This window comes from Cebidichthys violaceus, unplaced genomic scaffold (genome assembly GCF_023349555.1).
Source record: "Cebidichthys violaceus isolate CVI_PGR_0920_01 unplaced genomic scaffold, fCebVio1.0.p SCAF_12, whole genome shotgun sequence".
In the NCBI taxonomy this organism is placed as follows: domain Eukaryota; kingdom Metazoa; phylum Chordata; class Actinopteri; order Perciformes; family Stichaeidae; genus Cebidichthys; species Cebidichthys violaceus.
In genome coordinates, this window is record NW_027176285.1 from 12684688 (window position 1) to 12755435 (window position 70748).

Consider the following 70748-nt stretch of genomic DNA (forward strand, 5'->3'; position numbering starts at 1 on the left):
AGCAGGTAGCTGGGTCACCTTTAAAGGATTTGTTCCTATATACTGTCCTCTGTCAGCAAGAATGACAGCAGATAAATGGATTAAGTGTATAAAAAATCAATAGCCAATCACTTAGGCCAATGGAGTAAAGCCAAGAGCTTGTGCTTGGTTGTGGATGAGGCTGGATTCCACTGTGTGTGTGTGTGTGTGTGTGTGTGTGTGTGTGTGTGTGTGTGTGTGTGTGTGTGCGTGTGTGCGTGTGTGTGCGTGTGTGTCTGAGTGTCACCATTTGGGTAGATGGTGCTCTTGAGCGGTGCGCTTTACGTACAGCATACTTAAGGACCTACTCTCTCTCTCTCTGCAGAACATTATGAAATCCATCAAGAATGAATTACGTCGTGATTCAGCCTCTTCTGCTGCTACCGCCCACAGCTAATAAATGACAGCAAGCTAATGAGGACAAATGATAATGGGGCCGTAGCGGCAGTAGAGGAAGCTATACAGGGCTCACGGTTATTACTCTGTTCGGTTACATTGTAATGCTGCGTCTGTCTCCGTTTCATCGCCCACATGTCCTTCACTCTCGACAGGGAAAAGGTGAATCTTTGTATAACAGCATCCAGAGGAGGCACATTGAAGGTTTGACAGCAACCTTGACGGCCCGCTGTAATGTGAAGTCCTCTTCAAGATCTATTCTTTTAGGAGCGTGTAACTGTAATTATGTTCCACGCTAACAATGTGTTTTATGGAGGAATAATTCATCCTATTTTATAGTGTGTGTTGGTTGTCCTTAATGTAATCTCTCTCTGCGCTTTCATTACAATGAAAAAGTGGCCGTAAAAGGCAAAATGATCTGCTTGGAAGCAATTTTATTAATTGACTATAGAGATTCATCAATCAATCGCACCGCAAAGAGAACAAAGTCCTATTTCAAGTGTAGGACAATTGATGGAGTTGTCCTTGTCTTTAGGATATTAAAATAGCAAGACAACAAAGAAGTGACACAACTCTGCTTTGAGGTCACGTTGAAATAAAAATGTTTTCCTTCGGTAAGCCGACTCTATATCATGTCTCTGAGAATTCACCTTAACTCTGTTTATACTCTGCTGTTTTTACGTCAAAATACCAGTTAAAAGCCCCTCACAGTAACTTTAACTGAATAACAGTCATATTGATAGTTTTACATTGTTGATTTAGCTAATTTAATGTGTGTACTGTCCCTTTAATACGTGCAGTGGGAACAACCAATCAGTGCAGCTGTATCGCAGTTTACTGGAGAGAAAGAGGACAAATAGAAAGAGAATATCGACAGAAACCTGATAGAAACTAGCAACAGATAAGTCGAAAACGAGTGAGAAGAAAAAGAAAATAAGTGTAAAGAAGCAACTAAGTGGAGCAAACTTTAGTTATTTCCATTTTGGAGGATTTTGTCGTTGCTGGATTCTACTTCCGGTTGAGTTTTGAACAAAGATCCGGTAAGTTTAAAGAGTATTAATTAGCATGCTATTACCTTGTTTTTCAAGCTAAATGTGGTACCGAAATTGCCAGTAGCTAAGCTAAGACAGTAGTCCTTCTCTAGTACTTATTTTTTTTACAAAATATGTAAGACTAAAATATATGTTGTGTGTATTTTACTGCTGTACAACCAGGGTTTTATTGCGAGGATCACACCCGAAGTTGGAGAATAAAGATGGCGGGCCACCCGGAGGAGAAATCAGGTGGGACAACTGCGAGACCAATTTACACTTCGAAGGATAACGATGCTGATTGACACACCTGGTTCGTGGTAGGACTCAATCTTCAGTATTTATGCCTCAACAAGCAGTGGAAGTAACACATTTTTCCATGTAAAGGACTAAGCCAGTATGTTTTAGAAGCATATTCTGATGGTGATGGAAATAATATCGAGAATCGCGTTTAAAATTTTAATTTTGTCCCATGCCTTGTGTTAAGTATTTACTAATGTAACTACTAGGAGTGGTAAATATCTGGAATTAATAGTTGAATTGAGGCACAACTACTTCAATGGGGCAACAAAAAGTCATGGTGGGTTAACTGCCATTAACATTACAGTACTGTCATTTAGCAGACGCTTTTATCCAAAGCGACTTACAATTCAGTATCTATACACCGTAGGCACAGCTACGGAAGCAATTTTGGGGTTAAGTGTCTTGCTCAAGGACACATTGAGCGGAGCAGGAGCCAGGGATTGAACTGACGGCCCTCTGATTGAAAGGCGGCCCTGCTCTCCACTTAGCCATGGTCACCCCATATTTATTAAAGAGTATTTAATAAAACTGCAAAAGAAAGAACTAGGAGAGGAGACAAAGAAGTAATTAGGGTCCATCCTCTGGGAACAATGAATGTCTGGTCAAACTTTTGTGCCAATCCATTTTTATAGATGCACAATAGACATTTCACTGGATGATTGAAAAGGTTGCCTTGGGTGTCAGATTAACAGTCACAGGGTTACCAAAGTTATTAGGATTTATTCTCCGGGAGTCATGAATATTTGTACCAAACTTTATGACAATCCATCCAATAGTTGTATTTCAGTCTGGACCAAAGTGGTGGAGCGACCGAGCCTCACGGCCTAAAGCCATCATTGATAAAACCATAGTGACCAAATTTAATAATAAAACATTATTTTATTAATATGACTGCACATATTTCTGTGACTGGTTGGCATTGTCATCCACATTTAAACCAAACCACATTATATCTCACCAAAACTATTATACTAATAATCTCTTAATAAATTCACCTCGAACCATAAATGGAAATATTTCAACCGGGGGGTCAGATGATAACGGCCTTCCATGTAATTCAATGCTAAATATTCTTTCACTTTGAGGTGGAAGTATTTCTGAGGTTTGCTTTTTTTTTTTTGTTTAACCTTGTACTTAGTTGTAGTCCTGGGCTTAATTTATTATTTACACTAGTTTCCTTCTGTGTGAAGAGAAATAGCTTTCATTCCCGATCAGTCCTGTCCAACTGCTGTGGTATTGGTAATTTCACAGGCAGGCCTGGCTTGGACCTCATGTTTGGAAGACGTAGAGGAATGAATATGCTATTGTTAATGTCCAGAGCTCCGCACCATTTTCATCTTCTTCTTCTTCTTCTTCTTCTTCTTCTGGCATCTCTCTGGCTCACCTCTGCACCGACGTCATTGCTCTACTTCTTTTTTAGTATGTTCTTACAAGTGTGCATGCTAATATCGCTGTGCAGTATATTGTGAGAGAAGAGAATAAGAAGACGTGGTGTCATGGGGAGGAGAGAGACTTGGCCTGTATGAAAAATAAGCTCATAAAGTAGCTCTTAAATATGATCAGTGACATAAGGACATTAATCCAAGTGAAGCATATTAAAAGGAGAGGGGGGCCCTGATTCAGCCCATTTTAAAGGATAGCTTCACATTTTTCCGAGTCTTAAAACAATACCTACATGTCCATATGTACATTTAAAGAGCTTCTGGTAACTGAAAGTCTTCCTCCTGTCCCAACTGGCTGTGAAGAGATCTCTTCCTAACAAAAAGGACCTGAACCAGGCTCTCAACTTTCTCCACGTTTTGCTCTTGTAACGTGAAGGCAGTGTTCCTCTGGTTTACCTCTCAATCGTCAACAAAAGATAAAATAATAGTAAGCCGTGTTAGCTTTCCACGGTTGTTAAGTCCTGTCTCATACTCTTATAAACCGCTGTGCAGAGATTGGGCTTCTGATCAGCCTTCAAACACACAGATCTGTTAAACTGGACTTCTGTGTCTTTACGATGCAATCAAACAAAACTTTCCACACTGCAATCAAAAAAATAGGTTTGAGAGTAATGGACACACATCCTACATCTTTTAGTGTAGGTCCACAAGATTCACCACGACGGCTAACTTAGGCTAACCACTGACTAAACTTTAGGATTCACAAACTAAACTTTAGGTTTCTCAAACTAAACTTTAGGATTTGCAATCAAAAAATTACATTTTAAAATTAAAAATGTATTTTATTTGCAATAAAACATTTGATTGCAGTGTCGAGACTTTTGTTTGATTGCAATATGAAGACACAAAAGTAAACTCCATAGACGTCCCTGATCGTATTACATGTCTTTCTGTTACCTGAAACAAAAAACAAAAACAATGTAAGTACTTGTGAGTAATTGATAGGGTATCTTCCATCTTAATATTTAGTAGTTAATGTCTTCTTGGTGTTACTATCCCACCACTGCAGCTCAGCAGGGAAACAAAATGTGAATTTGAGACTAAAAAGATTGTTTGCGTGGTTGATAGATCTTGGTTGAAGCTTCAGCTGAACATAAATCTGATACAGATATCTTCACCGCCAGTATGTAAACAGGAGCAACAACTCTCAGCAATAACTCTGTACATATGTTAGTGTTGTTTTGACATATAAGCCAAAAAACTTGAGAAAAACGTGGAAGGACATCTGCAGCGCAGACAAATGATGCCTCTGCTCTGTCCTTGGACGTCTGGTGAAGACCAACCATCAACCATGAAAATGAACAGCGCCTGTCCAAACCATCTCCTCTCTTTTGATCTTGCGAACTCATCAATATCCACAAGCTCTTTTCTTCTTCTTCTTCTGCACATTCGGTCCATCGCACCCAGGGGAATTGTCCGTGGAGGGTTAGGACTCACGGCCACACAGCTCAGGGGTCAGACCCGTGGGCCATCTCACACCAATCCAACACTTGAGTTGCGGCAACCAAGGGGGCCGCTTAGAGTGATGCAATGTGCAAAGGAAGAGTTAAAAGGTAAATGCAAACACTCAACAACAAGAGGACATATGGAAACAAAGAGAGGAGAAAGGAATCCCCCGTCACAAAGGAAGTGTTGGTTGAATTTCTAAGAGATGAGGAGGATTATCTGGCTATATTTAGCCCTCACCCACGAGTGCTTGTAGAATAGCTTGATAATGCTATTACCGTTCCATCTCATCCCTGGTGGTCACGTGATCAGCAGCACTGAGCGGTGTTTCCTGCTCCAAGCGTTAAATATTCACCTGGTGGCTGCTGGAGAGGAATTGTCTCTGGTCTCTGGTCTCCCCTCTAATCATAAATGACTCATTTAAAAAGGTAAAAAAGAAGCTCATTTATCTGAGCCGTCAGAGGATTTCTGTGCATCTTCCAGTCTCGCTCTGACCTGGACCCAGAAGCACACACACAGCCGGTTAGATCACTGCATCACCTGGTTTAGATTTGCGGCGGCTCGGGCCGAGCCGGGCTCATAATGTAACATTAACTCTCTCTTCCTGTTCCATATGAAAATTTAAGCATAATCCCAGAAGGGCAGTAAAGAATCGTGTGCCGGCCGAATGCAGCTCCTGGTCACACACATGGCAGTGGCATATCATTTAACCACGGCGGTGAGGTAAAGTCTTTGGGTTTAAACCGTTCCTTTTCTTTTTTTTTTATAAGCGCTGACTGCTCCAGTGGTGACCTGAGCAGTGTGGCAGATACATATATAAAATGCTACAGGCCGGTTAGGCCATCACTGGTTCCCTCCTCAGCATTAAAGGAAAAGTTAGATGCCACTCTCATATCCGTTAAATATGAAGGTACAATCAGGAGACGGTTAGCGAGCTTTAGAGGTGCTGGTATGAGATGACAGCTAGGCTAGATGTTTACAGTCTTTATGCTAAGCTAAGTGCCTCTTGATTTATCTTCATCTTTAATAGACGGACAAGACAAACAGTAGTGTTACTCTATTAATGAATTAAAGTTAGTGTGAGGAACTTTTACCTGGTCCTGAACCAGTCTCAGTTTAGTCCTGATCCTCTATCAGACCTCCATCAGTAAAGAGACCATCAGAGTGAAGATGGCCTGTTTCTATAGAGTTATTCTTAATCCTCGTCATCGGAGCCACCGGGTCAGATTCTGGTGAAATCAGATGAACTCATGCAGGTTCACCAGAAACTCCTTCAGCTCAGACTCCAGCAGAGACCGGTCCGCCGTGGACAGACCCAGATCCTCCCGCAGAGACCGGTCTGCCGTGGACAGACCCAGATCCTCCTCCTCTCTGGGAGCCAACACCGACACCACGCTGCTGGAGACCCAGGACGTATTGCTGGACCCGCTGGAGGGAAGGGAGGCACGGGAGAACCAGAACCAGGACTGAGAGGGGCAGAATGTCAGACCCTGCTGCAGTAAAATGAGAGGTTTTCTAAAGGGAGTCTGGTGCTAGGAAACACTACCACTTTAGTCCACAGGGGCCGCCAGAATCAACACTAAATAAAGTTCCTCGTAGTAACTTTAACTTGCATGTTTTAGCATTAAGGTCGTGGATAGTGGTGTTGTACTGGACTGCATTATATTCAGAGCTGTTTTTAATATTCTGCTCCCCTTCACGTATGTAAATGGAAGGGAAAAAACAGAAACACCTCAGTGTTCAGTGACTGGAACATTCATTTAAAATAAAAAAAGAACCGAGACAAATCTGTTTACAAATGCTATTTATTTAGAAGTTTAACGATCACATTTAGGCTCTGAACAACAGAAGCAGAAGAATAATGGCATAACAAACATTACATGTAATAATGGTGACCTGGGTCGTTACTATGACCGCGGTCTTGACCCCGATGAGTAACTGGACGTCGTCCGGCTGCAGCTGTTCCAGGCGAGGAAGCCTTTCCATCACAGATTAAAGGGATCGTATGGGTCAGCATCAGTCCAGATGTTGGAGGCCAGCAGACCGCTCAACCAAATGGGGTTTGAAGTGGTGGAAAAGTGGACACTCAGGATGCCGTTGGACCAGTTTTACGGTCACATATCTTGGGCAGGACCCAACGTCTTGGCCTTCTTCTCCTTCATGATCTTCTTGCTCTCCTCTCTCCTTCGTTTGTTGACGGGGTTTCGTGGGTCGTGGATCTCAAACGTGTCCTCGTCCTGCATGGTGGCATCCTTGACTTTTCTGCTTTGCTCATCAAACTGCAGAACATGGCCCATCCTAAATCAGACGGAGAGAAGTGGAGAGAGGCTCAGAGAGGATGCACTAAATCACCGCTCTGTGGAGCTTTGACCGAGAGACTCGTCTCTTTCTGCTTCTAGCAGTCTGATGACAAAAAAATAGGAATAAACATTTCTATTTCATTTCTTTGTAGTCGTTTTGTTTCACTTTGTGTATCTTTGAAGTTATGTTGTATCTCTATAGTTAGTTTGTAGTCTTTTTGTGTCTTTATGTTAAATTTGAGTCTCTTCCTGGTCGGTATGTGTCTCTTTGAGTAACATCTTTCAGGTGAAGGGTAGGGGGTCCCTGGGCTGGGCCCAGTTGGCCTTAAAGTAATCAATCCATGCATATATATCGAGAACAAACCCACAGAAAACTGCAGGTCCACTGCAACTCTCTTCTATTACGCCTTTTTTGTTTTATCAAATAACTTTTATTCTTATGTATTATACCTATCTTATTCTATTTAAGCTTGTTTTATTGTTCTATCCTCTTGGCTCTTTGACAGTTTTTAATTGTATTTATAATGTGGTGTGTTGCTTTTGATCCTTTAACATTGAATTGCCATGTTGCTAAAATGTGTTATATATAAATAAACTAGCCTTGCCTTGATACTGGTATTCTAATTATAGAAACACTTGTAGAATCAACAAGTGTCTTTGACAGAGGAGCTTGAAGCAGGTATCTGAATGAGTTCTCTCAGTACAAAGTGAAAGATGGAGTACTAGGGCTCGTATTTTTGAGACATCTTAGCGGTTCAGAAATCCAGAAAGAAAGCCGCGGTCCCCAGAGAACAGACGCTCATGTGTCTTTCATTTCCCGAGTCAGTTTCTCTTCCCCCGAAGAAAGATTAAAGAATCAGGACATTCCTCACAGGAGATATCGGTGTCGGGCACGTCACAGATAAAACACATTTTCTCCCACTTACACGATGTCTTCAGCTGCTGTTTGAATGCTATCAGTAAATCTAGACAACAAAGCAGGGCTGACTAATCAATCGGAAGGATCCATTCTGAGCCACGCAACCTTTCCATGTTGTCAAGCAGCTCCTCTTACATTCATGTCCGAGTGGAGAATCACTTATCAGAAATAACCCAAAAATGTTGGAATCTGTTCAGGAAAAAAACCCCTCTTTATTCATGCTAGCAGCAGCACGGCTCCAACGTCAATCTAAAATATCTCAACTTACACTGGATGGGTTGCCATTAAAACATCTTTCACAGACATTCATGGACCCCAGAGGATGAATCCTGATAACTTCATTATGTCAAAATGTCCAAATACCGGCAAAACTAATGACAATCCCATCAGCTTCAGCTGCACTTTGTGGTTTGTGCTATGTTAGCATGCTAATACGCTAAACTAAGAAACCAAGTAAACGTTAAAGCTGCTGAACATCAGCACGTTAGCATCGTCACTGTGAGCATATTAGCATGTATAGCTCAAAGCACCACTGTGCTTCAGTACAGCCTCACGGAGCTAAGAGCAACTGCCAGTTAACACCGTCAGAGCTGCTTACCAGATGGTCCAATCAGACGCCCTCCTCCCACATCTTTCTGAAATCCACAATCTGACATTCACACTCAATACACGCTGTTGATTGGCCGGTTGTGCCGAGTTAAGAAAGGGAGCCATGGTTTTAACAACCAAGTGCAACTAAACGGAAAATGTGCGCCTTTTTAAATCCACGTATTCTGGCCAGACAACATGTCACGCAAACCACTTCTTCTCTAGCGTAATCCGACCTTTTAGCTGAAGAGATTCGTGAGCATGCGAGGGTTCGCAGATGTAAAGTTTGTCATTAAAGGCTTGTGTGCGGACGTCCGTGTACCGCCATTTGAGACCAAGCTAAAGTTCTGACAGGTTTGTGTTCCGATCTACTGCAGCATGAACAGAACTATTCTTCTGTGGTTTTTGCAGCTGTCCGTTTGGGGGTATAATCGAGGCTTTAGTCTTCATTGAATACATTTAGCGGATGTTTTTAAAATATAAGAGATGCTAAGTTGCTATGATGTTAGCTGTTTTTTGGGGTATTTTTATTAGCTAGTTGACAGAAAAAGTGCTAGAGAGAATGAATGTCTTTGACGCTGAGTTATAACCGTCTCCATTTACTGCTGTTCATCTGACATCTTTATCTCTATTGATGTCCGTAGGCTAAGCTAACATGCATCAACATCACAGTAACCCCACCATAATGTTACGATCTTTAAACTGTCCCATTTTAAAGTTGATGAGCAACAGGTCTTTCTTATCTCCTTGAGGAAAAAAGAAATATTTACATGACCCGTGTGCTGTATATGTCTGGGTGTGTACATTGTGTGTCTCACTAAATGGAGAAAACTGTATTCTCTATTGCATATTTTAGAATATATACGTGTTGTCTGCTGTGTACAGCATGTGTGTCTGCTCTGGCTGTGCGCGTTAGCGTGTCTCTGCACTCTCTCCGGTGTTTCATTTGAAATCGGCAGGAGTTGTGACAGCTCATCTAGAATGTCCCGGCTAGACTCCGGCAGAACCCCCGAGGACTCCCGCTGCCTCTTGATAATTTGTCTAGCAGTCTCGGCGATGACAGCCCGCCGGCCGTTACGGCCTCACGGTCACACAGCTCCCGAGACGCCGAGGTGGGAAAACCCCCGGGGGTTTTAAAGGGGTGGGGGCTCATCAAAACCTGCTGCTGTAGCGACGCGACGCCACAGAAGCCTTTTCCTCAATTTATTTTTCTTTTTATGCCGAAGTAGAGGGTGGGAATCAAAGTACAGTACAGGAGGTACGACGACAGCAGCTCTAGTGGAGACCGAAGGGAGGAGGGAGAGTTTGTAGACACAGACACAGATGGAATAGTTTACCTCCTCTGGCCCAGACTTGACTTCCAATGTCTGACCTGTTGTAACCCACATTCTGTTCGCAGCGCTCTCAGAGTGGCACAGACTTCCCACTGGTGTTTTTCTAGGACTGCTATGCTACTGGCCCTGTCCCCCCCCCCCCCCCGCCATCCCCCTCCTCACCCATACCTGGCGGGGGCGACACAGTGAGGTGTCTACAGCTGGGAGAGGCTCCAAGGCTTCTCTCAAATTCATTAGGGCCTCCCCCAACACACACAAGACAGACTGCACTTCAAGGGGGCTTCTGGAGACTAATAGCAACTACAGATTTTGTTATTCTAAATCTCTCACACAGACACTTTGCTCAAATTCAAACACATGGTATTCATTTCAGATCCCCGACTCTCTCTGTGTGTAGTGAGGCTTTGAGATCTTTGGTGAAAAACAGAGTATGAGAGGAAAACACAGCGTCAGGGCTGATTTCCTGATGGACAATCTGGTGGCCACGGGTTGAAATCCCAACTTCAACAACTTGAACTTTCACACACATTTATCAGAACCCCCCCAAAGCAAGCTTTGGATCTTCATCATTCCTGGTACAAAGAAGGGTTTTCTGCATCCCTTTGACCATTTTAGTGTCTCATTTAGGCTGATCTTACTATTATAATAATAGTATTATTTTGCCAACTCTTACAATCCAGTGTTCACCACGAGGCTATCGATAGGAATAACACAAAAAAAGCCTTTTTGTGCCAAGTTGTCGCGCTCGAACTTCTCCCAACTTGCCAAACTGGTCCTTGAACTCCTCAGGATCTCTCAGGACTCTGATGTGGATCAAGACAACTCACACGGCAGCTACAAATAAATCCAGTTATACATCTGTAACGTCATCAGCCTCACTGACCATCCTTTGTCGTCGTCCTCTGCCAGCTCCTCCACGGCGTCCTCTGGAGCCTCCTCAGTGATGGCCGAAGACAGCTTGGACTTGAAGTTGTTGAGGAGGGCCAGCGTCTATCAAACAAAAAGATCAGACATCATTTAATACAAACAGGTTGACTTGACTGAGATGATGTGTATGTTCTTCTTCTACCTGTTGTTCTCTGGTTGAGCCTTTCTTCAGTTTTTGTCTGCGCTGCTCTTCGTACTTCTTTCGTCCCTCCAGATATTCAACCACGGCCTCGTTGGTCGGCTTTTCTTCTGCTGGAGCGACAAACAGAGACATCCACTACTGATTACTATTAACTCTTCACTCACTTGGTCTAAATCTTAGCCGGCTGTCGCAAAAAAAAGCAAATGCTCCTAAACGGGTCATCAAAAGAAAACAAAAACAAAGTCATCTTGAGCACACATAAATGCAATATTCTGCAACTAACATGAAGCTAAATATTTGAAGAACAATGTAATCGGTACAATTAAGAAGTTCCCTGATGTCATCATTTGGTGTGAAGAAATATCGCCGCTTCATAAACTCTCTGGAACTTGACAGATGAGGAGCTAAAAAAAATATGCAGAACACGATCAGAGAGAAGAAGATAAAAGCAAGTTGGTCACGCCGTTGCCTCATAGCGTACATGATCTGAGAACATAATATTATAAGAGAGGCAGCACAGAGCACAGCTCTCATCTCAGACTGACACGCTCTCTGCATGAATCCACACCGCTGCCAACCTTCACTAAGATGTAGAGGACCGAGGCCCCAACCTAGTCACCCCTCACTTTATCTCTCTCTCAGATGATCTAAACTCCGGCTGCTGCCTTCTACCCAAACCTTATGTAATTGATCTCCCCTGGGGGGAAACACAGACCCCTTTAATCCTCAGCAGAGACAGTACACATGAGCACATGTGCACCTCGTCCATCTGGTGAGAGGAGAAGCAAAAACAAAAAAGTCATAAAAAAGGGCTCATCTTTTTATTGATATGTTTGGTTGTAAAATGTTTAGAAAAAGAAACAAACTCTTTTAGGAGTTATGTGTAATATATTTTTCAAATTAATTTAATCAATAATTTAATTAAAGCTACTACAAGGAACTTTTATTTAGTGTTGATTCTGTTGGTCCCTGTGGACTAAAGTGGTAGTGTCTCTGAGCACCAGACTGCTCCCCTCAGTCCTGGTTCTGGTTCTCCCGTGCCTCCCTTCCCTCCAGCGGCTCCTCACAGTCACTTTAATCTGCAGCTATTCTTATAATGAATTAAGCGTTGGAAGTTGTTTTTAAGATAAAATTCTATATGTTATCTATCTGGTTCCAGCTTATTAAAGTGATGGTTTTCTTTTTCATAGTGCAGCTAAAATGTAAACCTGGACTCCACAGCAGACCGGTCTAACAAATGCAGACACAGAGAGTAAAAGTCCCGCCGCTGACGGGAATAACTTTCCACCAAACCGTCGTCCTCTGCAGGGCGAGTGAAGTCGCCTCTCGTCATGAACGAAAGCAGAGACAATCAGCATGACATCGGTGTCTCATGCAGTCATAATGTGCGTCTGTGAACCTCCCAGCGTAGACACACTGTGAAGTCCCGGAGCGGCAGACGGTGAGCACGGTCTGCTGGAGCGCCGTCTTTCCACGACAAAATGTGATGTCACGCACAACCCCCCCCCCCCCCCAAAACCCCCGGGACGGCATCACCTCACTGGCCAAGCGGTTCCCCTTCTTTACAAATAAATGATGTCACATTATAGAGCTCACTAAGATCTACCATTAAACACTAACGGAAGAAATGCAGCAACATAAAACACTCAAATACAGACACAGAAAAGCCTGTAGGAAGCCTACCTACACTAACAATATATTAATATGGTCTCAGTCTCTGCATAATGAAGGAAAGTCTCTTTACACTAAGCAGCTCTAAACAGTTGTTGAATAGGTTCAATCCCATTTCTTATTTATTTGAATGCTTGTTATAAAGAACTCAAATACATTGAGTTGACATGAAACTAAGTCTTAACCTTTAGATTTTTAAACCTTTATTAACAAATAAAATAATAACAAAATACTACGTGGTAGGTGTATTGAGATTGGGCCTTAATGAGCTTTAATGGTGCTATATTTCTTTTACTTTTGGACAGAGCTAGGCTAGCTGTTGCCCCCCGCTTCCAGTCTTTGTGCTAAGCTAAGCTAACTGGTTGCAGATTTATATTTCCTGGATAGATATGAGAGTGGTATTAAATATTAAAGTTAGTTAAATATGAATGAAGATGATAATAAAGTTAGATATTTGAAAAAGCAGAAATAAGTTCACCTCAGGATGAATGTAACAACAAAAGGCTCCGGGGCGTTTGGGTGGGTTATGATTTAAGAAAACGCTGCAATTATTCTCGTTTCTCTGAGCAGCAATCTCTGGAATTTCCCTGGAAATCAACGAGCAACACTTTCCCCCCCGGTCACCTCTCCTGCTCTGCCTCCCCCACGCTGCACGCTGACTGACGACGCCCCGAGGTCCTCACCCAGGAACACACATCAGCCTCTCCAGCTGTTGTCGCTAACTACCATCTTTGATTTTTTGATGGCCTTTCTAAACTACATTCCTCCCCTCTCTGGTCACCTGGGCTCCGGAGAACTACAAATCAAGCCTCCGATGTCGTAGCAACCGAAGGCTGTTGTGGATGACAAACGCCTCCTCTGGGGGACAAAAGGTTCCTCCGTTCTGTTAAACAATCAACGCTTTTAGTTTTTAAAGAGCTGTGAGACAACTTTACTGCTGACCATCAATCAAAAACACATCAAAAATGACCGTCAGTCAGCACCGACTATCCATCTTCAGTTATGCAACAGAAGGACTGTTTACATAAGAGGATGGTACAGATGTGTCCTGTAAACTCCAGAACACGCTAATCTTGATCACAGGTTTCAAATGTCACCCGTCAATATGCAACAGGCAGCAGTGAGTGTAATGAAGCACCGAGGGCAGACAGGCCCAACCTGCACAGCACTGAAGTGGGATAAAGACTGCTGCCACTTAATTTCGGGTGGGTACTGAATGGACAGTGGTTTCAGAATGGCTCTCTCTTATTCTTGGCTCTGGTACCCGGCGGTCATGCCAAGAAAGAGAAAACCAGACCACAGGAACATGCTCAAATTTATGTGATGAAAACTGAAGGGGGGGGGAATTCTGAAGAGACAATTCGCTTTTCACTCCAATCAACGTCATGCGTGCACATGCCAGCAGCCATCTGGGCTGGATGGTGGTGGACTGTAGAACTGTGAGGAGGTAGTCAAAAAAAAAAAAATCACATTTATAGAGTATTACAGGAAGAAAAATTAGACCATAGAAGTGTCTTCTGTGTGTTTATTATCAGACGGAATTAACAAGAAGGTAACTGCCTCAATATTTGTTTTAGCATGAACATATTACTTATTAAATTACTCGTTAAACCAGATAATTAAAAAGAACATTAACAGCTGTTAATGCTGACAAAAACTGTGCTGCAGAAGAAATGTATGCAATGATTTGTTCACCTCTGTGGTGCAACATCTGTCCGCTCTTCAAAAGCATTTTTCAAGTGCCACGAGACACTAAATTGGTAGTATCAACATTTTTATTATTTATTTCTAAGACTTTTTAGACTTCTTCCACTAAATGTGTCTCTTTGAGTGAGTGTGGGGAATATAGAGGAAGATCTTAAGTATCAAACAAGACTTTATTATTACTATAATATGTACAATAAAACTCTAACACTATTTTCTGTAGAGCTGAAACACCTTAATTAGTTGGTCGAGAGAAAATCAAACAACTTAGTAGAATCTATACAAACATAATTTAGTTTTTCTTTCGAGCCAAAACGTCAAGTATTGTTTTGTTCTGGCTTCTTAATTGTTTGACGAAACAATTTGGAGACGTCGTCTATGAGCTATTTTCTGATATTTTTTATTGACCAAATGACCGATCCGCTATTCAACAATAAAAACATAATTGTCAGTTGCGGCCCTAAAATCTTTCAGCTCCACATCTGAAAACCACAGTGATCGGTCTGAGGCCACCGCAGAGAGCTCAGAGCAGAAGGAGCAGAATGATTTAAGCTTTTCGGGGGGATGGACGTGTGTCAACGCGAGCCTTTAATGTGCGAGGCTTCTCCAGTGGGACGAGATAAAAAAAAACAAGCCTCTCTCTCTCTCCGCGGTGCTCCTCTGTGGCTGAGCTGAGCTTCGAGATTTACAGCATTCGAGCAGACACCCGTCTCCCCTGCAGTGGCCGTTGGCCCATGACATCCAGTGGAATTAACTTTCTCTTCCAACACAGAAACGTAATGAGGAACTCTTAAAAGAAACTCCTGCCTCTGGCTAAGCTGCCAGAGAAGCACAAAACAAAAAGGTCCCTGGCAGAGTAAGATAATGGAGGAGCTTAGGCTAGTTGCCACTTGGTATAACAATGCAGGGCTGTTACTGACTCGACGCTCCAGTTTATAACTGGATCTATTAAAGGAAGGCCTCTTTATGCTCAAGAGTGTTTATAGAAACAGCTTGACTCTATGCATATATCACTGAGAGCAACACATCTCAGTTCATCTTTGTATTAAAGTACAATAGAGTGCTGCAGGGATGACGCGCTTTTGTAGGCCGGCCGAGAAGTTAGCTTCTCACTGGTTCCCTCGACAAAAAGACAATGGGATTTTTCCTTTGAATTATAGCAGAAAATAAGCAAACAAACTTTGGTGATACTTAAACGTTTTATACAGCAGGATTACCTTTACAAATCACCAACATTTAAATGATTTTTTAAGCGTGAAAAGGAGCAAAAGCTATAAACAAACTACACCACGGTTACATGAGCGCGAATATACACAACTAGTCGGTGTGATGACATTGTCTAGTCTCACCGCTTTTTTTAAGACGCGTAAAAGCTTCAAAATTCACTAGTAGGGGTATTTACTGATGTATTTTATGTCGTAGAACAAAATGTTAAAATCTCTGAAGCTTGTGTTAACCACAAACCTTATTTAAAGCATCTACAGAAGAAGAAAAAACATTAAAAAACACGAGACGAGGAAACGAAAGTGCAAAAAATGCTGACTCATTTCTGGGTTTTTAGGACTCATTCCTGACATGCTGTGTTTGGTGCTCTTTCACCTAAAATTAACCAAATCAGCGGCGAGTCAGGAGTGGGCTCAGTGTCTGTGTTTAAAGAAATAAAACAGTCCGTTTTTGTGGAGACAAAAACAACGTTTGAGCAACAAAAGCTGGTGGTCTTCAGTAACTTTTGGCAGTTGGTAATCCCACAGTTCAGACCCCCCCCACGGACTATTTAGTTTAGTTGCACAACAATACACACTCAACCTCAAGCTAACCTCTGTGTCTATGCGGTTTTTGTAATTTTGAAAAATGTGTTTCAGCATCAGCAAAAAAAAACAACTAAATCCAAAGATTGACGGCATCATGACAGACTGCAGTGTGGTGAAGACTCACATCGGCCAAAGCTGCAAACTAACAAACACACAAAGAATTTTGATGTGCAACTACGGTGGCCACTCAACAATTTTCACCCATGCAATTTTGTGTGAGTTGGGGAGGGAGACACGTCTGCAACTAATTGACTAAATCAGAGGGTTGCCTTTCTTTAGTGTCCATTAGCAGAGAATGTAGCACGGACCACCCATTTAGAGAGCCCTCACTCAGAGTTCTTTATCAAGCACCTAGCTGTGGTGAGATACATGCACGGTTTATTATCAACCACCAATGAGCTCACAGTGTGAGTAACAGTAATCAACATCCATGAATCAAATCTTCTCACCCTCCTTGACTTCTTCTACTGCAGGTTTTGAGCCTTCTTCTTTCCGTTGCTTTATGGCCTGAAGTTCCTTCTTCAACTGTCGCGCCTCTTTCCTCAATTCATCACTGAGAGACGAGAAATTCAGTTAAAGGAGTTTAAACTCAACATATATGTAAAGGATTACAACCTGTAACAGACAAAACTGTTAAAGCAGACTTTTGGCTTTAGAAATCCGCTTTTGGTTGCCAAAACTGAAAATATGGTTGCCACTTTTAGTCACCTTATGTTTTGAGTAGTTGAGATATGATAGTTATATGTGTGATATGTGAAAATGTGACTTGTTTACACGTCATGTGTATATTGTACATACTTTGCAGTATAATTTTCTGTCGGGATACTTTGCCTCCCAAGACTTCACAGATTTCCTTTTTGTTTTTTGTTCTTTGTCCGTTGAATCGATTTGCACATTTGTTTGAGATGTTGACGGGTTCGTCACACCTTTCACCCAACAGTCAAACAACTTAATTTGCTTCGCCAGTGTCTCTAAAACAGAAGCCGCAAACGAGTAAATTGTCTTGAAGCTTTGTCTGGTAACAGCAATATTTAAATATCACTAAAGCAACAAAAAGTATTTACTTTTGGTTGCATGTTTTGCTGTACCTAATTTTTTATATGTAAAAATGTGGTTGTCACTGACTGCAATCAAAGGTCAAGAATTGGTTGCCAATTTCTCAAAATTGTTGGCAATGGCAACCTGGTAACCTTTACTGTCGAACCCGGCATACTCATCATTAAAATGAATTACTTCAAAAACCCTCCATGTTACTGGTCTTCGCAAACAAACATCAATTGTTCTGCCTCTCAGAATGTAACACTCATGGCTAATTATGTGGGTTTATAAAACAAAAACACTGTGTGCGAGTGACAGAAAGAAGAATGTGTAATAAAAGCTTTTGTTGCTCCAGTAAATTTGATGGAGCCTTAATAAAATAATTGTTCAGGCCCTCCGGGCTGCTGGAAAGCACCAGAAGGGTTGTTGAGGTCGAGCAGACGTAAGTGAAGAAAATGTTCAATGTGTTTCTTGTTTGAGATGAGTGATTGTGATTGTAGGACTCATTAAAGCTTTTTAACTGTCGAGAGAACATTCGACAGTGGTAATGAATACAGATCTGGCGTGGAGTATATTATTTATTTTAAATACATGCATGTGAAGGAAACTGCAACAAAACCTGCGTATAGTGCACAACATAATTTCAATGTTTCAAATCATACGCTGCTGTATGAGGCTTTAAAAAGTCAAACTTTTCTGTTTTTTACTCATTTGTATTAACTGTACAAGTGTAGAACTACAATGCATAGAAAATATTACTGTTCTACAAGTCACGAGTAAGTCTATAATCACGGCAGTTAAGTCCCAAGTCAAGGCTGTCAAGTCCCAAATCAAGTCTCCAGTCGAGACCAACAGGTCAGAGTAAAACCCCAAAAGTCCCAAGTCAAGACCGTCAAGTCTCTAGTCAAGACAAACAAGTCCCACCCCAGACCTCCAGCTGAGACCAACAGGTCCCACTTAATAACCAAATAGTCCCAAGTCTAGATAGTCAAGTCCCCAGTCATGATCAGCAATTTCAAAGTCAAGAACAAGTCCCAAATCAATTCCCAATTCAAGACCAACAAGTCCAAAATCAATTCCCAAGTCAAGACCAACAAGTCCAAAATCTAAAGTCAAGGAAAATAAGAGCGAAGCAAGCTGTCAAGACCAACAAGTCCCTAGTCAAGACTAACAGGTCCCTCGTCAAGTCAAGAAGTACAAATTTAAGTCCAAGTCAAGACCAAGGACAAGACCAATAACTCCCAAATCAAGTCAAAAGCCAAGACCCACAAGTCCCAATTGAAGTCAAGTCCAACATGTTTGGAGTCTTAAACAAGTCATGATGTGCCCTTTACTTAGGACCATTGTGTGATTTGAGTCCCACCCTCTGCCTACGCACTGAATACACATGTAAAGCAGAGCACAACCCTTTGGATTACAGCCATGTGATCTTACTGCCTGTTGTGTGCAATAAACTACACAAACTTCCTGCGATACGTGAAATACACAACTGTCACATGCTGTTAGTGGCAGAAGTAATGAAAGACTTCTACACTTCCTTTCCTCAAGTGGCACGACATTAAGTCTTACGGGCACTGCTCGTGTCCAGCCACCCTTATAAAAACTTTAACAGCTCGACAGAAGCAAGCCAAGGCACATCCTTGACTCAAGCGTCTCCTTTGGCAGGTGGCCCGAAGCCCAGCTCATCCAAGGCTAACTGCTAGAAGTCTGAACCAGGGCCAGCAAATGCTAATTATTGTTCCCTTTCACATGATTGAGGCTACTGCCAGTTGCAGAGCAGATATGTTATGTTAGGAAATGATAATATTTTTGCACTGCCTGACAGCTCTGTTTTTGTCCCATTCTCTTGCGGAGCCTCAAAGCACAGGTAAGCTGCTCAGTCTGGGCCCCTGGCCTAGAAACATGTGAGGCATCTCCAGACCAAACAATGGCTGCCTTTGTTTCTTACATCTGCTCCTCTGGACTGGCATTCATTTATATCCGTTTCTTTTATTTCATCCTTCTGTTTCTAGCTGTCCAAACACTCGCGTTACCTTTGTTTAAATCTCTGACATTGTCCGTGGCAAAGTATGGAAGCATCAAACCGACGTATATTTTAGCTGCGAGTGCCTCTGCAAATATTACCAGCTGTGGCCGACTCAATGTCGCGTCTCGCCCTCGTTAGCTTCCCCGCTGCTCCCGAGGACACACATGAGGAATCAGTCAGACATATAACAGTTGTTAGTCGTCTCTTTTCCAGAAGAAAAAAAGAAATGTTGCAGCTGAATCCAGACTAAGTGGTTGGCAGAGTCACGCCTGGCATGTGAGAGGAAGTCGCCTGCTCAGTTCTGTCTTGGCGCAACCACACAGACTCAGATGTGACAAACCAGAGGTGGGCCAGATAATATAATAATTCATACATAAACTAAGGCCAGTTTATCTTCAGATTAAAATGTGGAATTACTGCAGAAACTGTGCAGAAGGTACTTTAACTCTCGATGAGTTATGTTATCATGAATATTAAGACTGTTGTGAGGACTTCATATGACTGACTGTGTTGTCAGTTAGTCATTAAATTGAATACCATTTGATCGTATGCGAGATTCACCAGTGGTTGTACAAATTACAAAGTGGGAAGACTCATAAAACGACTCGGTCTTCTCCTTTGTTGGGTCTTAATCGACTATGATTTCTTCAATAGTTGTTTGTTATGCTTTGTTCATGCTGGATGACTTATTTGAAAGATACTTAAGAGCATTTCTCTTGTAAAAACACAATTTAAAGTGGTGCTTTTATGTTATTCTTTGTGGATAAACTCTGACAGATCTGTCTTTCAAGTCAAGTAATTGGTCAGTCAATAAAATCGTAAGAGTGTTAGTCGACTAAGAATGCTTTGGTCGAGGACAGCCCTCAAACGGCACATTTAAAAAAGAGAACAAAGTCAAAGCAGCAGAGACAAAGACATTCTTACTTTTAAGCTGCTCACACATGATCAGCATTAAAGCGTCAACGCTGGCCGTGCCATTGTTTTACTGAGAGAAGAGCGGTTTGAAATTTATTTCAACTTTGACCTTGGTTGATGCTGATTTTTCCAAGCTCAACCAATGAGATAACAGCTCTATGTGACGTAGCCACACTTTGGCTTTCTGCAAGGCAGCTTAAGTCCCGAGTGTGGGTCAAGCTCTGAAAATGATGGATCCTACACTTCCCATCATGCAACTTTCTCGTACAGACTTGTAGTCTCCAAGCTCATAGTCTCCAGAACCTCAGGCGACAATATACAATTGTTTTCACAGGCTGTGTAGTACACCATATGACTAGTAATCAGATATTTATGTGTAAAGAGTTCCCATTTAAGTGAGCTTTCAGGGTAACAGAAAGTAACTTACAGATGTACGATGAGGCCAGATATCTGCTGCCTGTTGTATTTATAGCAAACGCTGCAAAATGATGTAATGTGAAAAGAGAAATATTCTGAAGACCCATACTAGCAAAGAGGCCAAAAAAGGCATTAGCGAAGAGGTACAGTGGTCACCAGCAGATACATAATTCGATTGCTCACAAACTATGACCTCACAAATAACCTGAATATATTGCATTATATTGTGTATACTGTATATACAGGGGTTTAGTTTGATCCACTCCCTTTAAATATACAGTATATATACACTTTGTTTGATGCTCTACAGTTCAGAAAGGCCGTCTTGACGTGACTTGTGTGTGTTTTAGAGAAATTAACTAAACATGACTCAATGCTCCTACTTGAACTCAGTCCAGCCTCTTCTCCGGGACTGAGGGGTGAGGTTATTCTGCTCCAGTGAGGAGCACTTTGGACTGAGTGATCATTTTCTGCCTGCCTTGACATGCCGCCATGCGGAAAACAAGACACGTATCCAGGGCAACGGCCAAACAATCGGCTCCACATTCCCGGTGCCAATAAAGAGAAGGAGGCCAGAAAGGACGGGAAAAAGCCCCGGCAACACCTGTTAGGACACACCTTGGGGCTCAGCAAATTCCTCTCAACGCTCAGGTGGACGTTCATGCCAAATATGACGAGATTCCCTCAAGGTGTTCCTCAGATGGATGGACATGAGGTCACAGTAACGTGACATTTAGACCATCGAAATCTAATCATTTGGGCCAAATTTGAGGACATTTTCCTCCAATCGTTCCCGGGATAACGCTTTCGCGAGAAAGGACCGGACGGACGGACGTAATCCTGGATGGTGTTCCTCATTCTGAAATAGGAGTCTCATTAGCTCTTTGTAAGTTCAAACTTAGCCGAGTTAGAGCGCCAGTCTTTACTGAGTGTAGTTTTACTCATCACCACAAAAACTACCTCTTACTTCGAGAGAAGTTGTCACTAAATATTATCGCTATGCACTTAATTTCAGACCATATAAACTGAATGAATACCACTAACACTGCAGGGCTCTATAGTAAGAGTTGTCGGGTTGTCATTTGCAACCAATTCTTGGCCTTTGGCGGCCACTTAACATTTTTTCTGGACGTCTCTGTATGCGAGAGGGGATTCAGATGTCTGAGCAGAATCGAGACCGATTGGATGCCGTCTCTAGAAAGTAGAGGGACCCACAGTCCAAGACCTCAATGCTGAAGGGCCCCTTATTGGTGTTGTGGTGGTGAGAATCAGAAAGGTCCCGGAAACTAAAAATCGGATGTACAAGCAACCAGTGCTTTTATTCTTGAAGTTCCATTTTCATCATTAAGTTGATGTTTAGCTGCATAGTATTTGAAATACTCAAAATATAAGGTGACTATAAATGGCAACCACATTTTCAGTTTAGGCAACCAAAAGCTGATACTTTTCAAATGGTAGTGCTGAACTCCTGCTCTGGATTTCTCTCTGTATGAATATAGAACTGAAACAAAGCAACACCTACATTTAGGATGAATTAGCAGCCAGGTTTAATAAAAAGAATGGAGCTTAAAACTGTCAAACTGGGCAGTTTTGTTTCAGCTTGTGACGCTGCAGTGACTTCCTGTTTACACTGTTGATTGCTTTTGATCGGACGGCGCAACAGATGTTTGGAAGCAACCAATTTACTCAATATTTAAGTCTTAAAAAGGAATTTCCTCAAGTTTACATGGGGCCGCCTGATATAGAAAGTTAAAGATAGAGTAGTTTTAACATTCATTACTGGGGTTCAATGAAGAATAGTATTGAGTACAGGTGAATAGTAACACCTGAAGCATGAATGGGAGGATGGAATAAGAGGATTTGGAGGAGTTTGTGGAGCATCTGCCAGCAGGAGACGAGACTCTGATGGCCATTTAAAAAACATCAGGCCAAGCAGAGATCAGATGTCGTCATTAAATTAAAAAGAAAAGAGTTAAATGGGAAGAACTAGACACATTATGGCTCGTTTTATGTGAATCCCTTCTGGTCCCGGCGGCCCTCGTCTACCAGCTACTGTCACTCTTTCAGAAAACTCAAAATAGTGAAACCCAGAGAGCTGTGGATGATTAACTTTTCATAAAGAAAGCATATGAAGTGATTGGCAGCAGACCAAGAACCTCTCTGGTGATTCAGAACTTTGCGTTTAATACTCCAGCGTCTGGCAGGAGTCTGAGGCCGACACAGGAATTCGACAACCTTAAAAATAGTACAGCGATGACTGTACGGCTCATCAACCATTCTATCGTTTTCCAGAAATGTACAAGCAGGCGTACAGTGCTTGCCTTTTTTGGATTTTTTGGGGGGGATTCTCATTCTCCAACCTTCAAGGGACTTTTGAGAAATGTAATTACTGATAAAGTTGAATTGCTTTCGGGTGTAAATACAGCCACAGTGTGATTGCAACGAGTCCAATGTATATTTAAAAGTCAAACTTAAACACCCAAGGATGGCAGCTGCAGCAGCAGCAGCTTCTCCCTGCTATGGTGGACTCAACCCAGTCTGACGACTGAGCAAGTGATGTGGATGAATGTGCTGGAATAACAAGATGGCTGGGTGAACTCCCCTCGGGGGGGCACTCCACGGCTTGGTCAGAAGCCAAGGAGAACTGTGAGCTCGAGTGGAGGAATCCAACCTCAACACAGGAATTTGCATGACTTTGCAGAGCGATGTAGACCGACACATTACCCACCAAGTGGACCACGGGTCCTCTTTCAGAGCCTCGTAACCATTGACTAGATCCTTTGTCACGACGGAAGAAAGCACTGAATCTTTTCTTGACATTTAGTCCAGAATGGACTTTGCTGAATTCTCTATTCCTCTTCAATGATCTGCTTGCATTTGAGAGTGAAAGACAAAGTAAATGTGCACATTGTTGACGTTGATCACGGTCCAAATCCTCCGGTCCGTGTCTTAACCCCGTCGTCCTAGACGTGCACCGCTGTCTGGAAGTGTTTCCAGCGAGCGAGTGCCCCATATGGGGCGGACACGCTGCAGTGGGCCGGAGACGTGTAAACCCGGCACTTCCAAAACATACACAACCCCCGCTGCCAAGAACTGGATTATCTCAAGCAGCTTTTTCTGCACAACAGCAGCGGCGAATGATTTCTTGATCTCTGCAACCTTTCCCCGAGAACGCGGCGGGTTGTGACCGATGACAAGAGACAGGTGCAGCCAATTATTAAGAGAGTGACGCAGCGTCGGGGGGGTACGGCCACTTTGGTCGGGATAATTAGAGTCTGATGTCCCGTTTGAGTTACACTCTCCACACAGGGCTAGAAGGCCGCTGTCTTTAAGACGAACCAAATCCAGAAACAGTACGATGGAGAACTGCAACGATGAGTCTAGTTTGATCATCAAGTAATCGTTTTTCTCATTTCTTAAGCAAAACCTCCAAATATTCTCTGGTTGCATCTTCTCCAAAGTCACGATGTCCCGCTATTTTCGGCTTTATGTCATTGTAACCAGAATCTCTTTAGGCTTTTTTGGGACAAAACTAAACATTTGAAGAAGTCGTCTCTGGGTCAGTGGATCATTTTACAGTGATTAAAGGAGAAAAGAAGCAGAAGAATGAGTAGAAGGATCGTTGGTAGCAGGAAAGCAAACACTTTCTTGCTTTACAGGGCTCTACAAGACAAGTAACAATGTGTGATGATAACTTCCTATTATTGCTTATCGACTCTAAGGGGAATCCTTTCATGGCAGAATGATTTCTGTTGTGTACGGATGAATGACTCAGAAGATGTTGTAATTAAAAACTAACTAAATTATAAAGCTCAAATCATTAGTTGGTCAACAGAAAATGCTACTAAGATAACCGATTAATCATTTCAGTCATTCTTTCAGACACAAACTCATTGGTTCCACCTTCTCAAATGTCAATAATTGCTGGTTTCCTTTTATGATATTAATTTGTATTAATATCCTTTCGATTATCTATTGTTTGATTAGACAAATATTCCAACTGGGACTCTAAAAAAGCTCTAGGATTTGTACTATTTTCTGAGATTTAACACCAAATGTTTAAGAAATCGGCAGATTAATTGAAAGTAATCACTAGTTATTGAAGTTGTGGGATTATTTCATACACTCGCACACAAACTTCTAGTCACAGTAATTCAGCCATACCTGCAAACTCATAAGAGGTGAAAAAGGTGACACGCACCCGAAACCCTGTCGGGGGGTGCGGGGGGGCATGCTCCCCCGAGAGAATTTTGTTTTAAATATGAGCTTTAAAATGTAGCATTCTGGTGTATTCTGAGAAGAAAATTAAGTGATCATTTACTTCAACAAAAAACTAATTTATTATTCAGTTATTAATCAGTATTTCGGCTCTAGTTGAACCGCTGGATAGTTAGTTATCTTTTTTTTTTTCAATCAATGTTATTATTATTAATATTAACCTTTATTTAGACAAAATCCAATGTTTTACTAACAAAATGTAGTCATATAAAAACAAAGATAGCAAGATTAGTGAGAACCATCGCCTATACAAAAAAAAGTGATTAGTTTTCATTGAACCCTGTTACTGTATGACTTAATATTAATGGACATCTGTTACTGTATGACTTATTAATGGACTTCTACTGTTACTGTATGACTTATTAATGGACTTCTACTGTTACTGTATGACTTAATATTAATGGACTTCTACTGTTACTGTATGACTTATTAATGGACTTCTACTGTTACTGTATGACTTATTAATGGACTTCTACTGTTACTGTATGACTTAATATTAATGGACTTCTACTGTTACTGTATGACTTATTAATGGACTTCTACTGTTACTGTATGACTTATTAATGGACTTCTACTGTTACTGTATGACTTAAAATTAATGGACTTCTACTGTTACTGTATGACTTAATATTAATGGACTTTTACTGTTACTGTATGACTTAATATTAATGGACATCTACTGTTACTGTATGACTTATTAATGGACTTCTACTGTTACTGTATGACTTAATATTAATGGACATCTACTGTTACTGTATGACTTATTAATGGACTTCTACTGTTACTGTATGACTTATTAATGGACTTCTACTGTTACTGTATGACTTAATATTAATGGACTTCAACTGTTACTGTATGACTTATTAATGGACTTCTACTGTTACTGTATGACTTAAAATTAATGGACTTCTACTGTTACTGTATGACTTATTATTAATGGACTTCTACTGTTACTGTATGACTTATTAATGGACTTCTACTGTTACTGTATGACTTATTAATGGACTTCTACTGTTACTGTATGACTTAATATTAATGGACTTCTACTGTTACTGTATGACTTAATATTAATGGACTTCTACTGTTACTGTATGACTTATTATTAATGGACTTCTACTGTTACTGTATGACTTATTATTAATGGACTTCTACTGTTACTGTATGACTTAATATTAATGGACTTCTACTGTTACTGTAAAGCTGTTAGAATTGTGGCCTATCTTCTATTTGTAATTAATATGCATTCAATCCAGTTCAATTATTTAAATTCAAATGATAATCTACTCTGGCTAAGGTATCTTATCAAGAGTAAAATAATAGCTGTGATCTATACACACCTCTGCATTAGCAACCCGCTGAAATGAAGCTACAGGCTCCTTAACACTCTCTCTCATTACTTCAGGGCCCTTGGGAGCAACTGCAGTTGGGACTGTTGGGACTGGAAGTACACTGGCTGTGGTCACTACAGTGAACAGAGTCTGGCAGTGTGATGAGAGGGCAAGAGAGCCCTTGTTGTATGGGTGATGTTTTGTCAGACTGTGAGAGGTTTAAACCTTCAAGCTACATAATTCCTAAGAAATAATCATCCTGAAAGTGCTTTTTGTGTGTGTGCCATCTTCATTTACTCTTAACCAGTAACATATATACTGATATTTACACATCTGAACAAATCTCACAAGTGTTCCCGTTATTATAACATCGAAATTATTAAAATAGACCTTGTAGTTGCAGAAATATACTCTTTTTAGTATGGGTATGCAATTTTCGAGCAGAGGCCTAAAAATAGGGCTAGGGTTCAAGATTAAACTCTTTGACCACATGATCTCATCAGTATCTGGAGTTAAAAATAAACAACCTGCAACCAGACAGTCACAGTAATTCAGCTATTACTTTAATGACATACTGTGAACACGACATCATGTGGATAGTCTTCATGCCAATTCTTGATTTTTTTAAGCTCTCTATAAAGTTCTGTATTATTAATGCATGCTGCCACACACTGTCTACCCTCTGTGTGATAACAAGCGGTAATAAAAGTACCAGGATGTGCAGTTATCTTCAGCGTGAGCTGCAGCCCGAGTTAGCCGGGCCTCACACTGCGTCCCTCAGCCATATGGAAGCGGTTTGCCTCCCCAGTCATGCCCCGCCGGGCTCAACAAAAGCGGAGACTACCACATACGCTGCTTTTAGGGACTTCATTCAGTGTAAAGTGTCCTTTTATAAAAAAGAGGCCTCCTTCAAACACAGACTCGATCAATAGCAACATAAAAGAAGTGTCAGACTGGGAGCATGAAGGCGTGTAACCAGTAACACCAACAGCACCAAACATCAGCACGTTGAGACAAACTCCGCATGAATAGGATCCGTGTTGATCGATCGTGACTCATCGTTTAACTCGGTGCAGGTACGACGTCATTTGGCAGCTCGCCCCTTGAATGTGAACAAGTCCGAGCGTTTTTTTTTGCAATCATGAAACACTGCAGTGGAATATCATCTGGCTGCAGCGACGCAAGAGACTTCTTTAGTTTAGAGTTCAGGGAGACTCTTTAAATTCAAGGTTGTCTCAGACAAAAGATACAATCAGGGTTGTAAATGTTCCATTTCATTTTATTTTTTTCCATTCATTTTGCACAATTCAAACAATAAAATGAATTAAAAGCAACGATAAACGGGCCCTCGCATTCTCCCGCACGCCAGTGGGACTCCGGCCTGCGCGGCCGAGAACTTCCGCGACCGCGAGTCCGACGTTTTTTTCCGTCCGACGCTGGAAATGAGGCTTTGCAAATATTCCACCGCTTCCTATATCCGCTGCGTGGCGCTGATCTAGATCCAATAATGATCCGGAGCAAATTTGGTAGCAATCGGACTCAGCGTGTAGGAGGAGTTCGCAAAAATATGTTTTTCACAAAATTCAAAATGGCGGAATATCTAAGTAGGTGGAGTCTAGGGGTCTGAGAGGCTTTTTTGTAGAGCTACTGGAGCTGGACATGCGTGTCGAATTTCAAGTAAATCGGACATACTGGCCGAGGGGCATCGCTGGTTCAACTTCTAGGGGGCGCAACAAAGACATTTTTTTTTTTTACACACAAATATGCAACCTATATCAGATGGCTATTTTCACCAAGCCTGACAAGTGTGCAAAATTTGGTGAGTTTGAGTATGGCAAGTCCCCCAAATGTGCGCCCGATGTACTATGTGTATTGAAATCTCAATAGGGCCTTCGTGGCCCGATGTCGGTCGCTCGGGCCCTAAAAATAAACAATCATAACAGAGATAAATGAATATCACAGTGCAGAAAGAGGCAGAAAGCCAACTGGGCTCTTATTTGAAGCCTCCACCCCTTAAATGAGGCCTGAGTGTGCCCCCCCTCATCCCTCACCCCCCCCCCACACACACACACACACACACACACACACACACACACACACACACACACTACATTAAATGCAAACTACAAAAGTCCTGCATCCGTAAACTCAGAAATTTGAGAAAGAGCGTCTGCTTTTAACAAACTCTTCTCTCTCTTCTTTGAGTAGATAGCGGTTGGTGTTCCTCTGGTTGCAGAGCAGCTCACAGCTCACAGCTCACAGCTCACGGTGGGAGAGCGGAGCTCGCCCTGCAACAATGCCCCCTTTGTCCCGGACCAACACTGTACCTACCAGCCTGCTCTTTGATTCCCTGCCAAGACAAACCACTGTGTTGGGTTACAGTTCTTGTAGCAAAACAATCTGCGCTTGTGTTTAATATACTTCAGTCTGCCTGCATTGGGCTGGCTGTCAGTCACACACACACACACACACGCACACACACACGCACACATGCGCGCGCACACACACACACACACACACACACACACACACACACAAATGACTGCGCTCCTTATCCCATTAGCGCTAATGAGAGCAGGGTATGTTGATGGCTACCTGTTAGGAGGATATGGAGGAGAGATAATCGGCATCAAAAGAGAGATGAAAGGTAAATCTCTCGTTCTCGCACTAACGTCGTCTCACACACCATCGCCTTCATTTCACTCACACCGCCGGCCTCACACAGACGCACTGTTTGCTTCTACATCAGCAAGTAATTTGGTTGGAGCGCCAACATTCCTGTTTCAAATAGCAGGTCCACTGATGCCGGTTGTTGGAGTTTGATTTATCCTAATAGCACCATCAACTATATACATTCAGGGCCATGAGTATTTGGACTATGACACAATTTTTCTAATTTTGCTTATTTACACAACCCCAGTGGATTTGAAACTAATCAGTCAATATGTGGTTGAAGTGTAGACTTTCAGCTTTAATTCAATGTCTAAAACAAAAAACTCACAATGACCGTTTAGAAATTACAGCCACTTTTACACAGCCACCCACATTTTCAGCGCACATATTGACTGATTAGTTTCAGATCCATTGGAGTTGTGTAAAAAGGCAAAATTAGAAAAGTTGTGTCACAGTCCAAAAACTCATGGTCCTGACTGTTTAAATATATCTAAATGTTTATAACTCACATATATGAAAACCCAGTGGCGTGCCGTCCGTTTTATACCTGGGCCTTCTGTGCCGTCCTACTACAGTTGAACCACCTCCTAATAACCTCATTATGACGCCACAGCTACGGGTTATTATTTGTTTTGGTGGAAAAACCGCATATTCACATAACACTGCAACCTTTGACAAGTGAAATAAAACACCTAAAACACTAACTGCAGATTGCAGATACATGAGTAATGGATGCTGTGTGCAAATAGTGACACAGTGGCAGTAAGATTTCCTCCTGTGAACGGCATAGTGAGACTGGAGGATCCTACAAGGCAGCAGCTGGGACGATGGTGAAATGAATCATGGAAGCTATGAATCATGGAAGTCTTCGCTGGGGCACTGAAAGGGAGATCTCAAGAATCAAGAGAATCAAGAAGCGCCGGGGGAAACAGTTTTTAACATACAGGAGAGTTTTGGCAACCACACTGCTACTCGTTATCATACCCACACACATGACAGTAAGACACCTGTCATTTGATTCAAGTTCAAGCCACACTATATAAGACTATGTGAGAACAGTCATTTTCTAGAGAATGGCTGATAACAGTCACACGACATTTTGGCAAACCATTTCCAGGAGGTTTTGAAGAACTTCTGCTTGGACCGGAGCCTGGGTGGATCAGTCTGCATCTCAGAACACCCAGTGGCCACTAAATTCAAAAAGGTAAGCAGAGCCTTTATTTCTGCTAATTCTGATCGTGTCTGATTTAGTGTAGAACATAGCAGGGGTATGTCAAACTCATCTTCACTCTGGGCCACATCAGCATCACGGCTGCCCTCAACCCAGACGAGAAGGCCCTTTTAAAAGTTGTTCTAGCAACGCCGACAGCGCTCAAAGTTGAAGACCACCATGGCTGAAGGCCCCGGGTTCAATTGGAGCAGCAACCAGCTCTACGGTGACCCATCTCAAGACCATGTATAGGGGAACCAGGGCAATAATACCAGGCCTCAGGTGCACCCTGTCAATACAGCAGGGATGGGACCAGGCATAGGATACACACATCAAGGACCCTACCATGCAGGTCCAACTGTCAACTCATGGCACCAGATGGAGAAAAGCGTCATCCCTACCAATGACACATTTCACCAGTACATCGCACCGGACCCAAGGGAGCAAGACTGGGTGATGCCTCAACCAGGACCTTCAGGCCTCGCAGCAGCTCTCCAGGGAGACCCCATCGCAGAAGTCCTCCTACCACCAATGACCCCACCACGATCCTCCTTCCTGCACTATCTGCTTCAGGATAATGGATCGGACCTGCAACCCCTTTCACCGAGCACCCTTTCTCTACTGGATCTTCAGGGAGATGAGTCGTCAGTCAGCGCTGGCTCAACTAAAACAATACAAACTACAACTGGCTGAGGTGACCAGCACCAGGAACAGCTACACCCGCCAACTGCGCCTCCAAAGGCAGCACCTTGCAACCTATCGGCGACTGTGCAGCATCGCAGGTATTAAACCAGAATCCCCAATCGGCCCCGGCACGACACAACACGGTCCAGAGAGCTACAACTGAGCTTAGTGTGTGTGTGTGTGTGTGTGTGTGTGTGTGTGTGTGTGTGTGTGTGTGTGTGTGTGTATAAACAGAGCTGGAAGATAACGTGGACGTCAATGACACCGGGACAGGAGAGACACTGGAGCTGCAATTAATGGTTTAGTTTTCAGGGACCAAGTAGGAGAATCGAACACTTTTTAAAGGCGTATCGATGTTTGGAGCCTCGGTAGCCGATTGTTTACAACGCACACCACCTAACCTCAACGTCCCGGGTTCCATTCCTGCCTTTGTTGCAGGACGCAATGTCCCACTCCGTCTCTTTCCCCCCAATTTCCAGTCTGCTTCTACGCTCTCAGCTGTCTGATAAAAGCGAACAATGCTCCCCAAAAAATCTTCAAGCCGTGGTTTAACACATGAAGTCTGGTTTACTCATCACACAGAGTGCTACTCGGCCCGTGACAACAGGTACAAACCGGAGGTGTGAGGTTTGAAAGAAGTAGATGTCTAATTAAAGATGCGATTGAGTTGCATTGTGGGAAATGTAGGATCCGGTGTTTCTGGAGCTTGACTCATAGCAGGGGCTAAAAGTCAGGATATCTCCGCCTCTGCTGCTTCCATTCTGACCGTTCTTTTTAGGAATCTGTCTCCTTAGAGTCCTTTGAGTTTAAAGTTACAATCTCTATATACTACTACAGTACTACAAATGCAAGCTGCTTTCAATCATATTGTGTTACCTCATTAATAGATAGTGACTCAACAGACATTTATAATCTTTGAGATTATTATGGTGGAGTATTCCTTTACCATGGCAGCAAACGCGTGTATGCTGTTGATAATATTTGGTGACTAACAATGAGATTCAGTATCAGTAAATGTTGTGATTGTGACATCTAGACAAACTCTTACATCAACAAGGTTCTTTAAAAGGTTTTTGAATTTCAATTTTACAGTTTGACTGTAAAAAAAAAAAAAGTGCTACATTTGAGTGAAGCAGATGTTTCATTTTGAATTCTAAACGGTCAATCGATTTGGAAATTCAACCACGGCTTAATGAAGTAAAGCAGCAGACAAAAAGTAACTGTTTTGGAGGGATTTGCTGTTGCAGTAGTTAATACATCTTTAGTGGTTTTATTGTTCTAAACTCAGGGACATCATTTATTGGGTTGCACAACTACTGCAGCTGCAGTAATGTTGAGCTGAAACCATTAGTTGATCCACAAACTATCTTTTATTTTCTTTTTTCTAATAGTCTATCTCAGTGTTATAAATACACATATTTGAAGCTCTGGTCCCATAAAGTTTGTATCTGACTGTATTCATTAAACAGGAGAGAGTCGTCTGTAGTGGTTCTTCGCTCTTCCTCTGTTTTACACAGCTCAACGGCTCCACCTGCAGGTTGTTACGCTTTATTACAAGCAGAACAACGACTTCCTGATGAGCGCTGAACAAAGTAATCCTGCAGACTGTTTGTGACTCACAGCTGCCATCTGTTAGCGTTTCTACTCGTACCTGCGGCTGCTCTTCTTCTCTTGCTGATCCTCCTCCGGCATGTTCTCTGCCTCTCTGTATTTCTTCAGCTTGTTGCTGATGAGCTCCCTCCTCTTCGCTCTCTCATCAGAGTCGTACTCTTCGTCTGCATCCGCGTCGTCTTCGACGTCGCCGTCGGCCGCATCGTCTGTCTGGAGGAAACAACATGGAGACATTTACATCAATCATCATCATCATCATCATCATCATCATCATCATCATCATCAACCAGAGGAAAGAGACTCGGAGGAACTTTGTTCTGGAGCGAACTTTAGTGTCCGACTCACCTCGGCTGTGTCTCCTGGTGTCTTCTTCTTCTTCTTCCTGGGAGAGGAACAAGGATTATGAATGGAGGAGAAAGCGTTTATTGTATGAATATTAATAAATCAGTAATTGTACCTACTTGTTTACCGCTGGAACAGAGCTCAGCCTGGGATCATCTTTCAGGAGGTCGTGGCTGCTTTTGCTTTTCCCCTTCAGCGTCTGAAGAAACAAACAGGGGTAAGAGACTCATTTTATTTTTACATATTTTTGCAATTTTTTTAATTGGCCAGCAGAGAGATGAGTTCTGTGCTTCAGTACCTGGCTCACTTGATTCACCATCTCCTCCTCCTCTTCAGCTTCTTCTCCAAAAGATAACAGACTGAAGTTCCTGCAAACATCAACACACTGTTTGCACCGAAGCATCGAGAACAACAACACAAGTTATCATTCAAAGATGAGTTCCAGCTCGGGAACCCGATGACGCTGATGGTTATATGTAGCAACAGAAGAAGAATCAGAAGCAAAGAACAGAAGAAGAAGAAGAAAGATCATAATATCTACTTAGATCTGATTTGATAACTGGAAATCTAACACTGTACAACTTTATAAAGTCACATTATGGTCCATTGATTGATAAATTAATTAATTAATGAAAGTAAAAGATAAAATCAAATAAACAAAACCTCTTCAAAATAAACAAGAATCAGAGAGCGATGAGGTCTGATCTCTCACTTTGTGGCCTTTGACTGTGACTTCTTTCCTTCCTCTTTATCCTTTTCCTTCTTGCCTTTCCTTGTTTCACGAGGTATAATGTCATCAAACGGAGAGTGAAGCACCTGGAAGAGACAAAAGGTTTTTGCACTCATTACTCAACAGTTGTCAAGCCGGTAAAAAAAGTAGTAGAAGAAGAAGAAGAAGAAAATACCTCTGCAGTTTTGATCTTGTGGGGATTCAAAGGCCTTTCGTCGTTGTCACATTCGACCTCTGCCAGTCTGAGCATATTGTAGACTGTGTCTCCTGTGACCTGCAGCGTGCATTGTGGGAAAAAAAACCCAACTTTGATAACTTGATAACAGTAACAGGGACGATTACGCTGATCTGGGTCCATGCATGTGGGAAGCTTTTAAAGTCTTTTGTCAGATATCTGAGATGGAGATATGAATGTAAATTACTGCAGTTCTTCGGACTCACCTTTCCGAATATGGTGTGTTTGTTGTTCAGCTCGTCTGCGCGTCCCAAGGTGAAGAAAAACTGACTGCCGTTATCATGAGGGCCAGCGTTAGCCATCGCAACCAAACCTCTCCGGTTGAAGCGCAGTCTGGAGTGAAATTCATCCTAAAAGTTTAAAAAAGAAGCGGGTATCCCACGGTGAGTTATCATCAACGTCGGCTACATTCTCTAAATGCTTGATTGGTGCGTACAGGTTAGCATGTTAACGAGTCCTCACTCATGATGCCGTTAGTGTTCACAGAATAATGAAGTAGAGAAGCAGACTGACCTTAAATGGACGACCGTAGACGGACTCTCCACCTGTTCCCGTTCCCGTGGGATCTCCCCCCTGAACAATGAACTCACGCACCACCCGGTGAAACATGGTTCCATCGTAGTAACCTAGAGGACAGAGAAATATAAGGGAACGTTTTTTATTGTACATTTATGGACAATTTCTTACTCATACTTCCTGGAAAAAAACCTATGTAATTTGATAGAAAATACAAGAAAAGCAGTCAGTGCACAGTCGGCCATTTGTCTGCACGCTTAAAAGTCAACATACACAGATAATGAAGTGTTTCATGAAATAAAATATGAATTATTTTGGCTGCAATGTAAAGTGTGTAACCAAAAGACAACATATTAATCAAAAAAAATGATGTTGGCACCATCATACCAGAAAAACCTGAAGATACTCCAGAATAGTTAGTCAACAACAAACATGTACAAAAGCAAACCTCTCCAAACTGAAGGGATTGTTTTGGGGTGACTGATGTTCTGGACTTCATCTTCTTCATGTTTGTTTTTAGGAGCTCTGCACCGTGTTCTGAATTCTTACCTTCCATGGACAACTGCACAAAGTTCCTGCATGCTTTAGGAGCCTCCTTGGACCACAACTCGATGTCAATGTCGCCTGCTGAGGTCTTCAACAGCACCTGAGAAAAGAGCACAAAGTGGGGACATTTAAATAAGGAATTATAACCACATTAACACATTTATATAGCGAGTAAAACTAACAACGCCTTCAATTATTGATGATCAACGTTACAAAGTCTTAAAGTGAAGTAAAAAGTGAAGTTTGTGGTTCAAAATTGCACTTAAAAGGATCAAATTGAAGTTAAGATAGACAAAAGTCGCGCTCACCTTTCCATTTGACGGTGGCTCTTGGATGTAAATATTACTCATTTTGATGCCGAGGTTTTGTCGTTAAAGCAAGGAAATAGTATTTCACACCGTCTGATCCTTTACCATATAACAAACCGTTGTGTAAACCGATAGATTATGTTTCTATAACTCGCTTTCTTTAATGACCAATATTATGCTTCTTAACTAGAGCCATATCGGCCATACATGTGAGCTTGTTGTTTACTTCCGAGTGCGTGGGGGGGATCATATATAAATAGATTGTTTAATTATTTTTTTCTTCGTAAATCAAAATTTAAATCAGTAAATTATTTTTTATGTTAAAGGTAATGAATAATAAAGTCACGTAAATATAAATCTGAAAATGTACTAGTGGCAGAACGATCCCAAGCATAATTGTAGACACCCCCCCTAATGTTGACTTTTGGTTTGACCCAAGTGTTCCACGACAACACACCCTCAGAAACATAGGAGTACTTTAGTTCCACTGCAGTTGAAATACTTCAAGATTAATAACAGCTAAAACCTGATACAGATGTGATGTAATACGTATTAGACTGTTGTTGTTGTTGTTGTTGTTGTTGTTGTTGGAACAACACTAATTTATGTTGGGACCGGTAGAAATAAGCGTAGACGTTGCTGCTGTTGTGTAGCGCACGTCCCAAATTCATTTCTTAATAAAAAAAAAAAAGAAAAATATTTTTTTTTTCTCCAAAATAAATAGTTAACCTAATTAATCTAATATTTTGCTGTTTTTTTTATATAGTTTGCCTGAAAACCAGTTAGAAATATTTCAGAAGTCGAGGCGCAGAACGAAACGGAAGTACCGTAATCCAGGAGGGACAACACTGAAGATTGGCAGCAATGGCGGCGGCTGAAAACAATGTGGAACTTAAGCGAAAAGCCGAAGACGACCAGGATGAAGAAGGGAAAGGAGAAGACGACGAGTGGGTCGGACCCATGCCAAGCGAAGCAACCACGGTCAAGAAAAGAAAAGGTTCGTCTCCGGTAGTCAGATACCTCCATCCATGTTTGGTTCATACGTGACTACCTGCTAAACAATGCTAACCATGCTAACCAAACTCCCGCTAACTGTTGTGTTTGTTATTCTCCTCAGTCCTCGAGTATGAGCGTGTTTATCTGGACAACCTCCCCTCAGCTGCGATGTATGAACGGAGCTACATGCACAGAGACGTTATCACACAGATAGTTTGTTCCAAGTAAGTGGTGTCAAAATAAACCTCACCATAGAGCTCTATTGTCTCACAATAAACCTCACCATAGAGCTCTATGAGACAGCTTTATGACTATTACATCTAAACATATTTAAGCAAGTTTACATTTTATTTATTTGACGTTATTTCTATTCTTTTCTCTTCTCAGAACAGACTTCATTATCACGGCCAGCCAGGATGGCCACATCAAGTTTTGGAAGAAGAAGGAAGATGAGGGGATAGAGTTCGTCAAACACTTTCGTAGCCATCTTGGTATGCATTCAGTTCATAGCACTGGCTCTCCTGCAGTGCGTTTTAGTGTTTGCTCTTTGCATTGTACCCTCAAATATAACGGTGAGTACTGACTTTGTGTTTTTTGGTGTTTTCTGCAGGTGTGATAGAAAGCATTGCAGTCAGCGCTGAAGGAGCTCTTCTCTGTTCTGTCGGCGACGATCAGGCCATGAAAGTATTCGACGTCGTCAACTTTGACATGATCAACATGCTGAAGTTGGGGTGAGTTGTTATTACAGAGTTATTGTATTTGTAAGGACAGAAAACATCTTTTTGACTAATGTAACATGATTTATTTTCTTCCTTCTGTGTAGCTTTCAACCGGGCCAGTCTGAGTGGATCTACAACCCCGGGGATGCCATTTCCGCGGTGGCGTGCTCGGAAAAATCCACGGGGAAGATCTTCGTCTACGACGGACGGGGAGGCAACGAGCCGCTCCACGTCTTCGACAAGATGCACTCCTCGCCGCTGGCCCAAATCCGCCTGAACCCCAAATTTAGAGTCATCGTCTCTGCCGACAAAGCCGGGATGCTGGAATACTGGACCGGCCTCCGGAATGAATTCAGGTTTCCCAAGTATGTGCATTGGGAATACAAAACTGGCACGGACTTGTATGAATTTGCGAAACACAAAACGTATCCCACCAGCCTCGCCTTTTCTTCTGATGGGAAGAAGATGGCCACCATTGCCTCCGACAGGAAAGTCCGGATCTTCCGCTTCCTCACGGGAAAACTGATGAGAGTGTTCGACGAGTCGTTAACTGTGAGTTCAGCCTCCAAAACTAGATATAACTTCTAACCATTGATGTACCATTTATCTATGATGGTTGTGATGCTAATCACAGCTGCTTCGTCCTCCCAGATGTTCACAGAGTTGCAGCAGATGAGGCAGCAGCTGCCCGACATGGAGTTCGGGAGGCGGATGGCGGTGGAGAGAGAGCTGGAGAAGGTGGACGGCATCCGACTCACCAACATCATCTTTGACGAGACCGGACACTTCGTGCTCTACGGGACGATGCTGGGCATCAAAGTCATCAACGTGGAAACCAACAGGTACCATGTCATGGGCTTCTTATTCCTAGAAGCAAAATAAAGATGCAACAATATTGAATCAACTGAGTCCTGCTTTCACTTTCATTTAGAGTTGCATTCATGATAATTAGGAACTTTTTGCATCTAAATAAGGCTGAAAATAATGTTCTTCTTCGCCTGAATTCAGTGTATTTAATAGACAGTTTATTACTCTTCTGCCTCAGTAGAGTTTATGCGCAGTGGCATGACTGCTTCCCGCAAAAAGTGAGGCCAAAACATCTGGATCTCCCCCTGGTGGCTGGCTGTTAGTTTAAGAAGTGCTTGAGTTGATAGGTTTTCTATGAGCAGAGCAGTTTAAACATTCATATTTCACGTTCATGTAGATGTGAGAAGCCACAGTCGTGATTAATATTGGATTAATTGTGCGTTCCCACCTTTAAAGACTTGTGATCCGTCTGTCCCACTACCTCGATGTGAAGTCTCCTGTTGAGGTCAAATACCAGATCAATGTTCCCCAGGTGTGTGCGGATCCTCGGGAAGCTGGAGAACATCCGTGTGGTGCAGCTGGGTCTGTTCCAGGGCGTTGCTAAGGCCATGCACGTGGCTCCCACCGTGGAGATGAAGGCCTCCGACAACCCCGCCTTAGACAACGTGGAACAGGACCCCACCATCTTCTGCACCGCGTTCAAGAAGAACCGCTTCTACATGGTGAGAGAACACGCCGTTCACGTTTCAGATGTGTAACAGGATGAAATGAAAGGAAGGCGGTTATTCTAGTTAGCGCTACTCCTATCTGTCTTAATTCTCATTGTTGTTGTTTTCCCTCCTAACTTCAGTTCTCAAAGAGAGAACCCGAGGACACAAAGAGCGCCGACTCGGACAGAGACATCTTCAACGAGAAGCCCTCGAAGGAGGAGGTGATGGCCGCCACGCAGGCCGAGGGCCCCAAGAGAGTGTCTGACAGCGCCATCATCCACACCACCATGGGAGACATCCACATCAAGCTCTTCCCCGTAGAGTACGGTCTGGAGAACATTGTGTCTTTGTTCAGAAGTCTCCTCACACTTTTATTAGATACAAACACTGCTTTGCTCTTTGTTTTTTGTTTTTTTTAGATGCCCCAAAACTGTGGAGAACTTCTGCGTTCACAGCAGGAACGGCTACTTCAACGGCCACATATTCCACCGAGTGATCAAGGTCCGGTTCTCTTTGACTCGTCCACCGATCCGACTCCACTCCGCGCCGAGCCGGGTCTAAACCCTCTTGTCTTTGTCGTCGTGCAGGGTTTCATGATCCAGACGGGAGACCCCACGGGTACGGGCATGGGGGGGGAGAGCATCTGGGGGGGAGAGTTCGAGGACGAGTTCCACGCCACGCTGAGGCACGACCGCCCGTACACACTCAGCATGGCCAACGGGGGCGCCGGCACCAACGGATCCCAGTTCTTCATCACCGTCGTACCGACTGTAAGTCCTTCATGCAGTACTGTAGATATGAAGCTACAGCTAGTTAGCTTAGCATAAAGTCTCTAAACGGGGAAGCGGCTGGTCTGGTTCTGTCTTAAAGTTAAAAATAATCAACCTACCAGACTGTAGACCAGTATCCTCTCAGAGCGTTAACACACTCTGTGAATGAGACGCTTTTAAGAGACTTTTTAGAGGACTAGTCCATAAAAAGGCTGCAAAAGAGGAGAAACCCTTGCAGTATTAATATCTAGCCACCGTACATATTTAATATGTTTGCAGTTTTTTGTTAGTTTTAATGTCTTAAAATGGAGAGGACCTGGTGAGGAATTAAATGGGTTCCAAGCTCATTTCTCGATGTTTTATAAATAGATCAGGACATTCTGTTGCCTCACTGATAAATGATTTAATTGATGAGGACTGAAGGACTCTCACGCTCACAATAGTCATGAACTAAAGGCTTCGACTGAGTTTAAAATCCATCAGAGAAGCAGCCTGAAAGAGAACAGATGTTATTTTCTACCTCGTCGTTGTTCTCCAGCAGCGTCTCCCTCAGCGTCTCCCTCCCTAAATATCACACTTAAAGCTGCCGTGACGTTTAACAGACGGTGTCGTTAATAACTCCTCGTGTTTCGTCTCCTCAGCCGTGGCTCGACAACAAGCACACGGTGTTTGGAAGGTGCATTAAAGGCATGGAGGCGGTCCAGAGGATCTCCAACCTCAAAGTGAACCCCAAGACCGACAAACCGTACGAAGACATCAGCATCATCAACATCACCGTGAAGTGATCGCGCCTCTTCTTCGTGTCCTTGTACAGCGATTGTTTGTTTTTTTACCAGAATGAGATATTAAAGAATGTTTGTGGAGCGAGACGTCAGTAGGAATTATTTGGAGTTTAATAATAATCTAATAAATTGGAAGAAGAAGCAGCAGCCAGACAAATCAGGTCAGTTGGTTTATTTTACAGCAACAACATTATGAATAATTTACAAAAGCCGTTTAAAGTCCACTGTAACAAAGGTTTCGATGCGCGTTGTGCTTCTACGTCTCAAAAAAACAAATGTTTTCACAAACTATGTGGAAAGGCTTTTCACACGTGCATTTTTTTATTTTTTTTTATTAGTATTTTTATACATAGATACATGTAAACATTACATAGCAATGAATAAAGATGAAGTCAAATAATGGGTCCTTAATAACAAGACAAGTGTCAGTGTTTAGGCTTAAAGTTTCACATTACGTCATTACTGAAGGCTGTTTAAAGGTGTTCCATCTCCTGAACACAAACAAACAAACAAACAGGACATGGGAGATAAATTGGAATATTTAGTTTTTGCGGAGAGATTAATCCTCAGTCTAGGAAACAGCAGGTAGTTCATTTCCTCCCAAATAAAAGCGTGTAGTGAGGAAGCAAACGAGCATCAGAGGCTCCACAGAAAGAACGGAGGCAGAGTCGGTGCATAAAATAAAACAAAAAAGTAACGTTCCCGCTCATAAATAAGGTTTGTTCTGTAACAGAAAACTCTACCGGTGCGCCATTTCAAGACCAGCTGTGGCATTAAATAGGTTCACATAAACAACACATAACTCAAAGAGCCGGTGAAACATCGACCGCTCACATCAGATGAAGGCGAAGCCAAAGAGTGAACGTTTGACCGTCGGGTTTCTGTCCCGTCTAAAACACTGAACGCAGCTTAAAGGAGGTTATTTCTCAGGATTATATGAGGCGTTGTCCGAGTATACTGAACCAACAGAAGGTACAGAAATGATACTAACACTACACTAGAGACTACTCTGCTTTTAGTTAAGGTTACCGTCGCACATGGAGGTGGTTCTGATGAATACCGTGAGATAGGAAGTACGGAGGGAGCGTTTTGAACGTTTTACTGTCGGCTGGCTATAGACGATCAAAGAGGTTAGAACAAAGAAAAGCTAATGAGTTAAGCTGCCTCAGACATGAGGTTGAAGTCTTAACTCGTGGTTTATTTCTCAGAGGTTTTTGTAGTTTTCCTTATTCTGGATTCGGTGACGTTACAGAAAGTATTTACATCTTTGTTCTCTCTGCCCTCATTGGTGCACAGAGAAGGAAAAGATGAGGCTTAAAGCCGCAGTCTTAAAAAGGTAATACCAGGTTAAGGGAGAAGCGGTGAGACGGGTTGGTTTTTTTTAAACGGTTAGGCGACGTCCAGGACGCCGGCGGCCACCAGCTGCCTGGAGAGCCAGTCCAGCCCCTCGTGGAGGCCCATCCCACTGCGGGCGTCACAGCCCTGGATGTGCCAGCTCCTCCCGCAGCACAGCTTGTGGAGGCTCAGCAGCTCCGTCATCTCCTCCACGGACACGACGCCGGGAACGTCCTGCAGAGAGAGAGAGACACACACACACACACACACACACACACACACACACACACACACACACACACACACACACACACACACACACACACACACACACACACACACACACACACCGATCAGCAACTCTGAGCTCAAGATAACGGATCTACTTTATCAGCCGAGAACTCAGATTCAGACCCAACAGCTGAGATGACTAAAGACAACAAGGGCTAAGAAATAAAGGTCAGGAAAGATGTGAAAAAAATAGGTGTGTATATATAAAATATATATGTATATGAAAAGCATTCATGAAAATATTTAGTGCGTTACATTTGATGTTTTTCATTCAAAGCCTGTTTTGTTATTTATCGTTTATTCCTCTGACTGAAGTTTGTGTATTTTACAGACATTAATGATACAGTGCGTCTACATTTACAGATGTTCTTTCAGTACCTGTTTGTTTGCAAAGATGAGCAACAAGGCGTCTCTGAGCTCCTTCTCCGTCAGTAGTTTGGCAAGCTCACTGTGAGCCTCCATCAGTCGGTCCCTGTGACAGCTGTCGATCACAAACACCACCGCTGCACAGAGACGAGAGACGAGGAGATTTAACGGGTTAAAGTGTCGCTTTTTTTTTTTTTTTTAAAGCTAATTATCTCAGTGAACAAAAGGATCTCTTCAAAGTGGCCGACTGTACCTTGGGTGTTCAGGTAATAGTGCTTCCAGAGAGGTCTCAGCTTATGTTTTCCACCCACGTCCCAGATGGTGAATTTCAAATTCTTATATTCAACTGTCTCCACATTGAAACCTGTGGAGGAAAAAAAGCAGATTAAAAACAGGCTTTATGTAGAAGAGGAGCTTTCTTATTCTCGTGGCTTCATTATAAAGTGTATTAAATGAATCTACCGATGGTCGGGATGGGCTGCATGAACTCGTCTTGTTTCAGCTTGAAGAGGATCGTGGTTTTTCCCGCCCCGTCCAGCCCGAGAGTCACGACGCGGATCTCCATCTTCGGACCGATGTGGACCCGGTTGTCCTGAAAAACCAGAGCACGTTGTTCCAATGTTACATCCTGGAACAAACCTCCCGGGGAGCGCGCTACACGAGTGGGCGGCGGTGCGTACCTTAGTGAAGGTGACGGGGATGCCGGCGTCCAGCTGAATGTGATCCGCCAGCTCCGTGAACTGGTGCTGCTGCTTCTGAAGCGTCTCCAGCAAACAGTTGATCTCCTGCTTCGCCAGCACGACTCTGCAGTCGTCCTACAACCGGACAGAGGCGACACGTCACCGTATCGCACGTGCATCAGCCCCGATACTGGAAAACCAGTTCCGTGTTCAGGTGTCCTACCTGTTGCAGTGTTTTCTCGCAGTGCATGCAGGCGGTGGAGACCTGCGACAGCAGGATGGTCATGTCCTCCTGCTGCTGCCTCAGCCAGATCAGCCTCTCCCTGACGTGAGCGTCCACCACGCTCAGCGCCATCTCCTCCTGCCGGCACAGAGTCTCGTGGAGGTCCGCGAAGTACGCCCGGACGCAGGACCGAGCGCTCTCTGCCGTGCCGGGGACCTGGAGAAGACATGGAGGGGGGAGGACGTCAACGCCGGGGGAGGGGGAAGAAAAAGCGCTCTTTTTTTTTTTTTTTACATGAAAGTCCTGCTTACGTGCTCGGTGTGCGCCATGCCGACGCCGTCCTCCACTATCTGCTCCCCGCCTTCTATCTGCTGCACGATGCCCACCAGCTTCCTCGAGTACTCGGACACTTCGTCTGTGAAGGTGCGGATGCAGTGGGCCATGTCCAGAATGGACGCACGGATCTGATTCGCTTCAGTCTCGAGAACAGCGTGCTGAAAAGAAAGAACATATAAGGACCACGTGAGCTTGTCCTCTTTGGATTGAGGGTCTCTAACACGCGGACCGTAGCTCACCTTGTGTCCCTGGTGCTTGCCGTACTCCTTGCACACGCAGCACATGAGCGGCCCCGACTGACAGACCTCCTCCAGGCAGACGAACTCGATGGCGTGGACCTGATGCTGGTGGCACAGGGTCTTCTCGTGCGGCTTGTCGGCCAGCGGCACCCGGCGGTGTTTGGCCAGCGTGCGGGTGGAGTGGGTGAGCTGGGAGCACTCGGCACACAGGTGGGTGGCGCACACGGTGCAGTACACGGAGGCCGTGTGGCTCTCGTCCTCGTCGCACCGGATTATACACTAGTTAGGGGGAAAAAAAGGGGGGAGAGTGGTGAGCGAGAGGTGCAGCAGGTGTGATCGGAGACGTGTCCATCGGGTAAATGTCGGTTGGCTTACTTCTCCCATTCCTTTCAGGGCGTCCTCCGTCATCCCCGACTGGTTGCTCGCTCCATTCTGGAGTCGCTCCAGGAGTTCAAGCAGAGCAAAGTTCTTCTTCAGACCCCAGACTCCAGAATCACCTACAAAGATGTGTCGAAGAAGAAGAAGAAAACACAAAAATAAGGTGAGAAGAGTTCCAACCTCAAAACAGAGAAACACCAACTTCAATATGTCCTGAAGCAGCAGATACTGGTTCACGTCATCCTTTTTAACTGGCAACAGATGTTTTCAGACTCACCCAGCTCGGTGACCTGTCTGTCGAAGGGGCAGCGGACCGCCCGGCCGTGGAGGGGCAGCCGGGTGAGGCAGTCGTGGCACACGGTGTGACCACAGAGGAGGAGACGAGGGACCTTATCCCCCTGGAGAGAGAAGACGTCCTCACACACTCCACACTCCAGCACCTGTGGGTGAACACACACACACACACACACACACACACACTTATTGATTTCCACACACATCTTTTGACGGTAACTGTTGCAGAAAGGGAAGACATTTTAATTGGCTGGCACTGATTTCACAATTCATGGGAGTTAACTTAGAGGGATGCTCTTCAAGGAGAGTCAAGTAGATTAAGAGTCACTGGATACTCATAGCATTTCAGATAATTAACCCTTCTGATTTCTAGCTGGTGATCTTAAAACAAATGCTATGTTTACATTTGTTAAACGTAATTCAGAGAGCAGATTCTACCGCGCACGCACGCTGCGCATCGTGTCACTGCCACTCAGAGAAGCTGCAGTCGACCTAAATGGCAACCTAAAGCTAGCGACGCCAGCTAATTGTTAGCATGCTGGAAGCACAAATATTGGGTGTTTTTTTGCACGAATATAATAAAGGCTAATCATGAAATAAATTAGTAATACGTATGCACGTAGCTCTTATAGAATCCAGCTGACTGTTTGGCATCCCCAAAGTGACGCCAACGCAGCAGCATTCACCCAAAATCAGAAGCCACGAAGAAGAAGAGGCTGCTGTCGAGCCTTTCGTGCAAACAACAACACAAATAAATCACTCCTAACGTAACGCATCTGTGGATGTTTTAGTGACAATATTCACGACCTTCACCGAGCCTCCATGAGCTCCCCTCCCGTGTCGGATACAGGGCTCCATCGTCGCTACGGCGCCCTGCTTGTTTATTCCTGCTGCGGCAGCGGCCATTCTTGGACGACAGCACAGAGGGCTGAGCAGGTGCGAGAGGACAATCCCGCTAGTACTTCCGGTTTCGCTCGGTGAGCCAAACGATGCCGTTTTTTCGTCTTTGGCGTTTTGTTTTCCCGTAGGAACCCAATGTACTGATCCTTATTGTGTCCTAAATTAAATTGTATTGATACTATGCCGATAATTTTACGTACATATTGTACTATAAACTTTTTTATTATTATTTTATTTATAATTATTATTTTAAAGTATTTTATTTATTTTGGGAATTCAAAAACAACATTTTCATAAATGTGAAGGTTTAAAGAGAAAAACATTTTCACTTTTTGATTTAAACGTTTTTAGTTCACGTAAAGATACAAACTGTAATTTAAGATTTAATAAAGTGATTGTACTAGAAACTTTACGACGCCATCTACATCCTGCTTTGAAGCGCATGCGCAGTGCCACAAAGTAATATTTTTATTGACTATTTAGCTGACTCATATCGAAATACTGTTCCCACCACTGATGCAAAGACATCACTGTACGGTTATATCGGATTAATACACCGTAAAAAATATATTTGTGCCGACTACAAGTACCAACGGACAACACGGTTTGTCTAATGTTAGTGACGTCATTACAGCGCGCCTCGCCTTGGCACTAGCGAGAAAAGACTGTTGTGGCGAATGAGACTCTTAACCCTAGTTTAACGGTAGGTGTTTTATATTTTAACTAAAATAATTGTTGAGCTTGTTTTTATTACATATTAATTCACCTTAATTTATTGTCATTCATCTCTCCCATCCACGTCCAACTGAAGTATCCGCCCACTGATGTCTCAACAACCGCAGCAGACGTTGCCCTCCGCCCCAGACTCCCCCGCGCTGGTGGTCACCAGTAACGTGCAGAAATATGCCATCAAGAAGAAGAAAGTCCTCAGTGCTGAAGAAGCTGAGCTGTTTGAGCTAACTCAGGCTGCGGGCATCACTGTGGACCAAGAGGTCTTCAAGTAAGAGTCACAGAACCTGCAGGAACATGTGGATACGGATCCTAGTTTTTACATTCTTGTCCTCCTCTTCTTTCCCCTCATCAGGATCATAGTGGACCTGTTAAAGATGAACGTGGCTCCTCAGGCGGTCTTCCAGACTCTGAAGGCGATGTGTGCGGGTCAGAGGGTCGCCGAAGGCTGCAGTGTTGGGGAGTCTTCAACCGCCTCCCACGCCGCCTCCGGCACCACCACAGCACCAACAGAGGCCAGAGGTCAGTGTCTGCAGAGGGATCAGTGAGAGTCTTCATGGTCCAGGGTGCAGGTGTACGCTGGTGCAAGACTAGCATGGCAGTGAGGGAGATCGGCCCACACAGTCCGGACTGAGCAGAGGTCTAACAGGCCTTTAACACAGCAAAGCACATGCGTCACTGGTACCATTAAAGTAGTGTTCTCTTCAGGTGTCTCAGTCTGCACTATACCAGGAAACAGAAGCAGCTAAATGGAATTCGCCCATCGTTCATTTGATTATTTCGTTGCACAACATGAGACTAAAAGCTTTTTGATCTAGTGTTAAATATTACCTACAAACAGACAATTAGGATTTTCTACAAAATGCAGTGATTGGTGGTTAAAAGCTAAGGGCCAATCCGCTCTCTGATCAGGTGACAGCCAGGCGTTTCCCATCATGCCTTGGATCTTGCAGCTTCGGTCTCGCAAGGTCATCGTTGCCCAAGTGTGCATGACGTCAGAGCAAGTAGAGAGCATGTGTGCATAAAGTCTCTTTCCCAATGTAAGTCTATGGGAAGATGGCTCAATGGCATCACATGATGGACCCGGAATTTGGGGGCTTGGTCCGGATTAAGTCGGACGCAAATCTACCCAGCATGCATTGTGCGGCGACTTCCGGTGATCAGTTCTCCGCAGGCCTGGCTCATCTTGAACGAGCCTCCTGTGCACAGTGTATAGAGTTAGTACGTAGTATGAAACATGCAAACTAATTCCTGCTAACGATCCCACAGTGCAATGTGTTGGATTTTATAGATGTGAACATTTTGCGACTCCACACGTATCAATTAAGGCACAAAACGATGATTCATAATGGTGTCGGTTGTATAGGGAGATGTGAGTGAGGAAGGTTTACACGCTCTGACTGGATGGGTTTTGTCTTTTAATATGTATTTTTGGCTCTGCGCTGTACCAACGTTTTCAATAAACCCACTGCAGAGCCCTCCTGTACTAAGTCGTGTACGTCCCACGCCAGTTTGTAATGTTTCCAGTCAGGCTGTTTTCTATTGCTCCTCTGTATCAGTTAACAATAGCTTGGGGAACACGAGAATTTGGCCTTCAAAGGTGCTGTTTATGAGCTTTTCTTTTCACCAGGATGGATTTGTGTCGGTTAAATTCACACACAGCCAAAGCGTCACAGGAATGGAAAAATTTCATTATATTTTTCTGCAACAACAAGGAGAAATGTCTGCAGTGAAAAATGTTTGGTCTTATACTTTTTGGGAATATACTAAATGTGATATGTAATATTTCCTTTTATTTGGCTAAATTAAGCGTTCTGCAAATCGCCCTTTACTTCCCCCGTCAAGTAATCCCTGTTGGTTGTCTCAAAGGTTAGAATCAGTGGGAATAAATAACACAAACTGTAGCAAATGGAAACAACTCTGCTTCCTGACACCACGGTATTTAGTGCTGGAGAGAGTTTGTGTCTGCGGATCACTTTTCTACAGAGTGAAAAGAGCTCAAGGTCTGTAAAGTTCAGGCTCACAGCTTTTCATAACAAAGTGTAGAAAAGGCAACGACTTGAAGAGGTTTTTAAAATGTTGTTTATTCACCTTTACCTCTTCAGTTTGCTCTCCTTATTCTTCCTCTGCTCTTTGCTTCTCACTTCCCTTCTCGAGCATGTGAAATATTCACATTCCTTCACTTAAGTACCGAACACACTGTAGTCCTAATTCCCCCCCCCCCCCCCACACCTTCACTCCACCCCAAAGTGAGGTTTTCCACCTCACTCTGGAGGTGAACTGAAGGCGGAGGATAAAGATGTAGATGGTCATGTGTGCATGTCACGCTGCTTTCTAATTTCCTTTTCTATCCCCCATTGAATTGTGCTTCCTGTTTACTGAAGAAGAGGACTCTTTGGTTTCTGGAAAGAGCCCTAAGCCTTCTGCAGCCGCCCCCTCAGCGTCTGGCTCCAGGGCCACACGAGTCAACACTAAGATTGTGGTCTACGGCCCCCAAGACGCTAGCTCTCCTCACTCTCAAGGTCCCCCCACCTGCTGCACCTTGTCCTCCACCTCCATCTGTCTTTTTATATCTAAAAGGGTTGCGTAAACCTCACTGCATGGACCGGGATTTGTGTGTGTGTGTGTGTGTGTGTGTGTGTGTGTGTGTGTGTGTGTGTGTGTGTGTGTGTGTGTGTGTGTGTGTGTGTGTGTGTGTGTGTGTGTGTGTGTGTGTGTGTGTGTGTGTGTGTGTGTGTGTGTGTGTGCATGCATGCATGCATGCATGTGGATTAGAAAGATATAACCTGTTAAATGCACAATTTATTATTAAGGAGCTAGAACGTTAATAAGTCATCCTGACGTTGTGAGATGCTTTTCTTCTTTAATAGGGATTAAATAGAAATTAATTCACATTAGGAAATATATTTTTATTTTCATAAATTAATTTTGAATCGATTAAAAAAAAATCCAGAAATAATTTATTGTGCTTATGGTCTTATGGTTCCTTCAAACGGCTCGATCTTCAATGACAGCAGGACAAATATTGGACTGAATAGTAGAACTTAAACTGTCCTGAGGATGAAGATGTGGACTTTAAATACGCCCTGTTGAGACAGTGTGCTGCATAACAAATTATTAATGATAAGAATAAGAATTAAAAATGTCATTTATAGAACACTTTACATGAGTCAAAACGACCATATAAGACTACAAATATACAACAGACATTATTTGCACATTTGAAGCGGTTCTGAAAAGGCGACTTTTTGTCGTCTCCGCTCTAAATTCTACCAGACTGCGTTTGAACACATCATGATAGTGTTAGCCCCAATATTCATTTTTACTGAACAGAGCTTGAACGCATCACGATGTAACTCAATGCAACCTCTGAACGTTATGTAGCCCAGCAGGACTGTGCTGTGCTTTAAGTCTCTGGAGACACACTGAATTTTCACAGTAAAAGCCCTTTTTGGTTCCTGTTATAATCAACAATGCAGTGTTGATGTGCAGTGCTGTAAAGCTTATTTAAAAGAAGGTACGGAATTGGAACAGTTTTTTTGTCTGTATGTGAAATGTATTCCTTCATTTCCATCGTCCACGTTGTGAACCAACGACCACAGTGACTCAGAGCTCCTCTGCTTTCCTTAAACTCGTCCTTGTTTCCTCTCTTCGTGTCAGCAGTGCGCAGTAAAGCCGGAGCGAGTCACAGCGAGAAGAGCAGAGAGGCCTCCAGCCAGCGAGTGCAGCGGCAGCCGAGCGCCACCAGAGGGCAGAAGACCAAGAGCTCCGGCAGCAGCAGCTCCTCCTCTCAGATCAACTCCACGTGAGGTCAACGCCAGACCTTCTGTACATAGTTCCAACATTGAAGTTGTGTTTTACTGTGGGCTGTGTTTGTGAAGGGGTGGTTCACCGTTTTTTTTGTTTGTTAGCGCTGCTTACAGCTCTTGAAAAGTAACATTTCAACATATCAACAGTCTCTCCAGGAACAAGGTCCAGATAACGCTGAATCAGGGGTCCTCAGAGTCAAACACTTGTTTACATTTTGGCTAACTGGCCCCATGAAAAGTGTGCCCAATTCTAGCTGTTAGAGGTTGCAGTGTAGCCATGAATGTACAGACAACCGTCACTGGATTACTTTGTCGTTGAGGAGAACTTAAAAACATTCTGAAGTTCAGGAGTTCTTTTTTTAGAGATTGATCAGAGATAACGACGTCCTCGGAGAGTGTGAGTCCTCTAGAAGCACGTCTGTGTGGTGAGATATCAGCGCTGAGGGTTCTGAAGTAGCTTCATCACCTTTCACCTCATGATTAAAAGAGTGCTGCAGGAACGAGACCTGAAACCCAGATCCCTCGTCTGGAGTCTGTGTTTTCGGTTACATGTCTGAGGTTAAACTTGAGCTGAAGAGACAGACGCTGATGCTGAGAGAAAGTATTTTTAGTTTATTCGGTGAACCAATCCTTTAAAGTTCTGACGTAATGTAAGAAACCCCCGTCTGCTCAGATGTTACTGTCAGTGAGGAAAAGAATTAAACATATTCTAACATATTTAGATTTTCTACTGGAACTGTCTGTATTCAATGTGCAACTTTTTTTATATATATATACTGATTAATCTCAAATAAATCCAATAACAACATACCTCCCTCCTTTTTTTTTTATTGCAAATTGTTTTGTTCGGGAAGCAACAATCTGATTCCTCACTCCCTGTTTTTAGGTTTAAATACCTCCTCCACACATATGAAGCATTACATACAGACATATAAAATACTCAGTTATCTATGAACATGCAACAGATTTTAAAAGCTCTTGACGCTGGACTGAAGATACCTCTTCCTTCCTTTTGAATCCCTGACACTTGTTTCGTCAGAACTGTCTTTACTTGCTGTTGTTTTATGACTTGCACAGAGCGCCTCGGTCGAGCTGTTACACTCAACCACTCACTACGACGTTCAAGAGGAAACCTTTGCTTCTGCAACAACCTATCCGCCCAGGTCTCCGAGTAGTCGTGGTCTGTGTCTGTCTTTCTTCTTCGTCTTTGCGTTGAATGAACAGCTGTTGTGTCTTTTATTTCTCGCCGAGTGGTTGAAAACGCAGCGGGCGCCTCGAGGAATGCAGGCGACTGTGTGATGGAGATGAAAACGCTCGCTGCTATCGATCTGACTCCACCTGCGATGGTTCTAATTGATTTGTATTCTCTTCTGGTGAGGAGAGAGAGAGAGAGTGTGTTTAACTATACAAGGATCATTTTAAAATCAATTTTTTCATGTGTGGAGTGTGATGCTGCTGCCTGAGTAGTTTGCCAGCGATCACATGGGGGCAGCAGAAGCACACTGCAATTCATATCACCACCCAGTTGAGCCCAAATCTCTCTCTTTTTTTTCTGCTGCTATCATGAATGAAAAGTGAAGCTGGATGTTGGAAACAAAGCGCGCTCTCATTCACAGCCAGACTGATGGTCCACCTCTGAGGTGAGGCCGTGTGCAGGGCTTTTATGTCGCTGCAGGGCCTATATATATATATATATATATTTCTTTATTTTTTGGTATTCTTTATGTGGCCGTTTGTCCTGTTTATGTGCCGCTGCCTCTCTCCTCTGTGCTCTGCATTGATGGCAGCGGGCCTGTAATTGATGGCACCTTATTGCTGTGGTGTAGCAGGTTTAATGGGGCTTGACGGAGCAAGAGAAAGCAGCATGCGACCGGGGAGGGAACTTAACCCTTTTTCCGCTCACACACGAACACCCCACCCTCCTCGCCTGTTTTTTCCTGATGCCCCCCCCCCCCCTTCTGCACATCAACGCGTGTGAACACAAACGAGAGTACAAACAGGGGCCCTCTGTGATTAGCTCGATTCCTCCTGTTATCAGTGGTCACGGTTAATGCCTGTGTGTGTGTGTGTGTGTGTGTGTGTGTGTGTGTGTGTGTGTGTGTGTGTGTGTGTGTGTGTGTGTGTGTGTGTGTGTGTGTGTGTGTGTGTGTGTGTGTGTGTGTGTGTGTGTGTGTGTGTGTGTGTGGTTCGTGACGCAAGGAGGCCCAGACTCCCCTCTGACTCCACTTCCGTGAAAATAAATAAATAGTCGCCAGCTGTTGGGCGCTCGCCCCCGATTTGCTCGGAGGAAACTAAATGTGTTTGACAAAGGTAAACGGCCGGGAATTTATCTCCACAAACGTGCTCCCCAGGCTGCAGTCCCTCATGTGACCTATAGGGGTCAGTGTGGGTCCAAGCTACCGACTTGCCCCCACCACACCCCCACCTACCTTGGATTTCCATAGGCATCCACTCCAGCATTTTTTGGATGTGTTTATTTTGTTATGAGGGAATTTCATGGCTAGCGCAGGCTCCTCCATTAAATAGGGAGTGTTATCCTTCACTCAGGCGCTCCGCACACACACACACACACACACACACACACTATATGCACCATTAATCAATAGAGACGATGAAATGATGCTATTGTGCGTGAGGCAGGGCGAGCGGCGCGTTGAATAATGAGCTAGTCAAAGCTGTTGGCAAATCATTAATGTAAGGTGTTGGTCTAAACCAAGTTCTCACACTCGTGCTGTGCAAGCTGTTCCCAGGTGACAAAAAACTGGGGAGAGACACTATTTTAGGAGCCGATATCACACCTTTCTTTTCTTTCTTTCTATATATTCCCTACAGAATCTCTTTCTCTGTAAGAGCTCTCGGCGTGGGGTGTGGAGGAATATCATCCTGTTTTTCTTCCCCTTCTCTCGGGCATTATCCTCTCCTGTGAACTCTTGGTCCACATTTCTCTCTATAAATTTATAGGCCACTTTCCCTCCCTTGTTGTCTCCCTACATTCACTCCCTCCTCTAACCCCTTCACTCTCCATCATCACACCGCCCTCCTCCTCCTCCTCCTCCGCCTCCGCCTCCTCCATCACCCTCCTTGCCAGGCTGGCTGCAGATTGGCTATTTCCTGCACGCGCCCAGTAGAGCCCTTATCAGAGGTAAAGTGCTGATTGTTGGTCTGTCTCTCAGGCTGACTGACAGTTGGGGCCGCGCTGCTGAAATGCCTGATTTGGTCAATGTTTGTCTGTGGGGCCTTATCTCCACACCTTATATTAACTGCCTTGACAGTATGTGCAGGCAGTCTCTCTCCATCTTGTTTCTCCCCCACACCTCCACCTCCCTCCGTCCTCTGTCTCTGTCTCCATTCACTCCTCTATACTCTCTGCTATAGTCTTTCAACCAGCAGCTAAACACTCTCCTCCTCCTCCTCCTCCTCCTCCTCCTCCTCCTCCTCCTCCTCCTCCTCCTCCTCCTCCTCCATCATCATTCTTCCTCTTGTAGTCGGATCAGCAGCTTAAGCACCGTAAACGTCGCTTTAGTTCCTGTTTGTTTATTTTTTCGAGGAGCAGTTCTCTCAAATAATAAAAAAGAACAGCTTTACTGTTCGTGGCCGTGCAGATATATTTTTTTTGTTTTTTTATCCTCTTGAGTTTTTTAAAATATCCATCTCTGACATTCCTGAATTGAATTGCATCGTCAAAGCGTGTGAGGAATGTATGAATAATAATAATAGCAATAAATATTATTAGTGCGTTTGATTATCCAGAGTAACAGGAATGTTTTTCTTCCAGAAAATTAAAATTTTTCAAAATGTGGCCTTTGAAAGTGAGGCCAACATTTGTAGAAATACTAAGGTCATGAGTAAAAAAAAATCCCCTCAAAGAAAGTCCATAAAATATTTTAATTAATGAAATTTTCACATTTCATTTAGTCGGTTTAATAATGTTTTCTGCAGGTTCTATTTAAATGGAGACGGTTCTTCTCAGCGATTCCTCTGGAAATAATCAGCTGCTTATAAACTCGACTAACTGACTGAAATAGCATCTAGCTTTGTCTCTCTACTCCCTGTGATTAGTGTAATCACTGAGTTACATCTTCAATCCGTCTTCTAACTTCACCAGGAGACGATCAGGGATGTATACACCTCGCAAATGAAGCGTGAGATGCTGAGAAAAGATAGAATAGGATGTTCAAAGAAATTCCCTTTGTCACGCTTAAATCATCACCGTTTCATTTCTCAACATAAAAAGTTGTCGTCAAAAGAAGAAATATTCTGAATTTATTAAAATACTGTATACTTTGTTTCTTTTGCTGTCCTAAAGTTGTATAAATGATGACATATTGAGTCTAAAAATAGTGGATTCTGCCTGAAAAATGTCTAATTCCAGAGACAATATAGAGGAGCTGACCTGAGTGTCTTCACCACAAACACATTCACCTCCATTGTTTTGGGGTGAGGGGAAGAATCTCAGTGAGGGATCAAACACTGATACCACTGCAGATAAGGGACACGTTTTATTGTGTGTGATTTGACTGAAAAATGTTCCTTTTAAATGAATTGAATAACCGTTACAAAGGAGGCTGCACACAATAAACATTCTTAAAAAAGACAGAAGACATGACATATAAAACATAAGTACATTAGCAAAATGATCTCCAAACACCTGCGTTGATTGACAAGACATTTGCCTAAGTACTCTTCTAACTACAACTTAAGAAACTTGAAGACGAGTCTAATAATATTCTATGTTTGCCTTCTTGTCAATAAACCCATAGAGCTTCATTAAAACACATCACTCTGTCATTGATTGACATGTTTCTTCATCTCTGTGTTCATTTCTACTCAATTCACCGTCCTGCTGCCGCAAATACTCCCGAGAAACAACAAACGTCCATCCAGCTGCTGCACTTCAGAACCAGAAGATAATCAGTTCTTTATGATATCAAACAGGGAAACGCTGGAAATATTCATATTTTAGAGGCTGAAGACAGCATTTTTGCGTGAAAATAACTTGAAAGAGGAATCGCATGTCAATAAAATATTTTTTAAATCTGTTATTAAGTGCATAATAAAAGATTATTTGACCCTTATGTTCTCGCTTTAGAGCCAGTACCTGCAAAAACTGTTAATACTTGCATCATTAACTGCTAATAAATGATGTATTAATCCTATAACGCAACAAAAATAACTGAAATAAGTTATTAAACTCAATAAATGTGTTTTTTATGCTATTATAAAAAACTTATCAGGCTTTTAATAAAGTACTTAAGCAAACTGTAAACAAGTTTAAAAAAGTTGCTTATGAATGTCTTATAATCTAACAGTTAATGTGTTTATAATGCTATTATAAACACTTATATAGTGTTATTAACACATACTATTGTTAATAAGCATCTTAAGTACTTGGAAGGGCTTTATTATAAGGACCTTTTAATAAAAAGCCTCATCAATAGGTGCTGATTACTTTTCTCTTGATCAACTAATCGATTAATTGACTAATCGTTGCAGCTCTGAATTATTGTTATTGAACCTTTTTAAGAAATAAAGTTATAGTTTTAAGACCTTTTTAATGATGTACATTTTCAGTAGTAACCTGTAGAACTGCAACTGTACACTTGTTGACAATAATACAGAATATTGCCCGTCTCGACCTTTAACATTGAGTTGAGTTCACAATGAGTTAGCAATGCACCGAAGTGACTGTAATTACCAAGGTGAATAAGCAGTACTGACAAGAGTTAATCCACACACACACACACACACACACACATAGAGAATCTGTAACCCAGCGCTCTTCCTGCTTTGCTTTTTTTGTTGTTTTTTAGTCGCTCTAATCGACAGAGACCAAGGAGGTAAACACGGCCTCTTAAGCGTTATTTATTTATTCACTTTATTAGCAAGAGGCTGTTCATTCCGTCTGTTAATGGCAGCTGTGGGAACGAATAGAGTTCACACTCACTTGGACCCCTATAGTGTGGCAGGCTGTCAGGTTGCACACACACACACACACACACACACACACACACACACACACACACACACACAAGACGCTCTGCACAGCTGCCTGCGAGGTGCGTCTCCGATTAATTGTTTTCTGAAATCGCTGAAGTTGGGTGTTACTGTAGAAAGGCGCCTCGGAGCTCCGTCAACAGTCTGCTCTGTTGTGACTGCATGAGGTGTGACGCGACTGTTTGGACCTTTGGTGACTATCGGATGTGAATTCGCTCTGTTTGTGTTCCGTCGTCGGGTTTGAGCTCTGCAATTCCAGCACATGACAGGACCATATCAGCAAGTCACGTGATCTCTGCTTCCTCGTTCTTCTTCAGGAAGTAGTTGGAACATCGAAGGGTCGCGGGGCAGAGCGACTAAAAGTGCACAAAATATTTGCCCACTTCTTCCTGCCTGCGAATGCAGTTTGTTTCAAGCCGGAAATTTACATTTTAATGAATTCAGTGGCGACATTTTCACTAGTTTTTCTAAAAGAAGACTCAGTCTGTCCCAATGTGTCATATGCCTAAAAAAAACACTAGGAATGTCCTCCTACAACCGGACACATTTTCTGACCCACAATCCTCTCTTCACCTTTTAGTTTAGAGATATTTAGAGTTTTTACAGAGAGAGGTTGTTTATTTCCGTCTCTTGATTCCTGTGTGTTTTGAGTCTGTTGAGTTTTGGTCATTGACTGCACAGTGACCTCGCCAACTTGTTTTTTTACAACCAGTGAACAGGAAGTGACCATATTTGGACTGAGGAGGACTGATGTAGAGACCTGTCAATCACAGTGTAGCAGTGTAGACTAGACTTCTATATAACCAGAGGAGTCGCCCCCTGATGGACACTAGAGAGAATGCAGCTTCAACACACTTCCGCTTTGGCTTCACTCTTTAGAACCGGAGGTTGCCGCCTGGTTGTGCTATGGTAAATGGTAAATGGTAAATGGTAAATGGAGTTGTATTTGTATAGCTTACACTTGTCAGCATTCACCCATTCACACCCGTTCATACACTGATGGCTGCCATGCGAGGTGCCCATCAGGACTTATTCTAGTTCACCGTCACACTCATTCGTACACAGATGGCTCGGCCTTCTGGAGCAATTTGAGGTTAAGTGCCTTGCCCAAGGACACGTAGACATGGACCGGAGGAACTTTACTGGAGTATTTCTATTTCATGCTACTTTATACTTCATTTCAGAGGGAAATATTGTCAACAATGACGCCTGTACTGACTTATGTTACATACAACACATATGACCTCAAGGAATACGATGCTTTTTATAGATCAAAGTAGATAAAAGTTGAACAAAGTAGCTCCATTACAACAGTAAAATACTGCGTACACATTAATCCACTGGTAATAATATTCCTATAATATGTACAATACCGGTGCAGCAGGTACAGAGGTCCAATTTGCTGCATTGAGGACTTTGATACTTTATGTACATTTACACTTTTACACTATTTTTCTACTTCAGCAAGGAATCCGAATACTTCCTAAACGCTCCCCCTCTGCTCTCGGAACTTCTTTTTCACTATTTTCTGAAATTCTCCCGTCTAAATGATTAATTAAGTAAGCAGCTGTCACGTTTCTTGTAGGCGTACAGCTCTTAAGTGAGGACACTGAGGACGACACTTTTTGCATGATTTCTTGTCACAATGTTGTGAGAGTGCTGAGGGGCGATCGCAGTATTTCCAAAACGCTGCCTAAGATGTGCTGTTTACTTGCCAGCGACTTTAATGAAGTCCGTCTGAAGCGCAATTGTTACTCCATGGAAGAGTGAGTGTGAGAGTTAGAAGAAGCCGAGGTGCTCAACAACTGTGCTGTGGATTATGAGCCGCTAATTGTCGACTGACGAATAAACAGGGACGAAAAGAGGAGTTTAATCATTTCCCAATTAAGACACTTCCAAAGGTGTTTTGTGTGCATGTGTGTGTTACAGAGCTTCAAATTCCTTTTAATTAAGGCGGAGACAGAGGTTACTAGTCTATCTTTGTCTCCGTTTGATTTCATGGATTTTCTATTCTTTGTATTTAAACTGTGAAGATTTTAAGTCTCCTTTAATTATGCGTATTTAATTAATACACCTTCAGTTTTTGGGAACTTTTAAACCTGTTGAGTTGGAATTGTTTTTCCTGGAAGCATTGGTTTTTTTTTTTGTGGCACATTTTTGTGTTTGTGGAATGCAAAGAAACAACAATTAAATGCTGTGTATTTCCTTTTTTCTTTATATGTCAGTTTTCTTTTGTCTTCATTTTAATTGTTTGTTGAGTGAGAACTAACACGCTGAAAGTTTTTCTGCTGCTATATTTCAACTTTGCTTGTGTGTGAGCTTCCACTGGTGTGTGTGTGTGTGTGTGTGTGTGTGTGTGTGTGTGTGTGTGTGTGTGTGTGTGTGTGTGTGTGTGTGTGTGTGCGTGTAGATACCTCTCCAGGTGTGTGCAGGACAGCCTCCCCCCTGAGGAATCCATCATATGTCACTGGTGTTATGTCATGTCACAGCTTTGACTCGCTGACAAAACACCAGCAGAGTATTTTGCATGTGTAAAGGCAGATTATGTACATTTTTTCGCCACATGTTTTGACCCTGGTTTATCTACACGTGCATGCATGCGTGCGTGTGTGTGTGTGAACATGGTTTTGTACTGTATGGCGTCCTGTGCATGTGTTGGCCGTGCACCCCGACAGACTGCTGTGCTGCTCGCCCATTGTGTCGGCCCCTCACACACTGGTTTCTCTGGAATAATGCCAACAACTACCCCCATTGTACCGGCTCTGAAAGGACTGAAAGAGCTCTCTCTCACACACACACACACACACACACACACACACACACACACATTCACCTGTCTGTCAAACCGCATGGCAAAAGCCATACAATTACCCTATAACATGATGAATATTTACATACACTGCTGATCCTGTTGAGGTTAATGCCGTTTTCATTCAGCTCCGTTTTGTGCCTCAGTGATCAGAACGTGTCCACGCCGTCGCACCTGAATTTAGAAGTTTGCAATTAATTTGAGACCTGACAGTTTATTAATGAAGGAAGGGGCTCGCTGGTGTCTCGGTGGGCTGCCGGACGAACAATGTGGCTGCAGTGTTGTGGTTTTGTATCGGGGGGCCTGGCTAACCTTGACGCAATCATCCTCTCATCTCCACCGGCTCTTCATTAAAACGTTAAACAGACAATTTAATCTGTCCGTGTTTTGAGATATCTCTCCTTGAGATTTCTGCAGAAATGAAAATTGTTGCTGTAGCATTCTCCAGACATGTTGAATTCTACGTTCCTTCATTTGAATTTTAGCTTTACAATGCTGCGATCGCAAATGAAAAGGAAATTCTCCTCCATTGTTTTGGGTCGGATGCGGGAATCTTGAAAGCTGGATTAGCTAGAAAACTGTACTCAGTAGAGTTCAGACCTCCTCTAGGTGTGTCTCCCTCTCCTCTTCCCAAATAAAGGGTGACGCTAACACAGACAGGGATCAACTCCTGTCGTGCCTGACTTTAGTGGATCAAAACATATCGGGTGGAATGATTCTGCAGAAGCTCTGGTTCAAAAATGAGACCGAACCTCTCTACAGATGTCAGTCGTGGAGCCACGACAAAGGCCAAAATCACTTGCGGGCCGATATCGGGCCGGTTAAGAGGAGCGAGGAGTCGGCGGCCAGTGACGATACAGAACAGTCAGTACAGGAGATATTTCCCCAAAATAACGTTGTGAATCACTGCAACCACAAAAGGTCTCTGAGTCATAGATGAGCACAGAAATATATTAGGCCGATGGGTCCAGTAGGATGTGAGATTAATCACGGACAGACGGACACACACACACTCACTCACTCACTCACACTTAAAGCAAGAAATAACACCTGCATGGCCACCACTGAAGGGAAGTGAGAAAATGTTTTTTGTAATTTGGGTGAACTGACCCTTTAAAGTATTCGTGGTTTGACTGTGTTTATGTATAAATGTGTGTGTGTGTGTGTGTGTGTGTGTGGGGGGGGGGGGGGACGACAACGACGACGACACTGTTGGTACAAAAGTGTGTAGATTTGGACATAAATAACAGACTTTCAAGACTTTTTTTTTTTTTTTTAAGCAGAATCTCATATGTTAAAAAATCGAATGTCACATCATTTTCACTCTTTGTCTCCTCAGCTCTCACACTGTTTCTCTCTATCTTTAAATTTTCGCTTTCTCTTCCTGTCTCCTCTGACTGTCTTTTTTTTTTTTTAGACCTCCTTCCCTCCTGTCTCTCGCCGCCCTCTAGCACCCTCATATTCTGTCTCACTCCCTCTATCTCTGCCTCCCACCACCTCCTCCTCCTCCCTCTACACACTACCCCCCCCCACCCCCCTCTCCTCTCCTCACCCTCCCACTCCCTCTCTCCCCTCTCGCTTTTCCCCTGGCAGGCTAGTGATTGACACTTACAAATTACCCGGCGGCAGTGGCATTGTGTGTGACCCCTCTCTCTCATCTCCAGCCCGCCGCCGTTTTGTCATCTAATTACTGTGAATCCCCGGCCTGCTCCCCACTGCTGCATTTTTAATATGCCTGCACACCCCCCCCCCTTCCCTCTCTCTCTCTCCCTCTCTCTCTCACACACACACACACACACACACACACACACACACACACACACACACAAAACCCCCCTCCTCCATTCACCTGCAGCCTACTTTACCTGCCTCTCCGTCCGATACTTGGAGTGCGAGCATCGTCTCTGTGTCCTACCGCGGTGCCTTCCGAGTGTTTTCTCTCCACCGCCTCCATTATCACACCATCACCTCTCCTGCCTCCTCTCTCTCTCCTCCTCCTCCTCTCTGTGGAGTGTCACTCCATCCCACACGCGGACCGAGTCCATGTCAATCTCTCTGTTTGCGTTTCGGTTTCCAGCAGTATCATTAAAAGTCTTTGGTAAACATGTCGTTCGGTTCACGTGATCAATAACGCTTCTAATGAATGCATGCCGGTTGTTTTCAACTCGCAATTATTATATTTTTCATTTTCTCTTTGCATTGAGTTGATTCTACGTCTTATTTAGTGAGTTGTAGTTCATTATTCATGCAAAAACATCTCAGAACAATGTCGGTTCTCTGCTGTTCTGTGTTGCCTTCTTTGTCAGAAAGTTCTGTATTTAATCCTAATTAATATCAGCACAACTTTATGTTTTCGGCATAATTGATGTTTGCAATGCTACTGGTTGTATTTTCCTTTCTCATAAATACATATAATATAGATGTGAAATTCTAGCGGTATAAAAATGCACAGAATGCCAAACCAAAGCCGCCGTTTTTTTCCTCAAGGTGACAAACATAAGGAGAGCGGGACACTTTGATGGACTCTTTGTTGAGAAAAAATGTTACACTGAAGATTGCAAAGAATTATAGAACATTTAATGGGACGTATTGTGTTTCCTCCCACGTACGTGCGTTATCGCCGGCAGGCCTAGATCAAGGCTTTTTTTCATGCACACGCAGCAAACACCTCCACTGAAAGTTGTAATGATTGCAGCATGACAGAGTGCAAATGTCCTCACCCACCACGGGCCTCACTTCTACCTGGGTCTTTATGTGTGTGTGTGTGTGTGTGTGTGTGTGTGTGTGTGTGTGTATGTGTGTGTGTGTGTGATGTCCACGGCTCAGCTGCCCACAGCCAGACTGAGCTCCCCCGCCGATCCCCATCTTCCAGCTAGAAATCAGCAGAGCATGGCAGACTGCTGCTGCAGCAGAGGAAGCTCCAGAGGAAGGAGGGACGGGAGCAGAAGGAGATAAAGACGAATAGAAAGAGAGGAGCTGGATGGTTTCTGGGATGGTTTTGTGTTTTTTTGCAAACTTCTGCAGATCAGAAAGTTTTATTTTTGAGTGCAGGCGGATGACAGATGCCTCACGGAGCGGCTGAAACAGACGCGGAGGCAGCCGGGGCCACGCAAGGGGCCCCCCGACCTGCCCCTCCACCTTCTGATGTTGCTCCAGGGCGTGGTAGGATTTAGCATGGCCTCATTACCTTGTCATGAGTTTAGAGAAATATGGGCCTCCTGAGAGACGCTCAGGGACGTGGACTGATGAAAAGAGAAAAGGAAGGGGAGGTGACAGCAGACGCACGCCAACACACAAAAAAATACAAATAAAAGGGAGGCAGGAGGTAGGATGAATGAGAGAGAAAAAAAGGAGGGAGGAAAAAGAGTTAAGAGAAGGAGGGTAATTGAGAGAGAAAGGGAGGAGAGATGTTGGCAGAGCTGGAAAAATAGAGAGAAGATGGGGAGGGATGGCGAAACTAATGGTCCTGCCTGGAGAGATAGTAGTCAATCAATCATCTTTAAACAAAAGCAGCGGGCCCAGGAGAATATTTAAGAAGTGCTTATTTAATTAAAAGTCCCTTTGCTCATATTTATGGGCCATCCTTCCTTCAAATATTAACCTTGCCGGTCCTGGGAGGCCTCGGACGGCTCCATCCTGCTCTAAAGGGCTGCATGGCTCTCACAGCTGAGCTCCAACAGGAAGTACAGCGTTCTCATCAGGACACTGACCGTATGAGCCGCGTTCCAAATCGCATACTTTTTTACTGTTAGTACGTACTGCAGCTGTCCACAAAGTGCATGCTGTTACATCCTCATAACAGGGCACCTTGAACGTTGACTCTCTTTATATATCTGCTGAGCAAAGGACTGTGGAATAGAATAGCCAGAAAACCACGCTGGCTTGCAAACTGCAGAATGAGACCAGATGCAGTAGAACATCCTGGTATTTGTGTCATGATTCTGGTTAGTATGGGTGTTGTAACGCCCAGATTTTTCTTTAACTTAACATGTGCATCAATTGTTAAAAGTCCTGCATTCAATAATGTTCATAAGTATCACCAGCATATGATACTTACTTACTACTTTTTTCTATCTGTACTAAAGAGTTTACTGCTAGTTTCCTTGTATTTTTCTACAGTAAAGCGTCCTTGAAAAAATATTATAGTTATTATTATTAACCATATTGTATAATTATTATGCATTATTGTTATTATTACTACTTTATTGGATTATTAATTCTGATGTATTAACATCAACCTACATTTTATCATTTTCTTTGTTCTAATTTTATTTACTTTATGTACAGTTGTCCAGTAAACTGACTCGTATGTGTAAAATTGGTGGAGTAACCTTTTTAAATATGAATCCATTATAAAAACTCAGCACTAACTGCCTCAGATTAATATATAAATTGACTGTTTTGCAGTGAAATGTAGGAGAGTACAAGTACAAAGCGGCATCGAATGGAAGTACTTGAGTGAACGTAACTTTCCTCCAAAGTGATGCAACTTTTTTTTGTTGTTATATTTTTCTTCCACTACAACAACTACAATATATGACTTCAACTAATATATTCACACACTTACCTGAATCCTCAAACAATGCAAAGATCACTCAGAAGGTGAGAACATACCTCATTTTCCCCGGGCCTTGATAAACATGTGAGACGTGTCTCCTCTGTGTTCTCACTTATGGCTTCACGGTTCACACATCCAGCAAAGATCAGCGCTCCGCCTCACTTCATGATGTTTGGAGCTGACATCAAGCCGTCACTTTCTTCTTCTTCTTCTTCTTTTTCTTTTTCTTCTCCAACATCAGACGTGTTCTCACACATTCACACACATCTTCAGACCGCACCAACTATCAACACTTCACAATGCTCTCATTTTCTAACAAGAACGAGATCACAGGTAATGTTCACTTAAGACACACTTTACATAACTGTTTCATGAACCGGTGCTCACTTTGTGGAAGCACCTTGCTGCCTTCAAACATCCACCTAGAGAAGTGCTTGTTCAGTACATCTTGTGATACTTATACACACAATGCATTACATGACATATTTTGAGGCTTTTTTTTTTTAACCATGAGCCTTTGTGTTGCATTCATCAGTTTTAAATTGTCCACATTTGAACTCCAGACATGAATGAAATGATAACAAGATGGAGCATTGAAAGAAGTTTTTTCTAGACTATACCATGACGGGTACACTTAACAGGAAACAAAACACCGGGGACCGACGCTACGTGTTCCGGCAACTAAAAGGGCCCCAAACAGCTGTAGGTTTATTATGATGTTTAGTTGTGAAAAGCATTATATTATATTACTGTTCGAACTCATTTTACCCTGAAATAACCTACAAAACACCCTCAAAGCTATTTAAAATAAGCAGCTGAATACTACTTACTGTGTACATCTACTTCAGAGGAAAACTTTGTAGTACTACATTTACCTGACAAAGAAGTGTCATGGTTTACTGGCATAGAGCGCCGTTTGCTTCCTTTATTCAAACTTCATTAATATTGAACATGTCATGTCCGAATTCGACCAAATTCAACGAAGCACTTCTGTGGGTCTTCAACAACAAAGCCGCCAAGTGTGAAGTGGATCGAATGAACGGTTCTCGAGATATGCAAAGGACACACAGACGGACTGACAGAGACTCCTTTATAGTTAGATGACTCACCATTGTAAATATATGAGGGAGTTTGGGCATGTCCCTTGTTTTGGAGTTTGGTTAATCTTTTATTTAATACATTTGTATGTGTTTTTATTTCTAAACAGATGACCTGTTGTTTGTGTGTATGTATAAGTGGATGCCTGCAGGTAGAGGTGAGGATCATCCGGTGAGTGATGCTCTAACAGGACATTGGTCGTAGAGGTTCTGTGTCCTGAGTGTTTTGAATTTAAAAATGTTGGGACACTGAAGATCTGCAGCAGTCCGGATAGTTTAGTCTCTCTATATAACATAGTGTCACAAATTACAAGTTTGCCTCAAGTGGCTTTATAATCTGTACAGGGTACAAAAAAACTTTAAATGGGAAAAGTTGTTTTAGAGAAGGTCAGCAAGGAGTGACCTGCCGTCATTAAGCTTCTGCATGTTAAATGGAATAAACTAAGTTTCCACTTTAAATGAATCAAATATTTGTGTGTGATATTTTGTGTCGTTTTCGATTTTAGGCAATACGTTTTGAGGGAAAATGCAGCCGAAGAAACAATCTTACTGTAATAAGCCCACAGCAAATAATTACCTCCATGAATTATGCAGGATTAAGATCTCCATCATTTAGGAGATAAAATCACAATTTACTTACGCAAGATTTATGAAGAGGAATTAACTGGTCTTTATGAGAACTTTATGAGATGGCATCTCAAACAAGTGTAAAGAATTGCATTTATTGTCTGTGACCAATTTTAGATTTGTACAAAATCTGTATGAAACATAATTATGTTCATAGTTTTGTCTCTCTGTGAATCTGAGTATTGACGTTCCTAGGGTTCCTCAATGGACATACTGTGGGAACACCTTAAATTTTTATCCTGAAATTCAAAGTCAGTAGACATTTTTTAACAAACCAAGGTCGCTGTTGTTATATATATATATATATATATATATATATATATATATATATATATATATATATTCAGATTTGAAGTGTCTGAACATTTTGGGTTATGAAAAATAAAAAAACTATATATATATATATATATACATATATCATATATATATATATATATATATATATATATATATATATATATATATATATATACATATATATAAGTTACATTGAGGAGATTATATGACTTGCATTAAAAAACCTGCTTTAAATTATTTTCGGGGTAGATACATTCATATTATCACCTTATAATATATTTAGGTTGTGCTTGCAGTTAGTGAACAGGTGCAAAAAAATGCACAGTGTAATCAAATTAAGAGTTGCCAGTTGTGGTTAGAGTTATAGTACCTCAACATAGTCAAAAAAAAATTGTTGCATGGTTGCATCTACTTTTTTAGGTTTATTATTCTATGTTTAAAAAAAACACACACATTCAAATGTATTAACATTGCAGACATGTACTCAATTTAAATAAATAAATATAAATAAAAGCTATACGTTTCTGAAGAGCTGTTGGGAGGATCAAACTGGGGAATTCCACATTCACCAGAAAACATGGAGGGACATTTTTATTGATTTTATCAAGAACTGCGTCAGTATTAAAATAATTAAATAAGAAGAATAAGAAGACAATCTAAATTATTTTCAACTTTAAATATGTACCCCTGTTATGATCTGCTGTATATGTATGCTGTTAAAGTTTTCTTAAATAAAGAAGGAGAAAAAAAAGTGAAGTCAAAGTGGGTAGCTCCGGCCGCCGCCATCTTGGCAGTGACGACACAGGAAGTGAGGATCATAGGTTGAGCTGAGGATGACAAAAACGTTATTTTAATTTTTTTACCAGGCTGTAAACATATTTATTTCTGCTGTAGAGTTTGACATTTTATCATGGGGAGTTTATAGAGATTAATTTAATATAATAATAATATTATACATATATATATATATATAAATAATTTAATTTCTCATCACCGGAAGTCGCCGCTTCGGTCACAGGTCACAGTGCAAACACGCCAAACGGAGGGTTCCCACAGCAGAGACAGCAGCGAGGCCTCTCAGCTGTTTGTGGACTGGTTTTACTGGGACGGAGAAACCGAGCGGACTGGTTACATTCTGCGTCTGAAATAAAAGAGCAGAGAAGTTGAAGCTGGAGGACTTTGCAGCGCGCGAGACTCACCTGACGTCAGACAGGTGAGTTCAGCTGCAGCGTTCTTATTTGTTGTTGTGGTGGTGGTGTGCAGGCGGTGTCTCTCTCTTTGCTGTAATATGCGTTCATGTCTGCAGCTGCTGTGGAGTTTATAGTGTAACTGTTGATTCTATGAAGTTTCATATGTTTAATTGCTTAATAGACTAATACTTGTTGCGTGTCCGTGTACTTTTCATTTATCGTCGGTCATGTTTGTAGAGTGTTCTGCGTTTTGTCTATTTATGGTTGATGCTCGAGAGGCTGCACAGAGGAAGGCTGTTGTATATTTTAGATTGATAATCAGTTGTGTGTGTGTGTGTAGCCTTCAGGCTGCGAAGTGCGTCTCTAGATATTTAATTTATTGTTGCTTTGGACATTTGTGCTCTATTGCATGATGCTCATTCACTAGTATGTCCTTTTACATACTTTGCAATTAATCCCCCCCCCCCACCACCACTTTAAAAACAATCATGCACAGAGGATTTGCACTTGTAGGATTTGCACTTGTCATCTTTAGATCGTTTTCATCTTAAAATATGAACACAAAAACAGTTCAATAAGGAATTAAGAGGAGACAGCCTACTTATAATAATCATTTTTTTGTTCCATTTCAGAATTGGTAAAAATAAAAAAGGCTATTTATTGTAGAATTCAAAGACACAGTATTGAACTCTTACTTCTCAGCTATTTCAAGGGGATTTTTAATTTTTTCTCCCTCCAAAGTAGTCAAATCAAAAGAAACGTGGCCACTCGAAGCTATGGAACAGTTCAGCATGTACCATGGATATTTTAGAATTTTGAAACTTGCACATCAGGATAAATCTCTTCTGATGTTCCGTCTCATTTGTAATGGACACAAACTCACAGTTGTTTGAATGAAATGGGCTTTTCTGTTATTTTTTAACATGTTTTTGTGTGATTTTTCTTGTATTTATGATTTTATTTATTGGGTTTTCTTCTAAGATTGTCAATTAAATGTACCTATTTGATCAAATGTGGCTATGTTGCTTCCACTTCCGCAAACAAAAGCTTTTTTTTTCTTCGTTTTCTGCGGTGAAAACATCCAAATGTTCATCGTTGTTCTGTCTTCAACAGGAAAGGTAACACATTTCGCAGCTACGTACTCCATGGGTGATATTATTTGTGTTTGCTTTGCATTATTTATACATGCGGGTTAGAGGGGAAATTCAAGTGGATTGCACTGAATATATATTTATATATATATGTATATATAAAGGATAAAGTGCAAGAGGATAGGGAGACAGTGCACAATAAGAGAGAAATGAGTGCGAGTGTGTGTGTGTGTGTGTGTGTGTGTGTGTGTGTGTGGGGGGGGGGGGGGTCGGGGGTGTATGTATAAGTATTTGTGTGTATTTGTGAGAGAGGGACAGACTGATGGAGAGAGAGAGGTTATTGCTGGAAAGCGTGAAGACAATAATGCAAACTGACACTTTAGAAATGAGATACCGGTTGCCTTGGCAACAGGACCCGGGGCTAGGGGCTACCGGGGGAAAGGGGTGAGGATGGGCGAGGGCGAGCGCGAGAGTGAGAATAGGGGCCGTAAACGAGGGCCCGAGATAGTGAGTTAAATTACGTTTGATTAGAAGCTCAATCATTTGAAAAAGAGCAGAGGAGGAGAGAGGAGGGGGGGAGAGAGAGAGATAGAGAGGGGGGGAGAGAGAGAATGCAGAGAGAGACAGGGAGGATGGGAATGTAGAGAGAGAGAGAATGGAGAGAGAGAGAGAGAATGTAGAGAGAGAGAGAGAGAGAGAGAGAGAGAGAGAGAGAGAGAGAGCGCTAGAGAGGGGTGAGAGAGAGAATGTAGAGAGAGATAGAGAGGGGTGAGAGAGAGAGAGAATGCAGAGAGAGACAGGGAGGATGGGAATGTAGAGAGATAATGTAGAGAGAGGATGGGAATGGAGAGAGAGAAGAAAGAGAATGGAGACAGAGAGAGAATGGAGAGAGAGAGAGAGAATGGAGAGAGAGAGAGCTGCAAGCCAGAACCCAGATGCTGCTTATTTGACAGAGAATCGTTCATAAACTCAAACTATATTCAGCGCTGTGGTTAATAAATGTATTCTTTGATTGTGAAACAGTAGCCTCATGTTGTTGTTGTTGTTGTTGTTGTTGTTTAGCCTTTCTGAAAGCTATTGCATGAGAGAGGACGAGAACGTGGACTCTCGTTCCTCTCCAGGGTTTTTCCCTCCGCTGCTGATGTTTCCCTGAAGAAGCTCCAGAGCTAACTAAACAGTCTGTGCTCGGCGTTAGCGGCGAGGCATTACTGTGCTGCTCGCTGTTTACTCTACACGTTAGCTCAGATCACTGTTTGTACGAGGACGCAGGAATGAATGTATGAAGTCTGTTTTCATGCCTCTCTCAATGTAACATGGCACCCAGTTAGATCCCCCCCCCCCATTTATTAACACACTATAATATAGTCCTAAGCAGCTTTTTTAATTCACACTTCTATATTTATACAAGAGGAAGGAAACAACACAAAGTTCAGACACATAACATAGAAGCATTTAAAGTGATGATTCATGTTTAATATTTGATTATAACTTCACTTACGAAGACATATTTTATGTTATTACATAAAATTATAAACACTGTATTTTACTCTATTGTCATTATGTTTACACACCAGCTTGTGGGTGGAGCCACAGGAGGAGTTACAGCTGTTGACAAAAGCATTTACAAATCTACCTTTTAGAAAGAGTTATAAACCATTCGTTGAATATTTATACACTGCTAAAAAATGCCAGTAGGCGAGTTAAGAAGAAGTGATATCTAAAATGTATTTAAGGAATTAAACAGGAGTAGGTGGTGCATTTTTTTGGGGGGCGGACTATTTTCAGCAGCGGATTAATCCATATTATGATATTAATCCTGTATGAAAACTAAACGAACAGCGTGGGAAGAAACACGTTACTTAGTGCAACAGTGTGGCTCATTGATACGTTTTTGATCGTTTTTGGACGACAACAGAGCCGGATGACACAGAGGAGGAAGGTCTGTCAGGCTCTGGGTCGATTCACAGCTGGTGTTGGACTTGAGAAAAAGACATCCCCATAACAGGCTGCTGTCTGGTCCTTCAGCAAGTCCAGTTGTGGCCCTCTGGTGTGACGAAATGTGGAGGAAAGTTCTAGTTGCACACCCGCAGACGTGTGTGCGTGTGCGTGTGTGTGTGTGTGTGTGTGCGTGTGAGCGAGCGGCTCCACGGTCGTTACTCGGCCTCGGCCTCATTTCTGCACGTCAGCAAACCAGTAATGGCATCGCGCGATGTTAAATACGTTCATTTTAAAAACAGCCACACAATGCTGCACACATGATATGTGGCGCGAGCGTCGGGACATTTTTTAATTTAGACAGCGCGCGCCACTCGTGAAGCGCCCACAATGATGCTGTTGTCATCGTTTCTCAGCTTTTATGCAACACAAGTCAACGAAAATGAGCAGCCAGTCGATTTAGTTCTCTAATCTCTCATAAAAGATGGATAGAAACAGCTTAGTGTTCTTTACTGTCCTGTTGGCTTGCCTTCAGTGCTGAATAAGGATTTACAGTTGAACATTTGTCTGGACTGTATGCTGTTTTGTAAAATATTTATCGAAGATATCACGAGAAGCCGTACAGCAGCAGATGGACGGATGATTTGCTCCGTTGCTCCGGCATCACTTGGTTCTGTGTCTCATTAGATGTTAAGATCACTAACCAAGAGATAACTCGCTGCTAAATAGAAGTTGGTCTCAGTGTCGACTTTGGGTTCAGGTGATGGAAGCGCGTCAGTTGCACCCCAAAAGCCTGTGAATCCCGTCTTTGAATGGACTTGCATCTCTACTAAATAAAAAAGAAGCATGGCAGAGATCAGACAAACAGTGAGGCGTCCGTTAGATATGAACTGATGTATTCATCCGAGCTGAAAAAGTTAGAAAAGGAATTTATTAGCAGCAGAACCACCAGTGAGTTTATTCTCACGAACACTCGTGGGCTCATGTTTACATGATTCAATCACAACCTCAGAGTCTGAAAGACACCAAATGTCGAAGCTAAATTACTTGAATATCAGTGTGAAAGTGATTCCAAAGACATCTGGAATATTTATTTCTTTGTATTTATTGTAGTGGTTCAGAAAAGAGGTTGTCAGAGTTCAATCAAGAGCTTAAACATCAGTGAAATGATGGAACAAGCAGATACAGAATGTTAACTACTCTCTCTTAATTATTTTTTAGCATGCATATTCAAACACGAGACATTTTTATTGGTAAATAACGTGTTTATTGTGCATCTTTCTGAAGTAAACAAGGTGATTGCGGACAAAGTGTTCACCGACGGCAGCATCGATACTCAAAGCACGACTTAGCAGCACCTCTTGCGGGTCTTTCAGCTCATTGTTTTGGTTTTCTGGCCCACAACCACCGACTGTGTGTGTATATATATGTATATATACATATATATATATATATATATGTGTTACATTTAAAATACTAATCTATAGAGTTGGAACAAACTGGTGGCACATACATCTCATCATACAATAGGCACGCTGCACTGTCAAACTGGCGGGCGATGTGTGAACAGGTTTTTTTTACACTGTAAGACAAGTAATTATGCACCAGTCCATGAGGCCGTCGTCATTACGCACCTGGTCCATTCACAGCGCTGATAGCGTGTTAGCATCGTGTTGTTTACTTCACAATCGACAATCTGACGACAGTGAAACAAAAGAGGGACAGAGCAGAAAAAAGCTTTAAATGAATGTTATGACAATTTAAGTCTTACTGAATCTGACTACCTGGTTTAGGAGCTTTTTTACTCGTGCAGTTCAGAGGAAACGACAAAAGCGCTCTTCTTCTTTTCTTAGCTTTGGAAGACGTCACACCGTTAGATCTCCTCACTGAAACCCTT

The 70748-nt window shown here is 42.6% G+C and overlaps 4 protein-coding genes across 9 annotated transcripts; 2 read left to right on the top strand and 2 right to left on the bottom strand.

Moving 5' to 3' along the window:
* Positions 1-6423: 6423 nt before the first annotated feature.
* On the bottom strand, positions 6424-35099 carry cwc27 (CWC27 spliceosome associated cyclophilin). 2 transcript variants are annotated; one of them, XM_068706480.1, is made up of 14 exons: positions 34890-35099; positions 34585-34681; positions 34033-34145; positions 33726-33869; positions 33460-33558; positions 33267-33370; positions 32853-32922; positions 32674-32753; positions 32558-32594; positions 32253-32422; positions 16482-16585; positions 10847-10953; positions 10661-10767; positions 6424-6934 (listed from the first exon to the last, which is right to left on the bottom strand). In XM_068706480.1, exons 1-14 carry the CDS (start codon positions 34929-34931, stop codon positions 6751-6753), a joined length of 1458 nt encoding a protein of 485 aa, XP_068562581.1. In that variant the 5' UTR covers positions 34932-35099; the 3' UTR covers positions 6424-6750. The 2 variants fall into 2 exon arrangements, with proteins under 2 accessions (XP_068562581.1, XP_068562580.1); XM_068706479.1 differs by having other exon boundaries at positions 10847-10956.
* A 613-nt stretch (positions 35100-35712) lies between these two features.
* Positions 35713-39754, top strand: ppwd1 (peptidylprolyl isomerase domain and WD repeat containing 1). The gene is made up of 11 exons (XM_068706481.1): positions 35713-35886; positions 36007-36109; positions 36273-36376; positions 36496-36616; positions 36709-37156; positions 37256-37446; positions 37944-38133; positions 38262-38443; positions 38541-38622; positions 38709-38891; positions 39533-39754. Exons 1-11 carry the CDS (start codon positions 35754-35756, stop codon positions 39674-39676), a joined length of 1881 nt encoding a protein of 626 aa, XP_068562582.1. The 5' UTR covers positions 35713-35753; the 3' UTR covers positions 39677-39754.
* A 76-nt stretch (positions 39755-39830) lies between these two features.
* On the bottom strand, positions 39831-44757 carry trim23 (tripartite motif containing 23). The gene is made up of 11 exons (XM_068706483.1): positions 44623-44757; positions 43799-43961; positions 43519-43640; positions 43144-43422; positions 42880-43062; positions 42569-42784; positions 42346-42480; positions 42128-42257; positions 41919-42029; positions 41678-41802; positions 39831-41242 (listed from the first exon to the last, which is right to left on the bottom strand). The coding sequence occupies exons 1-11, from the start codon at positions 44719-44721 to the stop codon at positions 41063-41065; spliced, it is 1743 nt and encodes a 580-aa protein (XP_068562584.1). The 5' UTR covers positions 44722-44757; the 3' UTR covers positions 39831-41062.
* A 431-nt stretch (positions 44758-45188) lies between these two features.
* mzt2b (mitotic spindle organizing protein 2B) lies at positions 45189-50061 on the top strand. Of its 5 annotated transcripts, none has more exons than XM_068706486.1 (5): positions 45189-45418; positions 45527-45715; positions 45800-45966; positions 47832-47966; positions 49105-50061. In XM_068706486.1, the coding sequence occupies exons 2-5, from the start codon at positions 45540-45542 to the stop codon at positions 49251-49253; spliced, it is 627 nt and encodes a 208-aa protein (XP_068562587.1). In that variant the 5' UTR covers positions 45189-45418; positions 45527-45539; the 3' UTR covers positions 49254-50061. The 5 variants fall into 5 exon arrangements, with proteins under 5 accessions (XP_068562587.1, XP_068562585.1, XP_068562586.1 ...); XM_068706484.1 differs by having other exon boundaries at positions 45190-45418; positions 47829-47966; XM_068706485.1 differs by having other exon boundaries at positions 45190-45418; positions 47829-47966; positions 49108-50061.
* Positions 50062-70748: the final 20687 nt, after the last annotated feature.

Excerpts from the sequence above, each read along its gene's own strand:
- cwc27 (XM_068706479.1), bottom strand. The coding sequence starts at position 34,931 with ATGAGTAATATTTACATCCAAGAGCCACCGTCAAATGGAAAG. Across the intron at positions 34,682-34,889 it reads AGCCACCGTCAAATGGAAAG|GTGCTGTTGAAGACCTCAGC; the intron begins GTGAGCGCGACT and ends CTCTTTTCTCAG. Across the intron at positions 16,586-32,252 it reads GAGAAGAAGAGCAGCCGCAG|TGATGAATTGAGGAAAGAGG; the intron begins GTACGAGTAGAA and ends CTCGTCTCTCAG.
- ppwd1 (XM_068706481.1), top strand. The coding sequence starts at position 35,754 with ATGGCGGCGGCTGAAAACAATGTGGAACTTAAGCGAAAAGCCGAAGAC. Across the intron at positions 36,377-36,495 it reads ACACTTTCGTAGCCATCTTG|GTGTGATAGAAAGCATTGCA; the intron begins GTATGCATTCAG and ends TGTTTTCTGCAG. Across the intron at positions 38,444-38,540 it reads ATCAAGCTCTTCCCCGTAGA|ATGCCCCAAAACTGTGGAGA; the intron begins GTACGGTCTGGA and ends TGTTTTTTTTAG.
- trim23 (XM_068706483.1), bottom strand. The coding sequence starts at position 44,721 with ATGGCCGCTGCCGCAGCAGGAATAAACAAGCAGGGCGCCGTAGCGACG. Across the intron at positions 43,962-44,622 it reads CTCATGGAGGCTCGGTGAAG|GTGCTGGAGTGTGGAGTGTG; the intron begins GTCGTGAATATT and ends GTTCACCCACAG. Across the intron at positions 42,481-42,568 it reads GCGAGAAAACACTGCAACAG|GACGACTGCAGAGTCGTGCT; the intron begins GTAGGACACCTG and ends GTCCGGTTGTAG.
- mzt2b (XM_068706484.1), top strand. The coding sequence starts at position 45,540 with ATGTCTCAACAACCGCAGCAGACGTTGCCCTCCGCCCCAGACTCCCCC. Across the intron at positions 45,716-45,799 it reads GTGGACCAAGAGGTCTTCAA|GATCATAGTGGACCTGTTAA; the intron begins GTAAGAGTCACA and ends TCCCCTCATCAG. Across the intron at positions 47,967-49,104 it reads TAGCTCTCCTCACTCTCAAG|CAGTGCGCAGTAAAGCCGGA; the intron begins GTCCCCCCACCT and ends TCTTCGTGTCAG.